Here is a 72089-nt window from a genome sequence, read left to right as displayed (position 1 = left end):
GGTCCGGTGCAAGGAACAAGTGGTTTGGCTTCCACAGCCATCAGTACCATCAAGAGGAACAAGGGAGGAGAGAATCCAGCACCGATGTAGGAAAAATATTTTCTTTATTCAAAATTCATAAAATGAAAATCTGACCACGTGCAGAGTATAAATACGCTTAACGCGTTTCGGAGAAGAACAGACTCCTTATTCATACGCAATATAATCAGAATGAATAGCCACGGTGATATATATACCTATACGCCCCTCATCTGAGCTGGATCTATATACATAATCCACAAAATAGGGCTTACTTTATATACAACAAAAACAATACATTACAAGAGTAATAAAAATACAAACATGCAGGAAAATAAAAACAATGTTAGATAAACCACATTTTCATTATAATATATACGTAATAGATCATAGCATTGATTTAATTCCACTGAATAACATGCATACGGCTTAGAGGTCCAAACTGCTTGCTTTAAGGCAGATTTCTACCAGTCCCCCTCTCCAGAAGGTCCATTAACCCTCTCCATACCTTGGTAATTATAAGAAAAGCACAAATCCCCCATTAAATAAAATCTTACAATTATGTGATCTTAAGCCCGCTTTACATGCTGCAATGTATCTTACAATATGTCGGCGGGGTCACGTCGTAAGTGACGCACATCCGGCATCGTAAGGTACATCGCAGTGTGTGACACCCCGGTAACGATGAACAGATCTTACCTGCGTCCTGCGGCTCCCGGCCCACAATGCGGAAGGAGGAGGTGGGCGGGATGTTTACGTCCCGCTCAGTTCTGCCCCTCCGCTTCTATTGGCCGGCTGCCGCGTGACATCAATGTGACGCCGAACGTCCCTCCCACTCCAGGAAGTGGACGTTCGCCGCCCACAGCGAGGTCATATGGAAGGTAAGTACGTGTGACGGGGGTTACTCGTATGTGCGGCACATTCAACAAATTGAACGTGCCACACATACGATGGGGGCGTTGCAAATCGCATACAAGATCGTATGCGAAATTGCAGCGTGTAAAGCAGGCTTTAGAATGTGGCTTTTTTTTCACCAAGTTCCCTCTTAGATATACTACATAAAGTGCAATCCAATTCACACACATGGCAGGTCCAGTTGTAAAAAGCACATGGTCATTTTTTTTTTTTTTTTTCCTTTCCAACCTTGACCACATGTGAACATGTCCGGATAGCACAATCCTCTATTTTATATATGTCAGGGCCGGGAAGACTGGTAGACCCAGGAGGTGGATCCACTGGACCGAGCACCCCACCGGAGGGCAGGGTACACAGCAGCCGGAGCACTGGCGTGGCAGGGACAAGTATAAGCAGGTCACCAGGGTCACAGAGTTCTTTAGGACAGTAAAGTAAACAGGCACAGGTACCAGGGAGCAAGGACAAGAAGTCCGCAGGACACGGCACCAGGGGACCTGAGCACCTAGCTCATAAGACTATGCTACAAGACACATTGATCAGGCCCCGCCCACATGGAGAGGCCAGTCTTATATACCCAGCACAGCCCCATGTAATTTCCTGCTGCAGGTGTGCTGGGCCTATAAGACCAGGAGAGTGGGCGCGGCCTGGTCCTATGCATAACCATGAGGCCAAGACTCAGAGTCAGACTCCTGAGACCAGGAACAGGACTCAGGGGAGCAAGAACGGGAGCGGCAGCCATGACTGATGGACACGTGGACTGGATCAGTGGGTAAGGAGTGGTGCTGGGACATGGGGAGCGTGACAATATATACGTGTATATATATCCAAGAAAGAAACTCATAAGGGGAAAAATCCCCAAAGATCTTTTAATATGATATTATTTTGTCATTTAATTTATCTCTGACCACAACGAACATTTATCACAAACAGGGGGAACGAATAGATCATATCTCAATGTATGTTATAATTATATCGGAGGGGGGGAGGGGGTAGATGAGGTGATGTGCCACTAATAAATCTGTTACTCCCTATCTTATTTTATATAATATGTAATTTTATTAATTTTTATAATTGTTTTTTATAAATTTATGTAAATGTTATGTATTTTATGTGGAAATTAATGAAAGGAAGAAAAGGGGGCAAAAATTCCCACAGTCCATTAAATGCTAAGATCTAAACTAAGATAATCTCTCCATAATTATAATATACTAGAAAAAGGACCCTTCCACTCAATAGATATACAATAAATCAGAGCGGTAATTAAATCCTCCAGGGTAGCGGGCATTCAACTTGAGGCTATGTGCCCACGCTGCGGATTTCACGCGGATTTTGCGCGGATTTTGCCGCGGATTTGCCGCGGATTTCCCGAAAATCTGCAGCAGCAGCACTTCCAAGCCATTTCAATGGCATTTTGGAAATGCTGTGTCCATGCTGCGGATTTTTCCGCTGCGGATTTGCCGCGGATTTTGATCCGGAAAAATCTGCAGCATGTCAATTGTTTGGTGCAGATTTGGTCCGGATTTTTGGTTTTGAATGGGGGAAAAAAAAAATGAAATCCGCATCAAAATCCGCGGCAAATCCGCGGTAAATTCGCGGCAAATCCGCGGGTGCGGATTTGCCGCGAAAGTCGCGGATTTTCATACAGAAAAATCCGCAGGGACATTCTAGCGTGGACACATAGCCTAAGGATCCAAAATGCTTCCCTTGAAAAAAGAAGTTTCTGACAATCTCCTCCTCTATAGGGTCTATTAACCAATTCAATCCCTTTTCCAATTTTTTTTTTTTTTTGGGTGTCAGATGTGGCTGCTGATATATGTTCGCCAAGTCTTTTTTTTTTATACTGTGTGTAGTACAGCCTATATAATAAACATGGCAGCTCAAACAAGATGCCATATAAACCACATGGTCAGTACTGCAATTTATATATGTTTTTATGTCATATTTTTTACCTCTATTATCAAAAAATTTATTATCCCTCAAAACAAATCGGCAAATATTACACTTTGTTTGGCCACATCTGAACATACCCTTATAACACAACCACGTTTTCTTCTTTTTTAGATCAAGGAAGGCTGATGGGGAGACGTGATCTCCAATACTCTTTCCCTTTCTTGCCACACATCTAATACCATTTTCCAAAATTTTATGTAATTTATCATCTTGATAAAGTATGGGTAAATTATGTTTTAATAATTTAGTAATTTTATGAAAATCTGTTGAGAAAGGGGTAGAGAAGGTGATGGTCCGATTTGCCGATTTATTGTTCCCTAATCCATTTTTATTTTTAATAGATTTTTCTCCGGAGTTTTTTATAGGGGGATTTATTAAGAGGGACTCCTGTGTTCTGCTCACTGCTATAATCTGTGCCCTTTTAATATCCCTATGATTATAACCACGCGCCCGTAATCTGTTATACATACTGTGGAGACACGGGCTCAGTGGGTGCTCTTGTCCGCTGGCCCAGCCGCCTTTAGAAAGACAGCGTGGCCCAGGGCTCATCCCAACTGAACGCCGGCCTCCTTAACCGTGGGCGGAACACTACTCAGACAACACAGGGTGAGGGAATCACAATATTAAGACTTTATTGGATCCCCAAAGAATTGACGGCACATAACCAGCAAAACACACAAATGTAACAGGCAACAGAGTCTCACCCTTCCGCTGGCTTACCAGGGATTAGAATGTCCATGCCTCAGAGCTTCCAGGGCCACTTACTCCAATCCAGCAGCACCCCGCTTTCGGCGGGCACCCACCGAGAAAGGAATAGTGCCAGATTTAGGAAGCTGGCTGAGGTCTGCAAAGTCTGTAGCCAGGTGACTGGATTGTCCCAACCTGGGTTTCTTCCTTAAGTAGTCCTTGGTTTGATGATATAATCCTGGCAGCCGGAGTCAAAATCCCTAGACTGTGCATATGGTCTCCAATCGGAACCGGAGCCCCTAGATTGAAGCCACAAGGTATCCTGATCCTCTCGCCAGCTCCTAAGAGCTTAGACTGGATCATGCACATCCATCATCCACTGGTGACTTAAAGAAATCCCTTTTATAGCCATAACCTTCCCTTAGGATATACTGTGCCCTTATCGGATTGGTTGTACAAGGTTGCTTCTCTTATTGGATGAATTTGAAGCTGCATGGATAATGTTCATTTAAATGATGTGGACAGAAAGACTGAGGATATCTGGTGTCTGGAATGCACAGACTAGACAATGGCTACTAAGGTAATTTACATTAGATTAGAAATACACAACTACATTACAATGAATGCTCAGAGGGGCCTGGCAGACACAATGGTTTAGCAAACATGAGTTAGGCTATGTGCGCACAGTGCGTTTTTCGCGGCGTTTTTGCGCGTTTTTCGGGTGCGTTTTTGGCCTCAAAACTGCAGGACTTTGCTTCCCCAGCAACGTCTATGAGTTTTCATTTTTGCTGTCCGCACACATCTGTTTTTTTTACCTGCGTTTTTGAGTTAAAAAAAAAAAATGGACATGTCAGTTCTTTCCTGCGTTTTTCTGCGTTTTCCGCCCATGCAATGCATTTGAAAAACGCAGCAAAACGCAGAGATCAAAAACGCAGCAAAACGCAGCCAAAAACACACCAAATCGCGGCAAAAACGCATGCGTTTTTTGATGCGTTTTTTCGACGCAGGTGCGTTTTTAGCGGCCAAAAACGCACAAACGCAGCGTCAAAAAGACGCAGTGTGCGCACATAGCCTTAGCACACAGAAGAACAATACGTCTCACTGAATTTTGAGAAACTTTAACCCATCCTAGGCATTGGGTGTCCATGTCGTCACACATACAAGTACTTTCCCGTTGAAAAGCCTCTAGATCTGAAGCTGATCTTCGTGCCCCTATAAGTTCACCAAATGGCAGATTTTTTACAACATGTAAACTCAGTAAAGTATTTCCACTGGAAGGTTTGCGGAAAAGTTCAGTGTGAATGGATCCACAAGACAAATCTCCCTTCAATTGTAAATCCAAATAGGAAATTTGTTCACTATCCCAATTAGCTGTAAATTTTAGATTTAGATTGTTTGAATTAAGGTACCGCCAAAAATTGATTCACTTGGCCGGGAAAGGAAACTTCAGCATTCCCAGGACGACGCTCCCAAATGATGAGAATGTCGTCCAGGTATCTACCGTACCATCTGATGTCCAAAAAAGGATTATTGGGGCTATGGATAAAGTTCTCCTCCCACCATGCCAAATATATATTTGACAAGGTGGGAGAAAAAGTGGATTCCATCGGATAACTGCATATCTGTCAAGGAGACTGGTAGAAATCTGCCTTAAAGCAAGCACTTTGGACCTCTAAGCCGTATGCATGTTATTCAGTGGAATTAAATCAATGCTATGATCTATTACGTATATATTATAATGAAAATGTGGTTTATCTAACATTGTTTTTATATTCCGGCATGTTTGTATTTTTATTACTCTTGTAATGTATTGTTTTTGTTGTATATAAAGTAAGCCCTATTTTGTGGATTATGTATATAGATCCGGCTCAGATGAGGGGCGTATAGGTATATATATCACCGTGGCTACTCATTCTGATTATATTGCTTATGAATAAGGAGTCTGTTCTTCTCCGAAACGCGTTAAGCGTATTTATACTGTGCACGTGGTCAGATTTTCATTTTATGAATTTTGAATAAAGAAGATACTTTTACTACATCAGTGCTGGATTCTCTCTCCTCCCTTGTTCTTCTTGATGATACTGATTACTCTGAAATACCACTATACTGCGGTTACAGTAAGGAACGGGTTGTTGTCTTAAGGATTTCTAAATTTTATAGGGTGTGGTACTTCCCATGATTACACTCTGAAACAAAGACCTCTTCAGAGAAGGGACTAAGCATGGTGGTCAAAGGGGAGTGCCTATATTCAATTCATGATGGTATAAAAAAAAGAACACTCCTTTACACCATGGAGATTCTTGTAAATGGCAAGCCTGGGTATTTCTCTGCTCTCACTGTCTGTTAACTTAATCCCAGAAACATATAAATTAGAGTTAGGGCTTCTCTAAAACACTATGCATAAAATGTCATCTGTATAATGTGTGTATTTATGTATATATATTACAGTAGGTACGGAAAGTATTCAGACCCCTTTACATTTTTCACTCTTTGTTTCATTGCAGCCATTTGGTGAACTCAAAAAAGTTCATTTTTTTCTCATTAATGCACACTCTGCGCCCCATCCCCCATCTTGACAGAAAAAAACTGAAATGTAGATGTGGCGCCCTGGACAAGCCAGGGGCCACAGAGAACAACATCACAACACCCCCACACTCCCAGCAGGCACACAAAAGCCAGTACACAAAACCCTTGTTGCCTTCCTCCGGGGGCTGAGGTTCACACCAGGGGGTGGGCCAGGCGGTTGGCCCCGCCCACCGAGGAGTTCACAGTCCTGGAGGCGGTAAAAGAGAGCAGATCAGCTAGGGAAGTGAAAGTGAGAGGAAGGAAGAGTGTGGTAGAGGAGCAACAAACTGACTGACAGCGTCCGGGTGTCTGGCCCGGGCAAAGCAGCAAGGTTGGCAGACGGTGGTGACCGTCTGCAGGAGTGGCTGATTGGAGTCTACCGTAAGGACCGTGGACGGGTGGTGGCCCGGCGGTACCGGACCGGTACACAAAGAGAAGCCAGTACCAGTGGCAGGGGCTTTTCGGACCCCGGCAAGGCTAGGAGTCGCCGTTAATTTGCCGAATCCGTTAGTGAAGGGGTTTCCTCCTGGGTTTCCAAACAGTCAAGTCCCGACAGAAGGCAACAGTCCAACTTAGTGAGAGAGACACCGCCACCGCCAAGGCAACCGTTTCTCAGGGCCAGCGCCTGCGGGCAAAAGGGGCTCCTCCGGCCCATATACAAGTCGGGGAGCGGGTTACCGGTGGGAACCCATTGGAACCATACAGACAGCGTAGGTGCAGGGAAAAGACAGTAACTGCTAACCTGCAGGGAGCAACAACACTGCAGCCGTCCGAGGGACCCGTCCATCCAGTCGCTTGTTTTACCGTGAACTGTGTGCTCATCATTGGGCTGAGTGAGTACCTCCGTGCAGTGCGGCACAGTGCTGCCCCTGCGACCCTGCACCTCATCAGGCCCCGCAACCCACCTGTCATCCATCCCCACCTCATCACCGGGCCCCGGGACAACCAACCCCCTACTCACGGAGGGGAGAACTAACAACAAAGCTGCTCCCAGTCACCGCTCCCGGGATCCCCATTCAGAGCAGCGGTGGTGTCACCATTATCACCACAACCGTGGGTGGCGTCACGGACAATAAATCCCCACAATCGACCCCCCCTTTCACTCACGGGCGAGGAGCGCCGCTCGAGTCCCCGGGATCCGGCCCACCGCTTGAGCCACCACCGAGCAGCAGCAGTAGCCGGACCCGAGCAGTGGGTGAGCGCAGCGTCCCCTCCTCCGCCCGCGACATAGACATTTTTGCAAATTTATTGAACAAGGAAAACTGAAATATCACATGGTCATAAGTATTCAGACCCTTTGCTCAGACACTCATATTTAAGTCACATGCTGTCCATTTCCTTGTGATCCTTTTTGAGATGGTTCTACTCCTTCATTGGAGTCCAGCTGTGTTTAATTAAACTGATAGGACTTGATTTGGAAAGGCGCACACCTGTCTATATAAGACCTCACAGCTCACAGTACTTCAGACCAAATCACAATCATGAGGTCAAAGGAACTGCCCAAGGAGCTTAGAGACAGAATTGTGGCAAGGCACAGATCTGGCCAAGGTTACAAAAGAATTTCTGCAATACTCAAGGTTCCTAAGAGAACAGTGGCCTCCATAATCCTTAAATGGAAGAAGTTTGGGACCACCAGAACTCTTCCTAGACCTGGCCATTCAGCCAAACTGAGCAATCGTGGGAGAAGAGCCTTAGTGAGAGAGGTAAAGAAGAACCTCAAGATCACTGTGGCTGAGCTCCAGAGATGCAGTAGGGAGATGGGAGAAAGTTCCACAAAGTCAACTATCACTGCAGCCCTCCACCATTCGGCATTTATGGCAGAGTGGCCCGACGGAAGCCTCTCCTCAGTGCAAGACGTATGAAAGCCCGCATAGAGTTTGCAAAAAAACAGATGAAGGACTCCCAGACTATGAGAAATAAGATTCTCTGGTCTGATGAGATGAAGATATAACTTTTTGGTGATAATTCTAATGGATATTCGTGGATAGAACCAGACACTGCTCATCACCTCAACAATACAATTGACACGCCCACTTGGGCAATGGGGGCACTCGTTACCGGGCTTGTTCTGTTCTAGGAGAGGATCACAGCGGCAAGGCCCGGCTCCGTGACCCCAGCAGTGTCGTTTTTAAGATGATGGAGGAAAAGTTATTTACAAGGAGAGATGTCGTGATGCCACCCGTGGTATGCAACAAGGTAAGTGCCGCCGCTGCGATTCAGTTCCCTTGGGGTCGGTGGTGATGCAGCTAAGTTGGTATAGCTCTCCACAGGTAGAGCTAGGCCCCAGGGCTATCGATGGTGTCGAGATGTAATGGTGGGGTGCAGGGCCAAAGGCGCAGACAATAACTGGGCAACACAGGAATGCAGTCACAAGTTCTTTAATCACTGTTGATAGTTCTAGATTACCACGACTAGTCAGAGGCTGCCCTCAGAGTGCTGGGTCCTGCTGTGATGGTCCCCAGCCGATCCCCGATAATTCGGAAGCACAATCCAGTACACCCTTCTGTGTTCCTTCCCTAGTCATCTTCCTGCGCTGGACTCTTCCGCCTGCCCCGCGCCTCACACACATTACCCTGAGCCGGTGTCTGTGGATCCCTTTTATGGGTGGCTTTCCCGCCTTGTCCCTTGGTCTTATGTGGTCATCTTTTCAGTGGGTTATGTGCGGTGGTGCTTCGGTATTTGAAGTAACCTCATCCTCTGGTTTACTAGCTGAGCCTTTTAGTCCTTCGCTAATCTAGGGACCGGTCCCCGTTGGCAGCCAAGTCCCTCCGCACCGGTATGCCGGCTGTGGATGTGAGCCCACAGGTGTATGGCGCACTTCCCGCTGCTCTAGGACTACTTCTGTCCTGATGCTGGGACAAGTTTCGCCAGCTCCAGACCCCAGGACCTGTCTCCTCTGCGTTCACTTCCTGACTGACTATTTTGTTCTTCTTTGGTTTCACTTTCCTTCCTCACACACTAACGCGGGCTTTGCACACTACGACATCGCAGGTGCGATGTCGGTGGGGTCAAATCGAATGTGATGCACATCCGGCGTCGCAGTCGATATCGTAGTGTGCAAATCCTTTTTGATACGATTAACGAGCGCAAAAGCGTCGTTATCGTATCATCGGTGTAGGGTCCGACATTTCCATAATGCTGATGCAGCGACAGGTACGATGTAGTTCCTCGTTCCTACGGCAGCACACATCGCTGTGTGTGAGGTCGCAGGAGCAAGGAACATCTCCTACCTGCGTTCCGTCTGCAATACGGAAGAAGGTGAGCGGGATGTTTACATCCTGCTCATCTCCGCCCCTCCGCTGCTATTGGCCGCCTGCCGTGTGACGTCGCTGTGACGCCGCACGACCCGCCCCCTTAGGAAGGAGGTGGGTCTCTGGCCAGAGCGATGTCGCAGGACAGGTGAGTGCATGTGAAGCTGCAGTAGCAATAATGTTCGCTACGGCAGCAATCAAAAGATATCGCAGCTCGGGGCGGCGACTATCGCGCTCGACATCGCAGCATTGACTTGCGATGTCGCAGCGTGCAAAGTACCCCTAAGTGTCCACCCTCTAGCTGACTCCACCTCCAGACTGGCTTTGGGACTATGTTTTCCGTAAGGTGCAACTCACCCTAACCACGGCCTAATAGAGTGTCGCTAAATTAGGAGTGTGTCTGTGTATGTGTGCAATGAGTTGTGGCCTCCTCCTTACCCAGTAATGGGATACCACACCTCTGGCTGAGGTGCAGTACCTCTGTGGCGACTGGACCCTCAGGGGTGCCACACAATCCCAACAGTGAAACATGGTGGTGGCAGCATCATGCTATGAGGGGGGGGATTCAGCTGCAGGGATAGGATGACTGGTTACAATTGAAGGAAAGATGAATGCGGCCAAGTACAGAGATGTTCTGGAAGAAAACCTCTTCCAGTTTTCTCGCTCTGAACCTCAGACTTGGCCGAAGGTTCACTTTCCAACAAGACAATGATCCTAAGCACATGCTAAAATAACAAAGGAGTGGCTTCAGAACAACACTGGGACCATTCTTGACTGGCCCAGCCAGACCCCTGACCTAAACCCAATTGAGCATCTCTGGAGAAACCTGATGAAGGCTGTCCACCAACGTTCACCATCCAACCTGATGGAACTGGAGAGGATCCGCAAATCCAGGGGTGAAAAACTTTTTGCATCATTCCCAAGAAGACTGTACTAGCTCAAGAGGGTGCTTCTACTCAATAATGACCATGTGACATTTCAAATTTTCTTGTTTAATAAATTTGCAAAAATTTCTATGTGACGCCCCTGGACTATCAGGTTGTCACAGGGTATTGCACAATCTGCCCTCCCATGCAGTATCCACCTCCTTCTTGGTTTTGGGTCCCTAACTGTATGGTGTTGCCTACATCAGCTAATCAAACCCTAGATAAACTCTGCACCACACCCACCAAACACACCAGTGGACGGCTTGAGTGGAATAGAGTCGCCCACCTGGGGGGTTGGAGAGGGGAGGTCAGGAGTGTCAGAAGAGAGAGAGTGGGGTCTGGAAGTGAAAGAGAGAGGAGGTCAGGAGCAGAGCTCCTGGGAAACTATCTAAGGAGGCAGACGGTGGTCTGGGCCTAGAGGAGCTGGACCCCCATTCACAGGGGATTGTGGCAAGGCGCACAGGTCTGTCGAAGGACAGCTGGTGGCATTGCACCATCACCGGGCTGGGACCAAGGCACGATGGGGTACGTGGACCCTTGGTCGGGGAGTAGCTTCAGGCAACCCAATAATTTACCCGAGGCGAACCGAGTCTTCAAGAGCTGTTCCCACCCACTCGAAAATTGGGGTACTAGCGCAACAAGGGGGATAGGACTTTCCACTCAAAATGGTCCAGAAAATCCCAAGCGTGAACCGTGAGAGCAAGCTCCCACACTTAGTCATAGTGGGGAGTGGGACCAACAGAGAAGTAAACTTAGTGCCAGGAGGAAGGTCACGGATCACCAGGCAGGACCATTGGGGACGGGACCCGAACAAAGCTCCCTTCAGCAGCAGCGGTGTCCAGAACTTTAGTTTATCCAGTTGTCGGTGTCAGCTTAATGGACTGAGTACGCAAGTGACCCCATTGCATCCAACGGCACTCCCCTACCATCACCGAGACCCAAGTCATTCCCCCTACCCGTGGAGGGTCACAACATCTGGCTGCCCTATTGCAGCGGTGGTACTCCAAATTACCACATACGACGGGTGGCGTCACGAACTCTATAACTTCCCTTGTAAATACCCCCCTTCATTTGAGTTGCTGCACGACCCCCGGATCCAGAGACCCTCGAGCCACCGCGGATCCGGATCCGAGCAGCTCGGCTGCTGGCACGGGGATGGCACATATATAATATGTGTGTATGTGTGTGTAAATATATAGGTGGTGAGTGCCACTGTTTCTCTGCGTCTAGACTAAAGGAGTTATATGTATACAGAGATGGCAGCATTTTATATATTTTTATGTGATGCCCTGGCACCGCCAGATGGTCACAGAAGAACACAACACCCCACATAACACCGTCCTCCACTAGGTCCCATCAGCCACAAAATCCTAGCTACCCCCCTCAGGGTAAGAAGGACACACTAGTGGGCAGGACCAGGCGGATTGGGAGCACCCACCTAGGGGTCTTGAGGATCCGGGGGCTGGAATGTGTCAGAGTTTTTGAGTTAGAGTTGAAGTTGGGGTCTTAGTCTGAGCCTAGTGAAGGGTAGCCAGGGTAGTGGCCATGGTCTACTGGCTAGTTGTCAAGCAGTGGACCATGTCCAAAGGCGACAGGAGTCCGGTTGCGGGAAATCAAAAGTGGACCGGGACAGGGAAGGAGCCCGCCTGTACAGACAGTGGAGATCCGGTCCAGAAACCGTGCACAGGCGGGGTACCTGGACCCTAGTTAGAAGATGGTTGCAAGCCCCTTCTCTAATTCACCAGACCAGGAGCAAGGTTCCAGACACTGCTCCAGAAGCGTTAGCCCAGATAGAGCGAAACGGCAGCCCACCGTGGAGGATAGGGTATCTGCAAACACCCACTGAGATCCCAAGGGTCAGTTTTCGCGGGCACGTCTCCCAACTAGAACATACCAATCAAGAGCTGTGGAAAAAAAGCGCAATAGGGTCTTACCCCAATATAGAAAGGGTACAAATGTAAAATCAAACTCACCTATAGCGGTTATACCAGTCACAACCACTATGCAAGTGTCGCGGGCGAAGGGGACGCGCTCGCCACGCTCGGGTCCGGGGCTTCTGCTGCTGCTCGGTGGCTCAAGCGGTGGGCCAGACCCGGGGACTCGAGCAGCGCTCCTCACTCGTGAGTGAAAAGGGATGGTTTGTTTGGGGAGATTGTTCGTGACGCCACCCACGGGACGTGGTGATGATGGCACTACCGCTGCTGGTGACGGGGATCCCGGGAGAGATGGTAGGGAGCAGCTAGGATGTTGTCCCCTCCGTGGGTAGGGGGTTAGTGATCCCGGGACCCGGTGGTGTAATGGGGAGGCTGGATGGCTGGGTTGCAGGGGCAGCGCGGCGCAGTGCCGGAAGGCACTGGTGTACTCACTCAGACAATCAATGACAGAGTCTCTGGTAAACCAAAACGGCCGGATGGACATGTCCCGCAGCCGGCTGCAGTGCTGTTGTGCTCTCCCCGGACGGCTGATGGAGGCTGTCTTTCCCTGCACCTGTTAGAATGTTCTGACTCCTGTGGTTGCCCACAAGTAGTCCGCTCCCCGGCGTATAGGTACCGAAGGAGCCCGTTTTGCCCGCAGGCGCTGGCCCTTGGATCTCTAGCCTATGGCGGTGGCTGTATATCCTCACGGTGTGTGAGTACACCAACATTCCCCAGTCCAGCCCAGCGTGCTACCTCAGGCCTACATCAAACCCCGTGTCCTGGACACTGATCCCCGGGGCATCCACCCCTACCCACGGAGGGGTTAAACAACCAGCTGCCATTCCATCGCCCACGGGTGCCTCCCAACAGCAGCGGTGGTACTCCATATTACCACACACCGTGGGTGGCGTCACGAAATATCTACAGCAATCCCTGTACATATACAGCCCTTTTTATTTGAGTGTCCGCACGACCCCCGGGTCCAGAAATCCCTCGAGCCACTGCGGATCCGGATCCGAGCAGCCCGACTGCTGACGTGGGGGCAGCACACCTCAAAACCTGGTGTCACGAACAGCATTGTAACCCATCCACCTACCTGGTGGAAGAGTGCCTTGTTTTGGATTGTAAACGGTGCTTCGTTTTAAAATTTTTCAACAGCCGCCATTTTTGGGTGCGAAAAACAACAATCCCGGCGTCTTTTTCCCCGGAAAAGGGCGCAAAGTTGAAGCCCCGCCCCCTGGGAACACGGGCGGAAGTTGGTGACTCCCCAGACAGGAAGTGAAAAGGACAGTAGGTCCCGCAAGACTGCTGTCGCAAAAAACCAAGGTGGAGGACAGAAAAAGCGGCATGTGACACAAGAAGATAAAAGGCAGGGACACCAGGACTTTGCTAAATCCCGTTCCTGGACAAGCAAGCGGCAGGATGTCTCAGGGGTCCGACAACCAGCAAGTGGAGAGGCCCGTTCCCGGGACAGCCGACTGGATTAAAGCGCAGACAGAGAGGATGTGTCGGAGGATCCAGGCCCACCGAAATGAAGGGCCTGGCTGCAGCTGGCTGGGCATGCGAGATGGAGATGGCCTTGGAGGAGCGAGTAAGCAGTGACCCACGCCCCTATGTTCCCCAGGAACCGGCCGTCCCGGCTGAGGGGCCCGGCCTGCTCCCGTCCGCCACGTCGCATCCCTCGCCACCCGTGTCCGCAGCCGGTAGCCCGATCGGCCCGCTACCTCAAACACCGGCAGCGGAACCTGTCATGTTTACCGAAGAGGCCCCAGCCATGAGGACCTTGGGCCCTGCCAGTATCCCCGCTCCGACACCCGTCCAGGCCCTGCGCCGGACCGCAGTCAGGAAGACATCCCCTCCGACCCCGAGCCCGGCCGCAGTGCTGATGACGTCATACCCGGCCTTGGCAGTCCGCCCGGCCGCGACGGAGATGACGACGGCCCCGGCAGTCCGCCAGGCCGCACCGGAGGCGGTGCCCACCCAGAAGTCACCCGCGGTAACTGCACAGGCCGTTCCCCAGTGCCCAGTCCCGGCTGTGGAGCAGCCGGGATGTACCTGCAGGCCAATGAGAAATGGGGCCCTCGGCAGAGTGAGAAGCTGGTCATAGCCAGCATCGAGGGCATCCGTGTGGGCCACGTCCCTGAGCAGGAAGCGGAACATGGAGCCAGTGCCCCGTACTGGGAGTGACAAAAGCGCCAGTTGAAACAAGAGATTGCTACCCGGGAGAAGCGAAAGGCCGAGGTGCTAGCGCGCACCTATCAGGAAAAAGACAACTTATGGTAGGCTACCTTCCGGGTGCAGGGCCCGACCCAACCGAGGGCAAGTGCGCTACTATAACCCCCAAAAGGGATGGGGGTTTATCTACGAGCCGGGACTGGATTCCGAGATTTTCGTGCCCTGGAGGGATGTGGCCTGTCATCTGCCTAAAGGTCACCCGGACCGAGAGTTGGAGCCCGGGGACCTAGTGAGTTACACTCGACACTGTGGGGAGCAAGGGTGGTTCGCCCTTGATGTAAAGAAGTGGGTGGTGGTGAATGACACCCCCTGCCTAGCCTCCCACAACTTCCTGTATGAAGAGCAAGAGTAAAAGGTAGCGGTTCCCGGCTACCCGTTCAGTGTTATAGTTATTCCCGTTTTCCGTTTAATCATGGACCAAGACCTCAGGACTGGTGAGGTCACCCCATCAACTTTCTTGGGTTTTGTAAATACCCCCCACTTACCTTCTTGTTATTCTTCACCTGCATGGCCTCTGGAGAGGTAGATTGGAGGAAGGGCCTGCGGTAGAGTAGGCCGAGGCCCAGCCACTACTGAAACCGGTGGCTAACCTCCAGGCCAGGGGTTTCCCCCGGACATGGGGCCCTTCAGATGGACGGCCGGGTAAGGAACTTTTTACCCGGCCAGTGTAGGCATTACCCGAAACTCCTGTGAACTGGGAAAAGGGGTGCCCACCATTCTTAGCGGTGGCACCTTGGAACCAGGTTGTTTGGGTGGCGGGTGAAGAAGAAGGGAATGTAATGTTTTGTGTTTTTTTGCAACTTTTAAGAAATGTGCCTCCCATAAAGGGAAAAAATGTTTTACCATATTTTACCTTTTCCCGTTTCTTTTAGAAAAATAAACGTCAATGGTATGACAGCCCTCGGATGGGCTGTATTCAACCAAGGGAGAAAGTGATGCCCTGGCGCCGCCAAGTGGTCACAGAAGATCACAACACCCCACATAACACCGTCCCACACCAGGTCCCATCAGCCACAAAATCCTAGCCACCCCCCTCAGGGTAAGAAGGACACACCAGTGGGCAGGACCAGGCGGATTGGGAGCGCTCACCTAGGGGTCTTGAGGATCCGCGGGCAGGAACACGTCAGAGTTTTTGAGTTACAGTTGGAGTTGGGGTCTTAGTCTGAGCCTAGTGAAGGGTAGCCAGGGTAGTGGCCCTGGTCAACTGGCTAGGTGGCAAGCAGTGGACTGTGCTAAAGGCGACGGGAGTCCGGTCGCGGGAAATCCAAAGTGGACCAGGACAGGGAAGGAGCCCGCCGGTACCAACAGAGGAGATCCGGTCCAGAAACCGTGCACAGGCGGGGTACCTGGATTTTAGTTAGAAGACGGTTGCAAGCCCCTTCACTAATTCACCAGGCCGGGAGCAAGGTTCCAGACACTGTTCCAGAAGTGTTAGCCCAGATAGAGCGAAACGGCAACCCACCGCAGGGAATAGGGTATCTGCAAAAACCCACTGAGATCCCAAGGGTCAGTTTTCGTGGGCATGTCTCCCAACCAGAACATACCGGGAGCGGACAGTGTGAGATTACTGAACTGTGAGTTCACCATTGTCCCCCAGTCCACCTCCAGCAGCCATCACTCCCGTGTTCAGACCACGGGCCCCAGGACTACACCTCCCCTACCCGTGGAGGGGATCCCATCTTGCTGTCCCGCTCTATCAGCCCCGGGCGCCCCATCACCAGGCAGCGGTGGTGTCACCATCCCTCACCGCAACTCACGGATGGCGTCACCGACACAACAAACCCCCTGTAAATATTCCCCTTTCCAACGGGTGTGAGAACGGATGGCCATGCGAGCCCGGGTCCGGTCACCACTCGATCCACAGCAGCAACCCGGATCCGAGCAGCCCCAGAAGCGGCAGCGCCCCCGCCCGCAACATATATATATATAATATGACGCCCTGGACTAGTCAGGTCGTCACAGGGTTCCGCACAATCGCCCCGTGCAGGGCTCAACCCCCCATGGTTCTGGGTCCCCATCTTGCGGTTCTGCCTCCACCAACATTCACAAATCCTAGTTATACCTCGCACCACATCCTGTCAGGCACACCAGCGGGCTGCTAAGCTGGAATAAGGCCACCCACCTAGGGGTCAGACATGGACCCTAGGTCGGGGAGAAGCTTCAAGAAACCCGGCAATTAACCTGCGGAGGACAGGGCCTATATAGACTGTTCCCACGAAGCTCAGAGATCGGGGGCACTAGTGCAACAAGGGGGATAGGGCTTTCCAAGCAAAGCAGCCCCCTGAAATCCCAAGCGTGAGCTCCTGAGAGCAAGCTCCTCTGCTACTCCTAGCAGAGAGCAAGGCCCGGAAAGCTCCAAGCTGACGGGCCAACTGAACACTCTAAAATACAGTGCCAGGAGGCAGGCCATGGACCACCAGGCAGTACAGCAGGAAACGGGACCCAGACAAGCTCCCCAAGAGGGCAGCGGCACCCAGAGACTTGGTTTACTATGTTGTCAGCATCTGCTTTCTTGCTGAGTGAGTACCTGATTAACCCCTGCTACCAGCGAGTCGGCGCTCCCCCTGCACCCCAATCCACCATCTAGGGTCCTGGGGCCTTTCCCTACCCGTGGAGGGTAATGTCATCTAGCTGCCCCACTCCATCACCCCAGGTACTCCCAACGGCAGCGGCGGTGCTCCCTATTACCGCACACCACGGGTGGCGTCACAAACTATATCTCCCCTGTAAATACCCCCTTCTTCATTCGGGTGTGACCCTTTAGCCCCCGGGTCCAGAGACCCTCGAGACACGAGTAGTGACGTCCGGATCCGAGCGTTTCGACCGCTGCTGGGGCGTTACATATATATTAGCTGTAGTACCCGGGCGTTGCTCGGGATAGTAACTGTGTCTCTGTCTCTCTCCCAGTCTCTGTCTGTTTGTCTCTCTCTGTCTGTTTTTCTCTGTCTGTCTCTGTCTGTCTGTCTCTCTCTCTGTGTCTGTCTCTCTCTCTCTGTGTCTGTCTTTCTATCTCTATCTCTTTCCCCATCTGTCTCATTCCAGGTCTGTCTCATTCCAGGTCTGTCTCATTCCAGGTCTGTCTCGTTCCAGGTCTGTTTCTTTCCCAGTCTGTTTCTTTCCCCGTCTGTTTCTTTCCCCGTCTGTCTCTTTCCCCGTCTGTCTCTTTCTCTGTGTCTTTTCATGTTTTTGTGTCTTTTCATGTTGTTGTCTCTTTCCCTGACTTTTTTTTTACCTATCTGTCTATCTCTGACTGCCTCTGTTTCTTTGACTGTCTGTCTCTCTCTGTCTCTTTCCCTGTCTGTCTCTGTCTCGGTCTGTCTCTTTCCTTGTCTCTGTGCCTATGTCTGTCTCTCTTTCTGCCTTTCTCTCTATCCGTCTCCCCACCGACATCTTACACACAGAAGCTTCTTATACTAACAATTTATTTTGTTCCTATAGCAACCACTCACAGCTGCTATTAAAAACCTATAGCTCGCAGTTCCATTGACTTTAATGGAGGCAGGTTTTTTGGAGAGTAACTGTAAAGCGCGGGGTTAAATTTTCATGTCAAAACATAGTCTATGATGTTCCCTGAGTCACATGGGGTGTCTGTGCAAAATGTCGTGATTGTAAATGTGACGGTGCGGATTCCTTTGGCGGACACACACACACACACACACACACACGGTCAACTTTATCTAATATATATATATATATATATATATATATATATATATATATATATACACGCTATAGACATCAGGAAAAACTTTCTGACAGTGACGGCAGTCGGAGAGTGGAACAGGCGACCACGGGAGGTGCTGAGCTCTCTATTAACTGGATAAACATATAGCTGGGATGATTTAAGAAAACTGCACTCACAGGGGATTGGACTCGATGGCCCTTTAAGTTCCTTCCAACTCTACCATTCTATGATTCCGTACACTTAATATATGTGCTGGGTGTCGCAGAGGTCTGCATACATCTTTATGGTGCAGAGCTCACTCTCCCTTGGGGAGTTTCCCACACCAATACACACCAGCTAATCAGGCCCCACTCGCCCCCTCCTCAGGAAAACGGGAGGGGGAGAGGGGAGCTTGGGGAGAGCAGAGTGTAGTTTCAGTCAGTCTGCTGGAGGGGAGAGGTCTGGAAGCAGCTCCCATGGGGAGCTAGGAGAAGTGGTAGTGAGGGCCTCAGGAATAGGCCAGCCGCCTGTGGGGCCCGAAGTGGACCGGGGAGAAGGTAGTGGCCCCCCCCGGTGCCGACTGTCGGCAGACACAGACATCAGGCATGAGAAAAACACCCGAATTACACACCCGTCCACTTACCAGCAACTTGGTTAATTCTTGGACTCGTGTCAGTTATTGCCTTATACTATGAGTACTCCTGCACCACCCGGTCCAAGCCGTGGACTGCACCCGTTACTCCCCAATCCATCACACCGGGGTCCCGGGACATCAACACCCTACCCGTGGAGGGAAAATCACCACCTTGCTGTCCATTACCATCCCCAGGATCCTGTAACCGGCAGCGGCGGTGCTCCATTACCTCACCGCACACCACGGGTGGCGTCACGGAACATAGACTACCAAATCTCCCCTGTATATAATGCCCCTTTTGTTGTGGTGCCTGGGATCACAAACCGGGTCACACCACCGTGATACCTTTAGAAGCGACCCCTTGGCCCATATCTGAGTACCCCCTATCCCTGGGCGACACATATATACATTCCACACAATTGTACACTTAATATACACATTACACACATTTCTTATATACATATATATTGTTACGAATCAGGGCCGCCATAGCCGCAAGCAGCCTGCTGTGGTTCCTGTTGGGCCCAGGCGCCGGCTGCCGTTTTTGGCCATTCCTCGGGTCGTCCAGCTGGCTGCTTCCTCCTCCACGTCTAAGTGTGGAGAGCCGGCTAGTGCGCATGCGTGCGCCGATTTACATCAGCCAGAGCCTAAGTCCAGTATTTCGCCTAGTGAGCATGCTCTGCCTGATAGTAATATTTCTGAGGCTAAGTCCTCGGTTCAGGTTACTGAGCATGCTCCTACACTTAGTGCAAAAAGCCTCTTTAGACAGTTGCTTGGACTTCGAGCCGTGTCGAAGTCCTGTGTTGTGCCTACTGAGCATGCTCAGGCTGATAGTCTGATTTCTGAGACAGTTGTTCGGGCTACTGAGCATGCTCAGGCACTTAGTGCATCAGAGTCTAGTTTGAGGTGGCAGGCTCTGATAGGCCAACACACATCAGGTGTCCTGATGATCTGGCCACTCCGGACTGGCTCTCGGAGGCCCACCCCATGACACGGCACCACACCATTGGTCGTCAGACGATGACTGGTGAGCTGTTTGGGGCGTGGCAGCCATGAGGTCATCAGTGACGTGGTAGTTCTGGATACGCCGCTGGTGATGTCGCTGATGACATAGCACTCCACTATTGGACCCTGGAGGTGCCATTGTGATCCACCCTGGATTTGGGGCGGACCCAGGTTATAAAAGGGGCTGGAGACAACATGGAGGTGCGCAGTCTTCTCATTTGCTTGTTGTGAGCAAACCTCCATGTATAGAGCCCATTGCGGCATAAGCCTTTGTTTGGAAGCGGTAGGTAGGGTTAGGCGTTCGGTGCTTGTCACGCCAAGACACCCCTGGCTCAGCATGTTAGGGTCAGGTCCCGGGCTTCCATCTCTTACCATCCAGTCCTGCTTGTGCAGCCCAGTGGAGTTAACTGGGCTGCGGCTGCTGCGCCAACTGTCCGGTTGTGCCCCCTACGCACACGAACAGCGTACCCCAGGACCCCTGTGGCGTTAACAGGAGGTTCCTGGGCTGGGTGAATGGACCCTATGCCCCTCGTATCGGCTTCCTAGTCAACGCTACTGTGTCGCCCTGGGCAAGCCAGGGGACACAGGTCACAACAACACACACACCCCACATTCCCTGCAGGCACAACAGCTAACCAGAAATCCTTGTTACCTTCCTCCAGGAGTCTGATGATGCACACCAGGGGGTGGGCCAGGCGGTTGGCTCCGCCCACCAAGGAGATCACAGTTCTGGAGGCAGGAAGTACCAGGCAGATTAGCCCAGGCAGGGCAAGAGTGAAGTTCAGCTCAGGGAGAGCTTGAGTGAGGAGTGGACAACTAGAGGAGTAAGAGAAGTGACAGCCTGAAGTTGGTCTGTGGCTGTGTGCCCAGACGGAATCAGCAAGGTCAGCAGACGGCGGTGAAGGTCTGGAGTGGGACTGTCTGGAGGTTACTGGAAGGACCCCGTTGGCTGTGTGCCCGGTGGTCTGGAGCGGATACAAAGGGCAGTCAGCACCAGAGCAGGGGCTTTTCGGATCCCAGCAAGGCTTGGAGTCGCTGTAAATTGCTAAATCCGTTAGTGAAGGGGACGTAGATCTCCCAACAAGCAAGTCCTGATTGACGGCAAAGGTCCAACCACAACGGGGAAACACCGCCACCGCCAAGGCACCAGTTTCCCAGGGCCAGCGCCTGCGGGCAAAGTGTGGAGCTCCTCCGGCCCAGATTGTAGTCGGGGAGCGGGTAACCGGTGGGAATCCATCGCTACCAATAGACTTAACATAGGTGCAGGGAAGAGTGACCATCACCGTCAACTGCAGGGAACCGCAGCACCGTGAACCGTCCGTGGGACCGTCCTACCAGCCGTTGGTTTACCGTACAAACTGTGTCCATGTCTCAGGCTGAGTGAGTACCACAGTGCCGCAAGGCACAGCGCTGCCCCCGCGTCCCTGCGCCCACCAGGCCCTGCACCTCCCAAGCCATCACCGGGCCCCGGGATCACCAACCCCTACCCACGGAGGGGCAACACAACACCTGGCTGCTCCCCATCACCATCCCCGGGATCCCCGCATTGAGCAGCGGTGGTGCTACACATCACCACAACCGTGGGTGGCGTCACGGACATTATCCCAACACCCCAAACAACCCCCCCTTTCACTCACGGGCGAGGAGTGCCGCTCGAGGAGGCCCCCGGGATCCGGCCTACGGCTCGAGCCACCGCTGAGCAGCCGGACCCGAGCAGAAGGGGTGAGCGCGGTGTGCTGACACCCTCCTCCCCACCCGCGACAACTTGGCGTCACGAACAGGATCCTACCGCTCTGCCGTCAGGTAGAGGTGCGCCTTGTTACCGCCGGAGGTATCCGGCAAGAAAATTTCAGAAGCCGCCATCTTTGGCGCGAAAAGTTCCCGCTCGAGCGTCTTCTCGAGCAGCAGAGGCGCGAAGGCCAGAACCCCGCCCCGAGAGAGGAGGGGCCGAAAAGAGCTAAGGGGGACGCGATGGCGGCTGGACGCATGTAGCCGCGGCTATAGAAGCAGGGACGCCAGGACCCTGCAAACCAACCGTTCCTGGAAGCAAACAGAAAAGACACCATGTGGATGCCGTCCCGAAACACCGTGGCCCCCGCACCGGGAACCGCAGCGTGGGTGGAAATCCGGACCGCGCAGCTCCACCTAAGGCTGCAGGTCAAGATGCAGCTCCTCTTGGAGGAGTGGGAGACCGACATGGCGGACGTTATAGCCACCGTGCGGAGACGCGAGGAGGAAGCGGAGGAAGGGAGGGTGAGTGACCCACGCCCCTATGTCCCGGAGGGACCGGTCGCTGCGGCTGAGGGACCCGGTCCAAGCCCTCTCCCCCCATTGCCTCCTTCGCCACCCGTCTCGGAGGCCGTGACCCCGCCACTAGGCCCGCTACCACCGCAACCGGTAGCGATACCCAGCCCGTCCGCCCCAGCGGACCGACCTGTAGCCGGAGCCCGTAACAAACCGGAGGCATTGCCTTGGAAGGCCCCGAAGATTGTGCCAGAGACAGTCCCCGAGCAGATTCCCGAGCCGGAGCAGATGACCCGCTCCGAGCCGAAGGCCCAACTGCGGAAAGCCCCTGTGCCCATCCCCCACACCTCGGCTGAGGTGGCGCCGGGTTGTTGCTGCAAGGCAGCGTCCAAGGCCATGACACCGCGGGATACGCTGCCCACCTTCCTGATAGTGGGTAACGTGCTGGATATCCCGCGGGGCTCAACCCGTGCGCCGGAGTTGGCAGCAGCGCCATACTGGGACAGGGAGCCGACAAAGCTGGGCCTGGAGATCGCGGAGAGGGAGCGAAGGAAAGCCGAGCTGGTGGCCCGAGCCATACGGGAAAAAGAGAACCTGCGGCAAGCGACCTTCCGTGACCGGGGACCGCTGTACGAGGGACAGGTGAGGCGGTTTGATGTCCGCCGGGGCTACGGGTTCATCTACGAGCCGGGCCTGGAGGCCGAAGTGTTTGTAGCCCGGCGGGAGGTACATGCTCACCTGCCCGGAGAACATCCCGGCCGTAACCTGATGCCGGGAGACATTGTGCAGTATACCCGGCACTTTGGGGAGCGAGGGTGGTTTGCGCTGGACGTTAACCTCAGGAGGGGCCCGGAGGCCCGAGCGAGCGCAGACCTCTACCCCTTGCCAGCAGCCCCAGCGCTTGAAGAACCGGAGTAGGGCAATGGATGCCCGCAGCACCGTCCCCGTTGGGACCACCTGCTTGTTGTGTTTGAAAAAGTTTAAAAGTTGAAAGATGATGAAAAATGATTATCCGAGTTTTCACCTGATTGTCTGCTGTGATTAGCAACCGGCTGGAGCCGGCACCGTTGTCCCCGTGGGGACCGTTTAAAAAGTTGATTTGCATGGGAACTATCCATGGACAAGCCCGTGAACTTTGCAGGGCAACCACAAACGTTAGTGGCTTGTAAATATGTTGGGTACCGTTACCGTTTTCCGCAGGCCGCCTCCGGAGAGGCAGGTTGGAGGGAGGGCCCTGAGCAGAGCAGGCCAGGGCCCAGCCACCAAAGGAACCGGTGGCTACCCTCTGGAGGGAAGGACAGATCCCGCTCGGGTACCGTGTGCTGGACTGTGGGTCAAGGGGTGCTGCCTGGGCTTTAGGGGCAGCATCAGGGCCAGGTTACTTGGGTGGGAGAGAGCGGAAACCGTGACCGTACACCGTTGAAACGTTAAAAGTAAAATGTGCCTCCCGTCTTGGGAAGAGTATTGAAAATGTATATATGTTTAACCCTGTTATCCCCTTTTCACAGAAAAATAAAACCGGTGTAGGACGGCAGCCCGCGGACGGTCTGCATTTTGCTAAGGGGGAATGTGTCGCCCTGGGCAAGCCAGGGGACACAGGTCACAACAACACACACACCCCACATTCCCTGCAGGCACAACAGCTAACCAGAAATCCTTGTTGCCTTCCTCCAGGAGTCTGATGATGCACACCAGGGGGTGGGCCAGGCGGTTGGCTCCGCCCACCAAGGAGATCACAGTTCTGGAGGCAGGAAGTACCAGGCAGATTAGCCCAGGCAAGGCAAGAGTGAAGTTCAGCTCAGGGAGAGCTTGAGTGAGGAGTGGACAACTAGAGGAGTAAGAGAAGTGACAGAAAGCCTGAAGTTGGTCTGTGGCTGTGTGCCCAGACGGAATCAGCAAGGTCAGCAGACGGCGGTGAAGGTCTGGAGTGGGACTGTCTGGAGGTTACTGGAAGGACCCCGTTGGCTGTGTGCCCGGTGGTCTGGAGCGGATACAAAGGGCAGTCAGCACCAGAGCAGGGGCTTTTCGGATCCCAGCAAGGCTTGGAGTCGCTGTAAATTGCTAAATCCGTTAGTGAAGGGGACGTAGATCTCCCAACAAGCAAGTCCTGATTGACGGCAAAGGTCCAACCACAACGGGGAAACACCGCCACCGCCAAGGCACCAGTTTCCCAGGGCCGGCGCCTGCGGGCAAAGTGTGGAGCTCCTCCGGCCCAGATTGTAGTCGGGGAGCGGGTAACCGGTGGGAATCCATCGCTACCAATAGACTTAACATAGGTGCAGGGAAGAGTGACCATCACCGTCAACTTCAGGGAACCGCAGCACCGTGAACCGTCCGTGGGACCGTCCTACCAGCCGTTGGTTTACCGTACAAACTGTGTCCATGTCTCAGGCTGAGTGAGTACCACAGTGCCGCAAGGCACAGCGCTGCCCCCGCGTCCCTGCGCCCACCAGGCCCTGCACCTCCCAAGCCATCACCGGGCCCCGGGATCACCAACCCCTACCCACGGAGGGGCAACACAACACCTGGCTGCTCCCCATCACCATCCCCGGGATCCCCGCATTGAGCAGCGGTGGTGCTACACATCACCACAACCGTGGGTGGCGTCACGGACATTATCCCAACACCCCAAACAACCCCCCCTTTCACTCACGGGCGAGGAGTGCCGCTCGAGGAGGCCCCCGGGATCCAGCCTACGGCTCGAGCCACCACTGAGCAGCCGGACCCGAGCAGAAGGGGTGAGCGCGGTGTGCTGACACCCTCCTTCCCGCCCGCGACACTACCAGTGTGACCACCTGGCCTGACGTGTCCTGTACACACGTGGCCAGTTGAGAGCCCTGGTGGCCAGAAACGCTAATCGGGAGACCGCTCGGTCTGACGTGTTGTACACACGTGGCCGACAGGGCGCTTTAGTGGCGGTCTTCTGGTCTACCTGATCACTAGCCAGGCTGACGGGTTCCCTGCACATGTGGTTGGTGTAGGGCCATAAGTACACTGAAACGCTAACTGGGTTGTCGTCCAGTCTGACGTCTCCCTACACACGTGACCAGTTCCAAGATCTCCTGGGTTATCTCAGACCCACCCCGCTTTGTGTTCTCCGCCTAACCTTCGGGTTGCCAGCAGCTCCTTTGTCATCTGGAGCATGGTGGGTCCCAACTGGCGATTTGGGATATTTACCACCTTATCCTGATCTGCCAGTCCCCCAGTAACACATATATATATATATATATATATATATTAGAATACTAGATGGTGGCCCGATTCTAACGCATCGGGTCTTCTAGAATTTATTGTGTAGTTTATGTATGATTTTTGTTATATATATATAGATGTTATCTGTAGCTGCCAAGTGTTTGTGTAGGGCGCTGTAAATGTTCTGGGAGGGGGGGGGGTGTGTGAGAGCAGTGTTTGTGTGTTGCGTTATTTGTGGAGCGCTGTGTGTCTGCAGGATTATGTGTGTGTGTTGCGCGGTGTGTGTGTGTGTGTTTTGGGGGGAGGTATGTTTTGTACAGTGTGTGTTGGAGGAGTAGTCCAGGGGAGAGAGGAGTATAATAGGAGGAGTAGTCCTGGGGGGAGAGGAGTAGAATAGGAAGAGTAGTCCTGGGGGGAGAGGAGTATAATAGGAGGAGTAGTCCTGGGGAGAGAGGAGTATAATAGGAGGAGTAGTCCTGGGGAGAGAGGAGGATAATAGGAGGAGTAGTCCTGGGGAGAGAGGAGGATAATAGGAGGAGTAGTCCTGGAGGTGAGGAGTATAATAGGAGGAGTAGTCCTGGGGGGAGAGGAGAATAATAGGAGAAGTAGTCCTGGGGGGAGAGGAGTAGAATAGGAAGAGTAGTCCTGGGGGGAGAGGAGTAGAATAGGAAGAGTAGTCCTGGGGGGAGAGGAGTATAATAGGAGGAGTAGTCCTGGGGAGAGAGGAGGATAATAGGAGGAGTAGTCCTGGGGAGAGAGGAGGATAATAGGAGGAGTAGTCCTGGAGGTGAGGAATATAATAGGAGGAGTAGTCCTGGGGGGAGAGGAGAATAATAGGAGGAGTAGTCCTGGGGGGAGAGGAGTAGAAAAGGAAGAGTAGTCCTGGGGGGAGAGGAGTAGAATAGGAAGAGTAGTCCTGGGGGGAGAGGAGGATAATAGGAGGAGTAGTCCTGGGGGGAGAGGAGGATAATAGGAGTAGTAGTGTTGGGGGGAGATGAGTCTAATAGGAGTCATACTGGGATGGAGGAGTCAAATAGGAGGAGTAGTCCTGGGGGGAGGTGTCTAATAGGTGGAGTAGTCCTGGGGGGAGGTGTCTAATAGGTGTAGTCCTGGGGGGAGGTGTCTAATAGGTGGAGTAGTCCTGGGGGGAGGTGTATAGGTGCCCAATGTGTGCGGGGGGGGGGCGGCCGAGTGGGCAGAGTGAGCGGGGGGCGTTGGCTAGCGGGCACAGTGTGCGGGGACCTTGGCTAAGCAGGCACAATGTGCGGGGGGCGTGGCTGAGCGGGCACAGTGTGCGGGGGGGGTGGCTGAGCAGGCACAGTGTGCGGGGGGCGTGGCTGAGCAGGCACAGTGTGCGGGGGGCGTGCCGGGCCAAGCCGAGCGGCCAATGTATGCGGGGGGCGTGGCCAAGTCGAGCGGCCAATGCGACGGTTGTCACTGTAATGACATCATTTTGGAGCAAGAGAGACAGAATAAGGCAATATTATATATATATATATATATATATATATATATATATATATATATACATACATAAAATTTCCTCTTTGCTAGGACAGCAGTGCTGTGGTGATTTCGCAGCTATAGCGGGTACACACGGGACTGAGAGTTTCCTGTTTATTTCCAGCCTTGCTCTCCTAGCTGCAGTGTGTTTACAGACACCTACCTGCCCCTTCCAGACTGTTGAGCTGTTTAGACACACATGAAGAATGGAAGCAGCTCTTCCTGTGAGATAGTATTCATGTGGGTAAATAGGGTTTTGGGTAGGGAAATCACTTCACTGTGGAAGGCAGTGAGGAGGTCAAAGGAACTGTCCAAGGAGCTCAGGGACAAAATTGTGGCAAGGCACAGATCTGGCCAAGGTTACAAAAGATTTTCTGCAGTACTCAAGGTTCCTTAGAGAAAAACAGGCAAACAACTACTACTATTGTCTCATATCGGATTTTGTATTTCTTTATCGTTCCTTATGGGAGACCCAAACCATGGGTGTATAGCTTATGCCTCCGGAGGACACACAAAGTACTACACTAAAAAGTGTAGCTCCTCCCTCCGAGCATATACACCCCTGGATGACAGGACCAAACCAGTTTTCATGCTTTGTGTTCAGGAGGTCACACACACACATGCATCCTCTTTTGATTTGCTGGATGGAAGACATTGGAATACATGTACACAAATTCCTTCCAGCCAAAGGAAATCTAACCTGCTTCTAGGTATGTGCATAGAGGCTGGAATATAGTAAACATTGATGTCTTTTTTTATATATATATTTTTAAAAAAATCCATTCAAGGTGAATGTAAAGAAGATCTATTTAATCACTGCTCCCTATTGTTTGCGATATTCACCCCTTGAAATCGCCGGTGCTCCAACAATCCCATATAACACTGATTGAAATATTATTCCTAAAACCAATGATAAAGGTTCCTTATCTGTATACACAATAAACTTGTCATTTACAATCAATTAACACATATCCTTCCTCTGCAGACTTCATCCTCTGGAAAATCTTGTATCATAAACTATTCTTGGTGGTACTCCTTCCATCCTGCTCCATTATCTTCTTCTCTTCTGAAACAGCCCTCTTGTGGAGGTATGCGAGAATGTATTACCCCTATATTCTGACTGTAACCGTGATATACTGTGAGCTATTCATACTTTATAATACGCTCAGACATGGTATCTATTGTATATAGTTGTATATTATGTAATATATGTAAATATTGATTTCTTTATTTCTCACTTCACAGCGACTATACATGATAAAGGCCGTTGGGCCGAAACGTCCACCATCTTTTGTCGCCATCAAATAAATAATCACTTTTTTGCAAAGAAAAAAACTTTTTGTCTTCATTTTATCAACAAGAGAGTGCAGTGTCTATTATATAATACGTTCTGGGACTATTGACTCCACACTAGCACCTCTAATGAAACCATACTCTAGCTGAGTGCACACCAATACCCTATAACTTTGATAAGGTTGACTTCAGGGCAGGAGCCCTTCATGCCGTGCTCCTTCACCATCCCTTAGGGGCTCTGGCTTGAAGTTAGAGCCAACACGGTTGTCACTGCCTTGCAGGAGACCGGCCTCCATCCGCAGCCCTTTTGCAGGACCCTGCTGGACGGAGCACTGAACCCCCACCCCACCCAGGGACTGGGCCCTGCGTCTCAAAGCTAAGTATAGAGACGTTATTCAGAGGGTCCTTCTGCAATGTGGGGCACTTTTATGGGGGGGACAGTGATTTACTTTAATAATGCTGCTTTTTACTGTGTTTCCGGCCGGTTCCACGGTTTTTACTGAGAACCGCGCCGATGATGCCTGATTGTCGGCCGCATGCATAACTCTAGGCCCCGGCTTCAGCCGCGGCCTAGTTTCGTTTCGTTCCCCTGCATGTCAGTCCTGCAGGGGGACACTGCAGCGCCGCCCACCGGCCGCTCTGCACAGGGGAGGACACTCCTCTCTGAGGAGATGATTCCCTCCCCTGTACATCTCCTTAGCCCTCCGATTCCCGCTCCTGGCTTCACCCCCGCCCCCCCCTCACTCTGGCGCCATTTTCTCAGCGTTCTTAGTACACTGGTCGGCGCTGGCTGCTCTGCAGAAGGAGTGAATATCTGGCTGGGGGTCCAGGCTTGGAATCCGGAGGGCACACATAATAGCGGTCTGGTAAGTCACAACCTCTGGTTGTGCACTTTTATACACTCTCAGGGCATTCTGAAGGAGTTAATTCTTTAATATAGAACCTCCTCCTCAGCAGCATGTCTCACACTAGGAGCAAGGCTCCAAGGCTGTACGCTATATGCACTGCATGCAAGCTCATATTGCCTGAACCGAGCACAGACCCACACTGTAATGCCTGTTCTAATGTGGTGGTGCCTCAGCCTGGAGTCTCCCCAGGCTGAACCCCCGGCTTGGGTAGCATCTTTTTCCAATGCTATTTCCCAGTCCTTTGCAGACTCCATTGGACAGTTGTCTCGGACGCTGCTAAGCATGCATCAGCCCCCTTCTCAGGGTGCCTCTGCTGCTCCAGCTTGCTCTGCAGAGCTCACAGAGTCTGTTTCATCTAATCCCAGACCCCGTCCTCCTAAACGGAGACGCAGGGACTCCTCTCCTTCCTCGTCCCACGGCTCTGGCTCACGGGCCGAGTCACAGGGCGAGGAGGATGCCCTTACTGTGGGCTCAGACGCTTCGTCTATGTTCCCCATTGATACCGATGGTGATGCAGATGTTAGCGATTTGATAGCGTCCATTAACTCCGTTCTGGACCTTAACCCTCCAGTGTCAGAAGAACAGGCCTCTTTGGTAGAAAAACACCAGTTTATCTCACCTAAGAGAGCAAGGAGTACGTTTTTTAACCACTCCAGTTTTCAGGCCACTGTGACTAAACCCAGGGCCTGTCCTGACAAACGCTTTCTTAAGCGTACTTCTGATGACCGTTTCCCCTTTCCACCAGAGGTGGTCAAGGAGTGGGCTCAGTCACCAAAGGTAGACCCCCCGGTGTCTAGACTCTCAGCCCGGACAGTTGTGTCTGTGGCGGATGGCACCTCTCTTAAGGACTCCACTGGCCGCCAGGTTGACCTTCTGGCCAAATCTGTATATGAAGCGGCAGGAGCTTCTTTCTCCCCGTCTTTTGCAGCAGTGTGGGCTCTTCAGGCCATCTCTGCTTCCCTGGCGGAGATGCACTCCCTCACCCGGGACTCTATGCCGGAAATGGTGGCCTTAACTTCCCAAGCCTCGGCTTTTTCATCCTATGCCATGTCTGCCATTTTGGAGGCGTCTCACCGCACAGCGGTAGCCTCCGCTAATTCCCTCGCGATCCGCAGGATCTTGTGGCTCCGTGAGTGGAAAGCAGACGCTGCTTCCAAGAAGTTTCTAGCCGGACTCCCTTTTTCAGGTACCCGGCTGTTCGGTGAACGATTGGATGAAATCATTAAGGGAGCTATTGGCGGGAAGAGTACTTCCTTGCCACAAACTAAGGCCAAGAAACCTGTCCAGGGCAGGAACCAGTCGAGGTTTCGGTCCTTTCGTTCCTCAAACTGGTCCTCCTCTAAGCCCTCAGCCTCCACGAGCTCGGCTGAGGATCAAAGACCTGCCTGGCGCTCGAAGCCTCGTCCCCAGAAAAACGGAGGAGCTGCTGCCACCAAGGCAGCCTCCTCTTGTCTATCGGGCCGCGCCAGCAGCGTCCTTAGTCGGTGGCAGGCTCTCCCACTTTGGCGACGCGTGGTTTCAACACGTCTCCGACCAGTGGGTGCGGGATATCATCTCCCACGGCTACAGGATAGAGTTCTCTTCCAGCCCGCCAAACAGATTTTTTCTGTCCACTCCCCCCTGCAACAGGACCGCCGCCTTCTCACAGGCCGTGGCATCCTTGCAGGCCAGCGGAGTGATTGTACCGGTTCCCGCTCGGGAACAGTTCAGAGGTTCTACTCAAACCTCTTCCTAGTCCCCAAGAAGGACGGTTCCTTCCGGCCCATCCTGGATCTCAAGCTTCTCAACAAGCATGTTCAGGTGCGGCACTTTCGCATGGAGTCTCTGCGATCAGTCATTGCCTCAATGACCCAGGGAGACTTTTTTGCATCCATCGACATCAAAGATGCCTATTTGCATGTGCCGATTGCAGCTTCACACCAGCGTTGGCTCCGGTTTGCAGTCGGGGAGGAACACTTCCAATTCGTGGCTCTCCCTTTCGGCCTTGCCACGGCTCCTTGAGTTTTCACCAAGGTCATGGCAGCAGTGGTTGCGGTTCTGCACCTCCAGGGGTTGGCAGTGATCCCTTACCTGGACGACCTTCTAGTCAAGGCGTCCTCGAGTGCAGAATGTCAGCGGAGTGTCTCTCTCCCAGAAACTCACGTACCTGGGGATGCAATTCGAGACTCTGCCGGCACTGGTCAAGCTGCCCTTAGTCAAACAGCAGTCCCTTCAGGGGGCGGTGCGCTCTCTGTTGCGGCCCCGCCGTCATTCCATCAGGCACCTCATGCAGGTGCTGGGTCAGATGGTGACGTCAATGGAAGCGGTTCCCTTTGCCCAGTTCCACCTGCGTCCCCTGCAGCTGGACATTCTCCGCTGTTGGGACAAGCAGACTTCTTCCTTGCACAGGCTGGTGGCTCTGTTGCCACAGACCAGGAGCTCTCTTCAGTGGTGGCTTCGGCCCCTCTCTCTGTCTCAGGGACGCTCCTTCCTGACCCCGTCCTGGGTGATTCTCACCACGGATGCCAGTCTATCCGGCTGGGGAGCAGTATTTCTCCACCACCGAGCACAGGGCACTTGGACTCCGTCCGAATCAGCCCTCTCGATCAATGTGCTGGAAATTAGGGCTGTGCTCCTAGTTCTCGAAGCCTTTCACCCCCTCTTGGCGGGCAAGAACATTCGAGTCCAGTCAGACAACGCGACAGCGGTTGCCTACATCACTCACCAGGGCGGGACTCGCAGCCACCTGGCAATGTTGGAGGTCCAACGTATCCTTCAGTGGACGGAGGACTCCAAGTCCACCATATCCGCAGTCCACATCCCAGGCGTAAAAAACTGGGAGGCAGATTATCTCAGCCGTCAATCCGTGGACAGCGGCGAGTGGGCCCTGCATCCGACGGTGTTTCGGTCAATCTGCCGCAAGTGCGGCACTCCCGAAGTCGATCTCATGGCTTCCCGGCACAACAACAAGGTCCCGGTGTACGTGGCTCGTTCCCACGATCCTCAGGCCTTGGCAGCGGACGCGCTGGTTCAAGATTGGTCCCAGTTCCGTCTAGCCTACGTGTTTTCTCCCCTAGCGCTCTTGCCCAGAGTACTGCGCAAGATCAGGATGGAGGGTCGCCGGGTCATAATCATTGCTCCAGACTGGCCCAGACGAGCGTGGTACCCAGACCTGCTCCGTCTGTCCGTAGAAGTGCCGTGGCGTCTCCCAGACCGCCCAGACCTTCTCTCACAATGTCCGTTTTTCCGCCAGAATTCTGCGGCCCTCAGATTGACGGCGTGGCTCTTGAGTCCTGGATCCTGACGGCTTCAGGCATTCCTTCCGAGGTCATCTCTACTATGACTCAGGCCCGGAAGTCTTCTTCGGCCAAGATTTACCACAGGACCTGGAGAATTTTCCTGTCCTGGTGTCGGTCGTCCGGCCATGCTCCTTGGCCTTTTTCCTTGCCGACCGTCCTGTCTTTTCTACAGTCCAGTCTGCAGCTAGGACTTTCCCTCAATTCTCTCAAGGGACAGGTCTCGGCTCTGTCGGTGTTGTTCCAGCGGCGTATCGCTAGGCTGGCTCAGGTGCGCACCTGCATGCAGGGCGCATCTCACATCATTCCTCCTTATCGGAGGCCCTTGGATCCCTGGGACCTTAATTTGGTCCTCACGGCCTTACAGAAACCCCTCTTCGACCCTCTTAGGGAGGTTCCCTTGTTTCGCCTTTCCCAGAAAGTAGTTTTTCTGGTGGCCATAACCTCTCTCAGAAGAGTCTCTGATTTGGCTGCGCTCTCTTCAGAGTCGCCCTTTTTGGTGTTTCACCAGGACAAGGTGGTTCTCCGTCCGACGCCGGATTTTCTACCTAAGGTGGTGTCTCCTTTCCACCTTAACCAGGACATTTCATTGCCTTCTCTTTGTCCGGCCCCTGTGCATCGCTTTGAGAAAGCGTTACATACTTTAGATTTGGTGCGGACGCTCCGGATCTATGTGTCACGCACCGCTGCTCTTAGGCGGTGCACTTCTCTTTTTGTGCTGACCGCTGGTCAGCGCAAGGGGCTCTCGGCTTCCAAACCGACCCTAGCTCGTTGGATTAGGTCGGCCATTTCCGATGCCTACCAATGTGCTCAGGTGCCTCCCCCGCCGGGGATTAAAGCGCACTCGACCAGAGCTGTCGGTGCCTCTTGGGCTTTCAGGCACCAGGCTACGGCTCAGCAGGTCTGTCAGGCTGCCACTTGGTCCAGTCTGCATACCTTTTCGAAGCACTACCAAGTGCATGCTCATGCTTCGGCAGATGCGAGCTTGGGCAGACGCATCCTTCAGGCGGCTGTCGCCCATTTGTGAAGTTAGGTTTTGCCTACTTCTCAGTTATCTGTTTTTTCCCACCCATGGACTGCTTTGGGACGTCCCATGGTTTGGGTCTCCCATAAGGAACGATAAAGAAAAAGAGAATTTTGTTTACTTACCGTAAATTCTTTTTCTTATAGTTCCGACATGGGAGACCCAGCACCCTCCCTGTTGCCTGTTGGCAGGTCTTGTTCCGTGTGTTTTTCACCGGCTGTTGTTGTAGACAGAGGTTCCGGTTAGTTCCGGGTATTACTCTATTTCTACTAATGGGTGGATGTCCTCCTTCAGCTTTTGCACTAAACTGGTTTGGTCCTGTCATCCAGGGGTGTATATGCTCGGAGGGAGGAGCTACACTTTTTAGTGTAGTACTTTGTGTGTCCTCCGGAGGCATAAGCTATACACCCATGGTTTGGGTCTCCCATGTCGGAACTATAAGAAAAAGAATTTACGGTAAGTAAACAAAATTCTCTTTTTTACTTGTATTAGTTGTACTTGTGCAGCATAGACTGTTAGCTGGCGTTACTCTACAGGACACATCCACACCCACCAAGGAAGCTGTGGGGGGACACTGGTACGATACCCTCCACCACAAATGGGTGCCCTCTCTGTTCTCGTGAAGGTAGCTATAATACATCCAGTTCCCCGGCGCTCCTTTTTTTTCTAAATATTTTTTTTTAAAACAAAAAGTCAGAAGTTCATTTTACGAAAATTCAAAGCGTGACAAAAGAGAGGAAATGAACTGTCCACAGTCTCTTCATGTGGTAAACCTCGTGAACAGATCTCAGACTCAGCATGTAAAAATTATATGTAGTTTTTAAATTTACAAAAAAATCTGTGGCTTCAGCTTAAAAGAATGTGATTTTTCATTTTAAAGGAACTTTGTCACCATGGTGTCCAAGGAATGATAGAAGTGGACTGAGGTGCCAGAAAGCGGTTCTGGGCATCGCTTAAATTAATGATTGACAGGCTATCTTGCAGAAAGATCCGTGTCCAAAACATCGAAACTTGTGGTTTTTTTTGCCTTGATGCAATGTTTTTAATGTATTTGTAACTGTTTAAACTGTACTGATACTTTGGTGAATTTTTACGTCTAAACTTTTGTATGTTATTTTATTTTTTTTTTTTTTTACAACTGTCACACTTTTAGAGTCATTGGGTCTTCAACTCCAAGACTTGCTCCTGTAGAGACTACTTATTTCTACAAATTCCACCATTCCTCATTCTGGAGGTGGCTCTGGTGATGGAATAGACATCAGAACCAGAAGTTTTGGGCAATGCAGGCTCTGTTCAGCCACTAAAGTTAGGGTGCCCAGGACCTGCTGTGCAATCCAGTCTGGCAGTATGGGTGTTTGCTGTCCATCTGGAGTTATCAGCTCTCTACTTCAGCCAGTTGGAAAGCACCACACCCTACTTAGGCCGGTTTCACACATCCGGCTTTTCGCCGGTTTGCCGGATCCGGCGTTCTCCCATACAGTGACTACAGTACAGTGACAGCGGAACAAGCGCCGGTCACATGCTGTCATGTGACCGATGCATGTGACCCGGAAGTTACAGCGCTGGCACTGTACTGTATTGTCTGTACGGGAGAGCGCCGGATCCGGCAAACCGGCGAAAAGCCGGATGTGTGAAACCGGCCTAGGCTCCCAGTTTACTGCTGGAAACTGCCATTTTGTTAAACCCCTGTGTCTAATCTGCTCTTTGCTCCCCTCACCCTAGTCCACTGAAATTTGTTGTGCTCCACATAGGGCTGTGTAGATGGCCCAGGAGGATACCATGTGATCATCTCCCTTGGTCTACATTAGGACTTTTAGTGTTTATGAGTCTTATTTGCCTGCAGCCTCCAGGACCTCTGCTACCTGTTCCCAGTCTCCTGTGTGTCAATGGTTTCCAAGATCTCTGCTACCTGTTCCCATTCTTTCATTTGCCTGAGGTCTCAAGGACCTCTGTTACCTGTTCCTGGTCCCTTGTCTGCCTGTGGTCTCTAGGACCTCTGCTACTTTTTGCTAGTCTCTTGTCCACCTGTGGTCTACAGGACCTCTGCTGTTCCCTGGTCTCCTGTCCGACTGTGATCTCCAGGACGTCTAATACCTGTTCCCGTTCTCCTATCTGCCAGCCGTCTCCATGAATTCTGCTATTTCTTCCCACTCTCCTTCTTCCCTGTGAGCTTCAAGATCTTTGCTACTTATTCCCATTTTCCTGTCTGCCTGCGGTCTTCAGACTTCTACTAACTGTTCCTGGTCTCTTGTCTGCCTGATGTTTTTAAGACCTTTGCTACATATTCCTATTCTCCTGTCCACCTGTAGTCTCCATGGCCACTGTTACCTATTCCCATTCTCTTGTTTGACTGTGGTCTTCAGGACCTCTGCTAACTGTTCCTGGTTTTCTGTCCACCTGCGATCTCCAGGAACTCTCCTAACTGTTCCTGGTCTCTTGTCCGCCTGATGTTTTTAAGACCTTTGCTACATATTCCTATTCTCCTGTCCACCTGTAGTCTCCATGGCCACTATTACCTGTTCCCATTGTCTTGTTTGACTGTGGTCTTCAGGACCTCTGCTACCTGTTCCAATTTTCCTGTTGGCCCACGATGTTCAGAACCTCAGCTATATTTTCTTGATCTGCTGTGCTCCCCAAGGCACCTGCTACCTAATTCATTTAAGTCTTACCTGCCTGCTGCACTAACGGTTGTGGCCTCTATGTCCACCTGGACCTTGGGTTTGGAGGATCCACCTCACCAAGTGAGACTAACAAAGATATAGCCTTGTGCTCCTCTTGTTAAGTTCTGTGTACACAACTCATGTCTAGTGTTTGTTTCCTGTTTTTGACCTCAGTTTGTTTTACTGACTTGTTTTACTGTTTTGCATCTTCTTATTTTATACATTCTCGGCTCTCTTTGTTCTAAACCAGCCACCTGACCACTCCTGCCAACCCGCAGCACCGATCAGCAGTTGACTGTATGGCTCCAGCCCAGGGGCCTGTGCAAGTTTAGATCTTTGCTTTGGGGTTAAAAGAGTTCCTTGCGTAAAGCTTCTATATGGACATCATTTTTAAAGCTGCCATGCTACCACTGACGGAGCCTCATTAGAATACCAAATTATCCAAGATGATACATTTTTATTAAAATGCTTATTTTCATTGAAAAATAAAAAGACCATCAATGTAAGAAGTAGACTATGTATATATTTTTACGGAAACTGAAAGCGTGAGACAGGACAGGAAATACTTTGCATACGGTGGTAAACCTCTCAGACAATTACCTAGTTACATATCTGTCTCATTACACAGTTGGATAAAAAGGTTAATAAAAGACGAAGGTCCAAAAAGTTCAAGATCTCTCCATCAATTATCAGTTCAGTAGATTATTTCTATCCAATTCAATATGGAAAAAGCATCGAGTGATAATGGACAGCTATCATGTGGTCTTCATGACCAAGAGTAAATCGGGAGACTTGTGGGGAAACCTGGACAGAGTCACAAAGGAGCAGGTTGGGAATGTTAGTTATAGACACACCAGAGTTGACCCTGCTTTAAAGATAAAAAATTATAGTCAACCCATTGAGTCCATGTTGAAAAGCTCAGAAGTTGACTTGTAGAACCTATTATTTTTGTTGTTAAACTCCAGGAATGGCCATTGTAGAACCTTCATCCATTGTCTCCCGAGGATGCCACCACCTCTGTTTTAATGTGATGGCCAAGAATCAAGGCCGTGATTATCAATAGGCAGCCAGCCAGGTTAATCCTTATCATGTTCAGGACAGTGTAGTCTACTGATTTCTGTTGTCTCCCTGAAATGAGTAAGAAAGTGAAAAACAAATACATTAGAAATTCAAAAATTGATGTCACTCAAGTTGGGGATTAATATAGGGGACATCCTCCGTATTCCTCTCACGTAGTCAACCAGTGCCCTACTCTAGAGCAGGGGTGCAACAATCGTGGTAGCAGAGGTTGCAACGGTGACCGAGTCTGGAGGTACAGGGTGCCCGCCAACCCCACAACCTACTTTAGCTAGATGTGCGTCCAAGCATACATGTTCAGCTGAAATATATAGCAGTGCAGAGACCCGCCAGGTCCCCATACTGCAATAGAAGCTGCTAGTCAATCAGAGGCCAGCAGCTGACATTGGCGTGCCATCACTGGGGGCGTATGACAGTGACATCACACGGAGCCATAGCAGGCACGCCAATGTCAGCTGGCTACAGAAGAGGACACCGTACAACATTGGAGATGGGGAAGGTGTTGGATTTTTTTTTAATGTGTTAGAGACAGAACATAGACTAAATATACCAGGATGGCGACATATATACCAAGATGGGGCCCAGGATGGCGACATACTGTATATACCAAGAAGGGGACATATTTATCAAGATTAAATCATATTTAACAAGATGGGGCCCAGAATGACAACATACAGTACAGACCAAAAGTTTGGACACACCTTCTCATTCAAAGAGTTTTCTTTATTTTCATGACTCTAAAAAAAGTAGATTCACATTGAAGACATCAAAACTATGAATGAAAACATGTGGAATGAAATACTTAAAGTGTGAAATACCTGAAAATATGTCTTATATTTTAGGTTCTTCAGAGTAGCCACCTTTTGCTTGGATAAAAAGATCTGCAAAAGGGGATTCAATAATTATCAAACAACCTATGTGGTTGAAAAAGTTTTTATATTTTTATTTCATCATATATTCATTACAAAAAGATTTATACAGTGCTGGTACCCACAGGTTAAAAGAAACCCTACCCCATAAAAACATGCAGAAACAAACTGGTGCGATGTGGTAAAGTCATTGTTTGAAATGCAATGATTTCACAAATATATATGAACTTCTGGGTATAAAAAATTACAATTTTCATCAGACCTACTAGCCAATCACAGATGGACCTGTAAAGTGCGAGTGCAATTTCAATCGGAGCAGCTCAATATATATGTAAACATCCTGAACAGTATTATCAACATACAGCTAATTATATAGCACAAAGCCACAAATAGCAGAAGTCAAGACGTTAGTACACTCTCCATAGCATAAGACAACATACACGATATAACCCACAACATCTGGTATAGTTCTTATGGAGCATATGCATCAACCTAGTGCCAGGGCAAACCAATATGGAGGCTTCCGTTAGGCTAATAATGTGTCAGGATTGCAAACCCAGATGGCGAACCACAAAGCCCAGCACCTCAACGCGCGTTTCACTTTCGCTTCGTCAGGCGATATTGTGTATGTTGTCTTATGCTATGGAGAGTGTACTAACTTCTTGACTTCTGCTATTTGTGGCTTTGTGCTATATAATTAGCTGTATGTTGATAATACTGTTCAGGATGTTTACATATATGTTGAGCTGCTCTGTTCTCAATTGCACTCGCACTTTACAGGTCCATCTGTGATTGGCTAGTAGGTCTGATGAAAATTGTAATTTTTTTATACCCAGAAGTTCATATACGTATATTTGTAAAAACATTGAATTTCAAACAATGGCTTTACCACATCGCACCAGGCCTGCTGCACAAAGTCTCCTCTTAACAGTTGTTCTAGAGATGAGAAGGTGTGTCCAAACGTTTGGTCTGTACTGTATATACCAAGATGGAGGACATATTTACTAGGATGAGGCTGTATGTATCAGGATGGAAACATATATACCAGGATAGGGGACATATATTATTTTATTATTATTTGCTAAACTTGTATGCCACCCCTCTCCAAAGACTCAGAGCGGCTCACAACATATTTTCAACACTGTCCCTATTGGAGCTCACAATTTACAGTCCCTATTTGTATGTCTTTGGAGTGTGGGAGGAAACCGGAGTACCCGGAGGAAACCCACGCAAACACGGGGAGAACATACAAACTCCTTGCAGATGTTGTCCTTGGTGAGATTTGAACCCAGGACCCCAGCACTGCAAGACTGCAGTGCTAACCACTGAGCGACCATGCTGCCCATATACCGGGATGTATACCAGGATATATCAGGATGAGGATATATTTACCAGGATGAGGACATATATATCATAATGGGGCCCAGGATGGCGACATATATAGCAGGATGAGGACATATTTGCCAGGATGGGCCCAGCATAAGAACATATATACCACGATGACAGACATATATATATACTAGGAAGGTGCCCAGGAAGGGAACATATATACCAGGATGAGGCATATTTACCAAGATGGCACCAAGGATGGGAACAGATATACCAGAATGAGGACATACATGCCAGGATGGGAATATATATATGAGATTGGGCCCAGGATGAGTACATATATATCAGTATGGGGATATATATACCAGGATGGGGATATATATATCAGAATAGACGCAGGATGAAAACATATACAGTATACCATGATGAGAGACATATGTCCCGGTCACGCCCCACCCCAGAAGCGGTCGAACCACTCGGATCCGGACGTCGCTACTCGTAGCTCGAGGGTCTCCGGACCCGGGGGCTCGAGGTCGCGCCGAAACGTGATGGGGGTTATTTACATCCCCTGTTAGTTAATTTGTGATGCCACCCATGGTGTGCGGTAATAGAGAATACTGCCGCTGCCATTGGGAGTACCCGGGGTGATGGAGTGAGGCAGCCAGATGATGTTACCCTCCACGGGAAGGGGAAGGCCCCGGGACTCTGGATGGTGGAATGGGGTGCAGGGGGGAGTGCAGGGTAGCTGGTTGCAGGGGTTAATCAGGTACTCACTCAGCACAGAAGCAGACACTGACAACATGGTAAACCAAGTCTCTGGATGCTGCTACCTTCTTGGGGGAGCTTGTCCGGGTCCCGTCCCCTGCAGCACTGCCTGGTAGTCTGTGGCCTGCCTCCTGGCACAGTATTTTTAGAGCGTCTAAGTGGCCCGTCAACTTGGAGCTTTCCGGGCCCTGTTCCCTACTAGGAGTAGCAAAGGAGCTTGCTCTCAGGAGCTCACGCTTGGGATTTCAGTGGGCTGCTTTGCTTGGAAAGCCCTATCCACCTCGTTGCGCTAGTGCCCCTGATCTCTGAGCTTCTTGGGAACTGTTCATATAGGCCCTGTCCTTAATTGCCGGGTTGCTTGAAGCTTCTCCCCGACGTAGGGTCCATGTGACCCAACGTGCCTTCGGCCCTAGCCCGGCTATTGAACTGTGGCTGCCTGCTATCCTCCAAGACTAGCCAAGCACTCAGTCCCAATCTGCCGCGACCGGGTCTCCGACTCCTCCAGGTCCAGACCACCATCTGCGACCTAGTCTGCTTCTCCCCTGGGAGCTCCAACTCCAAGCTTCCCTCTAGCTCCTCACTGCTCGAGGGCTACCACTGAACTGACTTGTCACCTCCCACCTCCCTGTCTGACCCCTAGGTGGGCGGCCTTATTCCAGCTTAGCAGCCCACTGGTGTGCCTGACAGGGTGTGGTGCAAGGTGTCACTAGGATTTGTAGATGCTGGTAGAGGAAGTATTGCAAGATGGGAACCCAGAACCATGGGGGGTTGAGTCCTGCACTAAGAGTAAAGAGCGTGCAGTACCCTGTGACGACCTGACTAGTCCAGGGGCATCACACATATATACTAGGATGGGGCCTAGGATGGGAACATATATATCAGGATGAGGCATAGTAACCAAGATGGCACTGAGGAGGGGAACATATATACCAGGATGAGGACATATATACCAGGATGAGGGGACATATATGCCAGGAAGGGGGACAGATATCAGTCCATGATGGGGCCGTACATACTAGGATGAGAACACATTTACCAGAATAGGGAATATAACAGAAAGGGGCCCAGGAAGTCTGACATTAGTACAGGATGGGGGACATTATGACATAATGAAGGGGATACTTGTATATCTTTATAAGATTTAAAATGATAGAAGGACCTATACATCTGTCCAAAATGCAGGGGGCGGAGCTGTCACATGTCCAAATTTTGCACCAGTGCCCTTCAGACTCTAGAGTTTGGATACAAATCCTGTAAAAACTTTGATTTCTATTCCAAAGCCGCGTACCCATAATTTCTCCTAAGGCCAATGAGGTTTTTAAGGTATGAAAAAAATGAGTTTCTCAAATGGAAGCCAATCCTGAAAGCGCTTCTATTTTGGAGGAAGCTTTTGGAGGCGTTTTTTCTTTTATCAAAGTGTTTTTAGTAAGATTTTGGGTGGTTTTATGTCTTGAAGCATTTTTTACAGCCTTATGATTTGACATTGTCTAGTTTCGAGCAGATTCCGTCAGGACGACATGAAGGACATGAGTATCCTATTCTGCCAGGCATTTTCCAAAACGTCTTATAAGAAAAAAAAACATCCATGGAACTCTCTAAATGAAAAGCAAGCTGGAATTCCCATAGAAATAACTGGAAATAGTTCTCCGAGCTTTTTATGAGAAGGATTTTGGAACAAATCTGTGAACGTAGCCAAAAGGAGCCTTTTGGGAAGAGGCCTCAGTGACAAAAAACGGAACATAGGCAGAGCAAGTAGTTTTTGTTTTTACATTATCCTGCCTATTTACATTGTTTTTGACCCTTTGTTTGCGCTTTTTCAGGTGGGATCCAAATGGAAGACATTGTGTGCACATAGCCTTAAACTGCACAACGTGTCATGTTGGCCAGCTCCTGGAGAAATGACATGAGGCTCCCTGTAAGGGTATGTGCAATTATATATTTTAGACGTTTGAAACCACCTAGTTTTTCAGGAGTTAGACACTTCAGGACATGCTGGCATTTTTTTTTTCAATGTCTTGTTTTGTTTTTTGGGGGGGGTGTTGTATTTTTTTTTTTGGGTGGTTCCTGAGCGTTTTATGCAACATCTTTAGGCAGTGGGATTTTTTTTATTTCGAAGGTATAAAGTAGCGTGCGACTTCCAAGCTGAAGCTGCCTAAAGATTGTCACTTCCTTTAACTGTCTGGTGTCATTATAAACTCAAAAGCGTTTCGCCTGTATTTAGTGCTTCTTCAGGTGCTAAAGTCAACTCTTCCCTGACTCCTGAAATAGTTTGAAAACTTCCTGGAAATCTTCCAGGAATCCAAAGAAGTAAAGCTTTTTTATTTCGATAATGCCAAGTCCAAACATTCAGAGGTCCAATCTAGGTGCGAAACAGGGCAATGGTGTGGTCTTCTAACAAGCACGTGGAGCTATTTATATAATAATCCACCTACTTTCGGGAACAAGTTTAAAAAGTTGGCAAATATGCATAAAATGTATCTATTTAAGCATTTTTTATTTTCTTTTTAATTAATATTATTCAACTATTTTTGTCTACAGTTACAATGCAACTTTGTGTTTCTATGGTTAATCTTCTCAAGCAGTGATACTTAAACTCGGCACATAAGTAAGTTCACCTCTGCCATCTAGTGGATAATATTTCATCTTTTATAATGCAGTTGTGTCAAATATGAATGTATAATACGGAATATGTATAATACCTTTCTTGCAGTATTCCCAGGGGGTGATGGATTTGGAGGTGTTCGTCATGGGGTTCCGTGCAGTACAGGTGTAGATGACGTCTGGATCGGGGTTTTGCACATGTATAATATTACTGGTCACATTTATATAGTTTCCATCCGAATTCTCCCACATAATGGTAACATCCGATCCCATCACCACACACCGAAAAGTCACGTTACAAGTCTCGTTCATCAGAACCTCATGCTCAATCTTAATTGCATCATCTGATAGCATTCCTGGGGGGAAAGAATGAAAGGATTTCTATGTGTAGGATATAAAAATGCATCTCAATAAATTAGAATATCATCAAAAATTTAATTTATTTCAGTAATTCAATACAAAAAGGAAAACACATTATATAGAGTCATTACACACAGAGAGATCTACTGTATATTATATAGTCATTACACCCATGGGGATCTATTTCATGTGTTTATTATATAATATAGAGTCATTACACACAGATGAATCTATTTCATGTGTTTATTACATATTATATAGAGTCATTACACACAGAGGGATCTATTTCACGTGTTTATTATATTATATAGAGTCATTACACACAGATGGATCTATTTCATGTGTTTATTACATATTATATAGAGTCATTACACACAGTGATCTATTTCATGTGTTTATTATATAATATATAGTCATTGCACACAGAGGGATCTATTTCACGTGTTTATTATATATTATATAGAGTCATTATACACAGTGATCTATTTCATATGTTTATTATATGATATATAGTCATTACACACAGAGGGATCTATTTCACGTGTTTTATTATATATTATAAAGAATCATTACACACAGAGGGATCTATTTCATGTGTTTATTATATATATTATATAGAGTCATTACACACAGAGAGCTCTAATTCACGTGTTTATTATGTATTATATAGAGTCATTACACACAGAGGGATCTGTTTCACGTGTTTTATTATATATTATAAAGAATCATTACACACAGAGGGATCTATTTCATGTATTTATTATATATATTATATAGAGTCATTACACACAGAGAGCTCTAATTCACGTGTTTATTATGTATTATATAGAGTCATTACACACAGAGAGCTCTAATTCACGTGTTTATTATGTATTATATAGAGTCATTACACACAGAGAGCTCTAATTCACGTGTTTATTATGTATTATATAGAGTCATTACACACAGAGAGCTCTAATTCACGTGTTTATTATGTATTATATGGAGTCATTACACAAAGAGGGATCTATTTCACATCTTTATTATAGATTATATAGAGTCATTACACACAGAGGGATCTATTCATATATATTATATAGAGTCATTACACACAGAGGGATCTATTCCTATATATTATATAGAGTCATTACACACAGAGGGATCTATTCCTATATATTATATAGAGTCATTACACACAGAGGGATCTATTCCTATATATTATATGGAGTCATTACACACAGAGGGATCTATTCCTATATATTATATAGAGTCATTACACAGAGAGGGATCTATTCCTATATATTATATGGAGTCATTACACACAGGAGGATCTATTCCTATATATTATATGGAGTCATTACACACAGAGGGATCTATTCCTATATATTATATAGTCATTACACACAGAGGGATCTATTCCTATATATTATATAGAGTCATTACACACAGAGGGATCTATTCCTATATATTATATAGAGTCATTACACCGAGAGGGATCTATTCCTATATATTATATGGAGTCATTACACACAGAGGGATCTATTCCTATTTATTATATGGAGTCATTACACACAGAGGGATCTATTCCTATTTATTATATGGAGTCATTACACACAGAGGGATCTATTCCTATTTATTATATGGAGTCATTACACACAGAGGGATCTATTCCTATTTATTATATGGAGTCATTACACACAGAGGGATCTATTCCTATTTATTATATGGAGTCATTACACACAGAGGGATCTATTTCACTTGCTTATTTCTGTTAATATTGATGATTATGGGTTACAGACAATGAAAACCCAAAAGTCATTATCTCAGAAAATTAGACTATTATATAAGACCAACTGAAAAAATGATTTTAAACTCAAAAATGTTGGCGCCTCCTGAAAAGTCTATATACAAAAATGCTTCTTTTTTGCTAGCTCACCGGTATACTCTGATGCCTGTGGAATCCTTTTCATTCCAGGGTTTCAATCCGCAAGGAAACAGGGCTGGAGCCGACCACACAATCCAAAGAGAACAATACAAACCCCAGCAGAAGAAATCCAGGAAAAGTCCTTTGCTTCACGCAAAAAAATGTTTTTTTTTATTTAGTATTCCATTAAAAATTCATAAATCCACAGGTCTGGGGCAAAAGTAGTATACATGGGGGTAGTAGTCCAACCAGACATGTCGGACCATGAGGAAGGCGTAAATACATGTCGAAAGGCTATTTTTGCCCCAGACCTGTGGATTTATGAACTTTTAATGGAATACTAAATAAAAAAATTTTTTTTACGTGAAGCAAAGGACTTTTCCTGGATTTCTTCCGCTGGAGTTTGTATTGTTATCTACTGAGAAGTCTGTACAGTAAATGTCTCAATACTTGGTCGGGTCCTTTTGCATGAATTACTGCATCAATGCGGCAATGTGGCATGGAGGCGATCAGCCTGTGGCACTGCTGAGGTGTTATGGAAGCCCAGGTGGCTTTGATAGCCGCCTTCAGCTCGTCTGCATTGTTGAGTCTGTTATCTCTATAGATTCTCTATGGGGTTTAAGTCAGGCGAGTTTAGTGGCCAATCAAGTGACGCACCCCAGGGCTTTGGGGTACTTGGTCCCGGGACTTGCTGTCACTGGGACGTATCACGGGTGGCCATTGCCCGGTTCCGTGATCCTGGGGGTCGCTTAAAAGGGGAATTTTGTACAAAAGGAATAATAAAATAAAGAGTGTTTCGTGACGCCACTTGCGGTATGCGGCTATATGGGGAAAGCCACCACTGCACAGTCTCTCACTGCTGGGGCTGGTGGTATTAGGCAGCTTAGATGTGATAGCTCTCTGCAAGTAGAGCTAGGCCTCAGGGGAGGATGATGGTGGTTGTAGTATGGTGATGCGAGCTGTAGGAAAAATTCAGACAACACAGGGGCTGCGGTTTAACTTGTGCTTCACTCACTGGTCTGGAGTTGCTGCAACCTGCCTGGTGCTGGTTTCTACCAATCCAGTATTCCTTTGGTCCCAATGCCGGTGTAGTGACCTGATGAGATTTACTTCCATGCACCCATCTGTAGTTGGTGGGTCCCCGTGGCCTGAAGTGTTTTGGGGGGTCCCCTCCTGTTGTCACCATCCTGGCCCATATGGCAGGCAGCTTGAACCTCTCTTGGGTCGGACCTCTATCCCCATTCCCAGGTTCCCTCTTTGCTGCTGTGCCCTGGACACTAACGTCGGTGAGGTCCTCACCGGGCAGATTCTTATCAGGTGAGCCTGAAGCATCTTCCTGAACTAGGGCTCTGTACCCCGCTGGTGCTCGGTCCAGTGAGTACTCGCACCGTACTCTCCCTGGCAACCGTACTTCTTTTACTTGGTAAGTCACTTTACACTTTCTGTCAGTGTGCCGCCCCCGTGCCAGCAGCCGAGCTGCTGTGGTCCGGATCCGCGGTGGCTTGAGGGTCTCCGGACCCGGGGGTCATGCGGCTGTAAGGGATAGTCGGACCCCTGGTAGTGAAGGAGCGTTTTTTTCCCCCCCTGAAAACGCCACAGTAGTATGGTGGCAAATTGTAAATGTTGATGGTAAAATGTTACCTGTCATAAACTGTTTCCCCACTAGGTGCCAGTGTAGAGCAGTGGTTCCCCTGGTAACAGTGGCAGGGAAGGAAGGGGCAGGGCAGCCTAGGTGGGGAAGGAAGGGTTCTGAATGCAGAGTCCAGTGTGCAGTGAGATGTGAGAGGCGAGCAAGCTCGGTCTGAGGTGACGGGGCAGAGTGTGGGAGTGAGACGAGGCAGTCAGCCTGAGTGAGTACTCTTGGCTAGAAAGCAGAGGAAACCCATGAGAAACGGTGGAAGAGTTGGGACTAGTCCGGAGCCGGTGGTGTGTACTAGAGTGGAGTGCAGCTATCAGGGGGATAACAAGTGGCCCCTGCAGGCGAAGGTTAGTGCCCTGACAAAGAAGTGGAGAGGTGAGAACTTATCCAGAGCCGGTAGTGTGTGCTGGATCTGCCCTACAGTAAATCCGGGTTAGAGCGCAGCTACTAGGGGGTTAACGTTTGTCCCCTGCAGGCAAAGGAAAGTGCCCGTAGAGAAAAAGGAAACCGTTTTTGTAGAAAAGGACCTGTAACTTGTAACGTACTAAAGTAAACCTGCTGCAAACAGAAAGATGGAAGCTTTGTTTAATAAATCGGTATTTGGTTTATCTGCTGCCTGCAATTGTCTCTTTCCTGAAAGTGAAGAAGGAGCTGGAGAGCTCAGAAAGAACGCTGTCATGAATGGGCCCCATGCATCCACACTCTGCCCCAACAACACACCTGTTTTGCAAGTAACGGCCGGGCCGGGGTTCAGCCTGCGGCCCACAAGGCGAGGGGACCCGATTACACCCCCTGAGGCGCCCCCTGCCCCCGTTACATTTTGGCGTAGTCGGCAGGATCAAGCCCGCAGAAGAGAAACCCCGAGCAGAGACCAAGTGGTGCCTGATGTACTGAACAGGCCACAAGATGGCGGCAAGATGGCGGCCGTCCTCATGGATTTAGTGAAGGCGCGAACAGTGGGCGCCAAACTAAAAGCGCTGGGCTGGCCTGTAAGGAAGAAGCCCGGAGTGCACCGCCCAAAGAGGGGAGGTGCTTGCCCCGAGATACTGCAGAGGTCTAGAGACGTCGGCAGCGCCGCAAGAAAGAAGAGGCGTCGCAAACGCTGTGCCGACCTTGTGGGTGAGGCCGGGGGCGGAGTATGGGCAGAAGCGGGAAAAGAAGAACCGCCTCCACCTTCCCCGGCGCGATTGCAACCCCGGCAGTGGAAGAAGAAGCAAACTCCAATACCTGGACCAAGCAGAATGGAGAACAGAGCGTGGCGCGCTCAGCATTAGCAAGCGCTCGTTGAAGCCTGTGGGCTGAAAAGTACCCCGACGGTCGCGCCAAAAGCGGCCGCCGAACCTACGGCTGGAGACAAGCCAAGAGAAGCATCGGCATTACTGGTGATACATCAGAGTATGGTGTCGCACCCGGTAGTTGTTGTCGGCAGCCCACTGCGGTCCCGTCCAGCTACCCCCTCACCCCCGCAGGAGGCTGAAGGGCCTGAACCGGAGAAGGAAGTACCGGAGCCACCGGGTTATGAGCCGTTTCGTAGGCTACCCCGCTTACCTGGACAGTCCCTCTCCGACCATGTGAGGGCCCAGCGGGCCGAATGGCTGCGTGCATACCACCCAGCGTGAAGAGGTGGTCATCCGGAAGAGACGTCTGTTTGTTGTTGGGAGCCGGTGCTGTTAGGAGCCAGTGAATGTTACAGCTCAAGCAACGTTAAAAGTACTGAACCCGGGAGGAGCTTAATGCAAAACTGTGCGTGGACTCCTTCCGTGACTGTTAAGAAGGAATCTTGTTGTCCTGTTGTTTTCTGCCCACCCAAAGACCTGGAGCGCTTGGAAATAGCCTCCGGGCAGATGTGCGACTAAGACTGGGAGCTTCCCTGGAGGGACTCCGGGCACCAAACTTGTGTGCCAGTCTGTGTGTTTTAAGTATTGTGTTTTCCTACATGTGTTGTTTTGCAGGTACGAACCTCGCCAGGAGGCTGAGGTTAAAGAGGGGAGGAATGTAAGGGATAGTCGGACCCCTGGTAGTGAAGGAGCGTTTCCCCCCCCCCTGAAAACGCCACAGTAGTATGGTGGCAAATTGTAAATGTTGATGGTAAAATGTTACCTGTCATAAACTGTTTCCCCACTAGGTGCCAGTGTAGAGCAGTGGTTCCCCTGGTAACAGTGGCAGGGAAGGAAGGGGCAGGGCAGCCTAGGTGGGGAAGGAAGGGTTCTGAATGCAGAGTCCAGTGTGCAGTGAGATGTGAGAGGCGAGCAAGCTCGGTCTGAGGTGACGGGGCAGAGTGTGGGAGTGAGACGAGGCAGTCAGCCTGAGTGAGTACTCTTGGCTAGAAAGCAGAGGAAACCCATGAGAAACGGTGGAAGAGTTGGGACTAGTCCGGAGCCGGTGGTGTGTACTAGAGTGGAGTGCAGCTATCAGGGGGATAACAAGTGGCCCCTGCAGGCGAAGGTTAGTGCCCTGACAAAGAAGTGGAGAGGTGAGAACTTATCCAGAGCCGGTAGTGTGTGCTGGATCTGCCCTACAGTAAATCCGGGTTAGAGCGCAGCTACTAGGGGGTTAACGTATGTCCCCTGCAGGCAAATTAAAGTGCCCGTAGAGAAAAAGGAAACAGTTTTTGTAGAAAAGGACCTGTAACTTGTAACGTACTAAAGTAAACCTGCTGCAAACAGAAAGATGGAAGCTTTGTTTAATAAATCGGTGTTTGGTTTATCTGCTGCCTGCAATTGTCTCTTTCCTGAAAGTGAAGAAGGAGCTGGAGAGCACAGAAAGAACGCTGTCATGAATGGGCCCCATGCATCCACACTCTGCCCCAACAACACACCTGTTTTGCAAGTAACGGCCGGGCCGGGGTTCAGCCTGCGGCCCACAAGGCGAGGGGACCCGACTACACCCCCTGAGGCGCCCCCTGCCCCCGTTACACGGCCACTCAAATGAAGGGGGGTATTTACAGGGGATTGTATTAGAGTTTGTGATGCCACCCTTGGTATGTACTAGAAGTACCACCGCTGCGGTTGGGAGTACCCAGGGATGATGGAATGGGGCAGCCAGGTGTTGTGACCCTCCACGGGTAGGAGGGGTACCCTGGGGCTCGGTGATGGTGAGAGGGGAGTGCCGTTGGATGCAAAAGGGGTCACTTGCGTACTCAGTCCATTAAGCTGACACCGACAACTGGATAAACCAAAGTTCTGGATACCGCTGTCACTGAGGGGAGCTTTGTTTGGGTCCCGTCCCTAATGGTGCTGCCTGGTGATCCGTGACCTGCCTCCTGGCACTAAGTTTACTTCTCTGTTGGCCCCAGTAGTATGAAATCTGCCTGGTCCCGCTCCCCACTATGGATAAGCGTGGGAGCTTGTGTGACGCCCTGGAAAAACCAGGTAGTCACACAGTTTAGGCCCCCGCACAACACCTCTCCCACACAGGGTTAAAGCAGCCGACCTGAAATCCTAGTCACCCCCCTCAGGGTAGGACAGACACACCAGTGGGCAGGCCCAGGCGGATGGAGAACGCCCACCTAGGGGTCTGGAGAGCCCGGGGTGGGAAAAACAGTAGTTCAAGTTTAGAGCTCAAGTTGAGTGGAGTGGAGGAGGTGAAGTTCGAGAGCAGAGGCGCCGGGGTTGGAGCCCTGGTGCATTGGTTAGGTGGCAGACGGTGATCAGTAGCAGGAGAAGATGGGAAGACGGCTTCCGTGGATCGGGGCAGGGTTGTAGCCCGCCGGTACCGACACCGGAGAACTGACCCGGAAACCGTGCACAAAGGGGGTACTTGGACCCTGAAGCCAGTACCGGCACCAACGGCCTAGCTAATTAACCAATTGAGGGCAGGATTATAGGTCCTGTCCCAACCTAAGTCCCGAAAAGTAGACAACCACCCACTGAGAGGGATAGGGCATCCGCCAGGGCCCGGTAGATCCCACGGGTCAGCGTCAGACGGGCACGGCTCCCAACCAAAGGACCGGGAGCGGACTCCCGTGTTACACACCGGGAAGTCCATCACAGAGAATACAAAGTGCAGAGGAAAGAGACATTGATCACCAGCCTGGGTGTGGGACCAGATACACCCGTCTGTGGAGGCCGGCCACTATCACCTTAGTTTACCAAAAGAACTGTGTGTTTATTGACTCCACACATCAGTGCAGCCTCATCCAGCACCACAACAACCGAACTGTAAGTGTGCTGATCCCTGCAACCCTGCACAACACTGGGCCCCGGGGCATCCATCCCTACCCACGGAGGGGTTAACATCCAGCTGCCATCACATCTTCCCCGGGCATCCCATAACAGCAGCGGTGGTGCTACGCCTCACCACACACCGTGGTCGGCGTCACAGACAGTTTATAACACCTCGAAACTTGGCGTCACGAACAGGGTACTTACCCATCCACTTACCCGGTGAAAGTGCGCCTTGGTCTGGACAGTCAGCGGTGCTCCGCTGCTAAATTTTGAAAAAACATCATTTTTGTCGCCATTTTTAGGCGCGAAAGTCCTATCCCCCTTGTTGCGCTAGTACCCCGATTTTTGGAGCGGGTGGGGAACGGATCTTGAAAGCTCCGTTCTCCTCGGGTAAATTGTCAGGTTGCCTGAAGCTACTCCCCGACCTAGGGTCCACGTGCCCCGTCGTGCCTTGGTCCCAGCCCGGTGATGGTGCAAGGCTGCCGGCTGTCCTCCTCGACAGATCCATGCCCCTTGCCACGATTCCCTGCGATTGGGGGTCGAGCTCCTCTAGGCCCAGACCACCGTCTGCCACCTAGATAGCTTCTCAGGAGCCCTGCTCCTGACCTCCTCTCACTCTCACTTCTCAAGCTCAACTCTCTCCTTCTGACACTCCTGACATCCCTTCTCCAACCCCCCCAGGTGGGCGACTCTATTCCACTCAAGCCGTCCACTGGTGTGTTTGGTGGGTGTGGGGCAGGGTGTATCTAGGATTTGATTAGCTGATGTAGGCAACACCATGTAGTTAGGGACCCATAACCAAGAAGGAGGTGGATATTGCACGGGAGGGCATGTGCCGCCCCAGCGACAGCCAACGGGCTGCTCGGACCCGGATCCACAGTGGCTCGAAGGGTCTCCAGATCCGAGGCAGAGTCGCGTGGCTACCTTGGAAATAAAAAGGGGGGATTTGTGTTTTGGGGTGGTGAATGGGATAATGTTCGTGACGCCACCCACGGTGCGTGGTAATGGGAGAGACCACCGCTGCCATTGGGGAGCCCGGTGTTGAAGCAGCAGTATGTTTAACCCTTCCGTGGGTAGGGGGTTTGGTGTCCCGGGGCCCGGTGATGAAATGAAGTGGGGAACCCGTCGGGGGTGAAGGGATATCGGGTACTCACACAGGCCAAAGTCACTGACACCAGGTAAACCAAACTCTTGAATGCTCTGCTTGGTTGAGCATGCTGGGTCCATGCCCCTTTGGTGTTGCTGGTTGGTCTGAAGCTTTGTCCCTTGGTACTTTGTGTAACCCTTTGGCCTAAGACTACTCAGGTCCCGCTCACCTGCGTGGCTAGCAAGGTGAGCCTGCTCTCAGGGTTCACGCTTGGGATTTTCTGGAAGATTTTGGGAAGTCCTATCCCCCTCGTTGCGCTAGTACCCCGATTCTGGAGTGGGTGGGGAACGGTTCCTGAAGAGTCCGTTCCCGTCAGGTGAATTACTGGGCTGCGTGAAGCTACTTTCCAGCCTAGGGTCCTCGTACCCCGTTGTGCCCTTGCCCCTGCCCGGTTGTAACACAAGGCAGCCAGCCTGCTCTCTGTAGCAGCACCGTACCCCCCTGTCGCTACCCCCTGCGACCGGGGTTCCAGCTCCTTCTGGCCAGGCCAACGTCTGGCACCTGGGACGGGTACGGAGCCCAGCTCCACAGCGCGACCTGTACTGTCACCGCTGTCTCACTGCTCAACTCTACTCAACTCAACTACTGACATCTCTGCCCTCCATCTTCCATCCCCACATCTGGTTGGCCCTATTCCCCTCAGGCTGCCCAATGGGTGGTTGGTGGGTGTGGTGCAGAGTGTTCCTCAGGATTTGTGTACACCTGTTGGTAGCAACACCAAACTGACAGGACCCGTAACCAAGGAGGAGCGGGTGCCATGCAGAAGGGCAGATTGCACGGCACCCTTGTGACGGCCTGATAGGCCAGGGCGTCACAGGCAGATTGTGCAACACCCTGTGAAGACGTGATAGTCCAGTGGGCGTCACATCAACACGCCAACATCTGACTGACTGTCTGCCTGACTCTTTACTATCTATCTGACAAGATGTCCGTCTTCCGTCCACTCCACTGACTAGCCCCTCCTCCTCCCAGGCTTCTGAATAGTGGATTGGATGAGTCCCGACTAATAGGTGGCCATCCATCAGGTCCATCTCTAGCCTGTTACCCAGTCTAGGGAAAAGGGTGTGGATTTGTGTGTGTTGTGGTGGTTACCGGCACTGGTCTTCCAGGAATCCGGGGTTAGATGTAGTACCCTGTGACACCTGACACTCAGGGGCGCCACACAAACACAGTGATACTGTGGTTAGTAAACCAGGTATTGGTACTTTTGACAGAGTGGACAGGTGCCAAGTCCTGCTGGAAAATGACATTTCCATCTCCAAAAAGCTTGTCGGCAGACGGAGGCATGAAGTGCTGTACAATATCCTGGTAGACGGCTGCGCTGACTTTGGTTTTGATAGAACACGGCAGATGACATGACTCCCGAAACCATCACTGATTGTGGAAACTTTACACTAGACCTCCAGCAGCTTGGATTGTGGCCTCTCCACTCTTCCTCCAGACTCTGGGACCGCGATTTCCAAATGAAATGCAAAATTTACTTTAATCTGAAAACAACACATTGGACCACTGAGAACAGTCCAGTTCTTTTTCTCCTTGTCCTAGGTAAGAAGCTTCTGGCATTGTCTATTGGTGATGAGTGGCTTGACACAAGGAATGCGACACTTGTAGCCCATGTCCTGGATACGTCTGTGTGTGGTGGCTCTTGAAGCACTGACTCCAGCAGCAGTCACTCCTTGTGAATCTCCCCCTAATTTTTGAATGACCTTTTCTTAAATATCCTATCAAGGCTGCGGTTATACCGGTTGCTTGTGCACCTTTATCTACCACACTTTTTCCTTCCAGTCAACTTTACATTAATATACTTGGATACAGCACTCTGTGAACAGCCAGCTTCTTTAGCAATGACCTTTTGTGGTTTACCCTCCATGTGGAGTGTGTCAATGACTGCCTTCTAGATATCTGTCAAGTTAGCCATCTTCCTCATGATTGTGTGGCCTACTGAACCAGACTAAGGGACCATTTTAAATGCTTAGGAAGCCTTTGCAGGTGTTTTGTGGTAATTATTCTAATTTTCTGAGATAATGATTTTTGGGTTTTCATTGTCTGTGGGCCATAATCATCATTAACAGAAATAAACACATGAAATAGATCCCTCTGTGTGTAATGACCCTATATAATATATAGGAATAGATCCCTCTGTGTGTAATGACCCTATACAATATATAAGAATAGATCCCTCTGTGTCTAATGACCCTATACAATATATAGGAATAGATCCCTCTGTGTGTAATGACTCTATATAATATATAGGAATAGATCCCTCTGTGTGTAATGATTCTATATAATATTTAGGAATAGATCCCTCTGTGTGTAATGACTATATAATATATAGGAAGAGATCATTCTGTGTGTAATGGCTCTATATAATATATAGGAGTAGATCACTGTGTGTGTGTGTGTGTGTGTGTGTGCGCGCGTGTAAATACTTTATAAATATATAGGAATAGATCCCTCTGTGTGTAATGACTCTATATGCTATTTAGGAATAGATCCCTCTGTGTGTAATGGCTCTATATAATAAATAGGAATAGATCCCTCTGTGTGTAAATACTCTATAAAATATATAGGAATAGATATAGCAATAGATCCCTCTGTGTGTAATGACTATATAATATATAGGAATAGATCCCTCTGTGTGTAATGACTCTATATAATATATAGGAATAAATCCCTCTGTGTGTAATGAATCTATATAATATTTAGGAATCGATCTCTCTGTGTGTAATGACTATATAATATATAGGAATAGATCCCTCTGTGTGTAATGATTCTATATAATATTTAGGAATAGATCCCTCTGTGTGTAATGACTTTATAAAATATATAGGAATAGTGCCTCTGTGTGTAATGACTATATTATATATAGAAATAGATCCCTCTGTGTGTAATGACTCTATATAATATATAGGAATAGATCCCTCTGTGTGTAATGACTCTATATAATATATAGGAATAGATCCCTCTGTGTGTAATGACTCTATATAATATATAGGAATAGATGCCTCTGTGTGTAATGACTATATAATATATAGGAATAGATCACTCTGTGTGTAAAGACTCTATAATATTTAGGAATAGATCCCTCTGTGTGTAATGACTCTATATAATATTTAGGAATAGATCCCTCTGTGTGTAATGACTCTATATAATATTTAGGAATAGATCTTCTTGAACAAATTTTTTTAAATCTTTCCTCACAACTAAGGTTCTCCATACAGTTTTTCTTTGTACCTTTTCTAACTCTCAGAAATCATTTCTATGAAATAATTCCCAGAATTGAATTTATAAGCATTGCATGAAAACCAAGAATCTTCTATACCAGTGACTCTCCTAGATTTTCTTGCTTAGAACATATGATGCTCGTGGATTTAGTGCTCAAATAACTTTAATATTTATCTACATTAAACTTTATCTAGCAAGGGATCTGCAAATGCTGTTTTTCTAATTATGCAGCACCCTCTAGTGATATAATAGAAAAGTTTTTTTACTTCTTTAACCCCTTATGACATGACCAATATCCAGGGTGTGTGACTTTCATACAGTCTTAGAAAATACTGTATATAGCACAAGCAATCAATTGTAGGTTTCAGTCCCCTAAGGGGACTAACAAATACAATAAAAAGTAAAGAAAAATCTTAAAAAAAAATCTTAAAAAAAAAAGTTCAATTCTCTACGCTTTTCCTCCATTAAAAATTAAGAAATAAAAAAAGTACACTTTTGGTTCACAAAATTCCGATCAATCAAAATATACAACAAATAGTAAACAGAATAATGAGCAAAAGTCTAAACTCCAGATAGGCAATTTTTGGGCTACCGCAACAGCACAAAAATTGTAATGAGAAGCAATCAAAACATCGTATCTACCCAAGAATTATGCCAATAAAAACGTCAGTTCAGGGCACAAAAAACAAGCCCTCACACAGCCCCATATTCCGAAAATTTAAAACTTTACAATTCTTGCAAAATGGCGTTACAGGCAAATTTTTATATTTTTTTTCTTCAAATTTCTGTTTTTTTACCACTTAAATAAAACAAAAACTATACATGTTTGGTATCTCCATAGTCATACTTACCTAGAGAATTCTATTTCCAGCAAATATTTATTGTAAAATGAATGTTATAAATAATATAATTGCAAAAGTACGATTTTGTGGGCCAATTTTTTTTCCAGCTTTCAAGTGCATCATCTGATAAAACGGATAGTGGGATTCAAAAGTACAACTCATCCCGTCGAGAAAAAAAACCCTTACACTCCTATGTCAACAGAAAAATAAGGAATTAGGGAAGGAAAAAAATGAGAGCTCAAAAACGAAAAAATTCACAGTCGGGAAAGGGGTTAGGATAGCTCAATGTCAGTAAGCAGCTGTAAAGGAAGTTGTGGCATCGTTATAAAGACCTATGTTTGTTCACATCTAACATGAAGGTAAAATAATAATCAGAAGCCACAAACTACTCTAAAAATGTAATGCTACGGAAGATATAGAAAGTAAGTATTGGTTATCAAAGACAGTAAAAATGGTGGTAAATACCTAGTATATAAAATCCTTCTCTTACCGTATACTCTCAGGTCATATATCAGTGCACAAAGTTTTTCTTTTCCAGAGGTGCCTTTCAGGGTGCTCGCAACATAGGTTCCTAGGTCTTTACTGGCCAAATTTTTCATGAGTAATGATCCATCCTCCATGCCGTACACTTTCCCGTTGTATCGATCATCTCGAATTTTGATATTTTTTCCACGTTCAGTGGTGGCAAAATGATTTCCAGAGATGAACCAAGTGATATCTCCCATAACTCCAACCGGATCCACCTGAAATATGATATCGCCGCCCAAAGAACCAACAACATAATTCTTCTCTCCGCAGGATCCTTCACAAAATTTACCTGGTAAGCCAATAAAATGCGTTAAAATGAGACTTATAGTAATAAATTGAAGCAAATTCCGCTAGGATTTTTGGATTCTGAGACCACAGATACAACCACAAGATAAGCATGAAATGTTTTGTTGAACAAAACCAGAGGACCATCTACATGGATATTGGAAGTTCTCCCTGCGTTGCTGTCCTCTCTGAACATGCCATAGTGGTGACCCATGCATTTTTGACATGATTAAGGTTAACTCTTTAGGTTTTATATAATAATTAGTAATATCAATGACAAGTAATATTTCATTGACAAATTTCACACCATCATAAATTCAACAATTTTTCTAAAACTGTAAGAGCAAATGCCCAACTTTAAGAAATCTAGAAACTCTAAAGGAATCATAAAAGATAAGGACTCACATTTTAGGTAAATGCCCATTAATATTCCCAAATGCCAGAGCATCTTCTTTGGTCACACTGTCCTGTTTACTATGACCATAGAGTGAGCTGATGAGGAATTTTATACTGCAAAGTAAACACCCATCCAAAGGGGAACTTTCTTCTTTCTAATATGTAGTTTCAAAAGTTTAGATGTATTGTCACCAGGCTGTGACTTTGGTACAACATGTTTGGATCCTTCCCAAAAAAAACCAAGTAGAACCTGGTCAATGTCAAAACATGGTGGATTTCCATCCACCAATAATTTGGGTGTAATTCCATCTTGCGTTCCCTCTTGGCATGTAGGAAATGTTACTCAATTTTTACGTGTCCTTGATTTCAAACCCAACTGATTTTCATACAAAGGACCATAAAAGTCAATAGAGGGGCAATTTGTGGACTATAAAGGACCTCTTCTCAAGATAGAGGAGGGTACCACCTTCAGACATCTGAATCATTTGGTCTACAGCTATTTTTTCTTGACCATCAGTCAAGATGCCCAACCATTCTTCTTTTCCAAAACATCTGCCCTCTGGTGAGAGTCAGTTGTTCCTGGATAGGTTGTAGGGTTTGACCACAATAAAAGACAACACCCATTCTTCTCCAATGTCTCTCCTTGACTCTCAGGATTGTGCCAGTCGAAAGTCTTTGTCTAAGTGTTAACTATGAGTATTTATCTCCTCTGTTTTGGCCAATTGGGCAAATCCCTTCTGTAGCCTATATTTTATCTTCTGATGTTCCCATTGCTAGATGGTCTAGTGCAAGTGGAGCAACCCAAAAAAAAGTCCACAAAAATTGTGCAAACATGACTTGTTTTATAATTATTATTCAAATAATTTTCCTCATTATTATTTAAATTTTTTGAAAAATGCACCAATTTTTCAATGTCCAAATGGATTGAGTCAGTTATTTATCAGTCTTCTGTCAACCTTATTTTTGAGGATCCATTGGATGAACTATTGGTATTTTGGTGGCAAATAAATTGGGGCAATATTTTTTCAATAAATATTTCTTCAAATCAATTCAATTGGTGTCATGAGGGTACCATGACGGTGTTAGGAGATCACAGCGCAGAGCTTCATACACACTTGTTCAGGTTAATACTTCTAGCTGTGCAGATTCTCCTTTAACCAGCACTGTTAGGGTTAAGTAGATCGTCTGGTCTTGTGAACTCTGAATGAAAGCTATAGCCAGTTGTTCTCTATTGCTAATTAGCTCTGCTATAAAGACCTTCCTTCTTATCCCAGGTAATCGCCAGTGATAGTTTCTGCTTTACTTGCCTCTAGAGAGTACCTGTGAGCTGTGGACCAGGAAGCCATTCAGAGAACATTTGCTGTGTGAAAGCTGTGTTGAGATTTTTTCTTCCTTAGTCATTCTTTGGGGGGTTTTCCCCTTTGGTCCGTTTTTCATTATTACCTTCTGTAGTTTGGAGTGCTTTATATGATTGCTGTTTATTTTACCCTTGTCTGTCTAATCCTCTCTGTGTCTTTAATCTAGAGTGAGTCTAGCATTCCCTCTGCCCTGTGCCCTATGTAGGTGTTACGATCACTGAGGAGCAGCGACCGTCTGGGGGTGGACCTACTGGTCCATGCACCGGACTCCCCTGAAAGTGCAACCAGCAGCAAACCCCTCTACAGGGATTGTGAGATGCTCCCAACAGAAGGCCTAAATGCACGGCAGCCAACTACCTGAGGTGATAGTCTCTTACGGATGGTTAAAGGCTCAATGTCCAGTGCAGGAGTGCACAGATGTGGCAGCACAGAGTTGGAGGCTGAGATGAGATGGCACTTGGTAATAGTTCAAACGAGACAGCATTGCAGTATTGGCGCAGATGTGACGGCACTGGTGATTGCTCAGACATGACGGCACACTGGTAATGGTGGAGAGCAGGCTCTAGAAGGAGACCGAGGTTAGCAACAGGAGGCTGCTACTAGGACTCTAGCAAGACTAGACACAGTAACTAAAGGGACCTGGAATAGCAATGCACAGACAAACAGGATACGTTGCTCAGGCACCTCATGTAGGGGGAGGCGGTCTTAAATACCTTTTAGCAATAGGTGACCTCTGGAATTCACTTCCGGGTAATGGGATGATGGCGTTTAAGAAAGGGGGTGTGGCCATGCATGCACCCTACGGCATTCACAGAAGCAGTACGCGTGGCCAGAGAGCAGGAAGAGGCCACGGCAGACCCTGGGGCAGAAGAGGAGGCCGTGGAGCAGCTGGCAGCAGAGGGAGAGGACGCACCCACTGGAGCCTGGGAGCGGGGGTGCGCGGAGCGGGGGTGCGCGTGGATGCCACGCTGGAACCAGGAGCTACAAAACTGCTGGGCAGGTGAGAGAGAGAAGACACCCCTGTGGAGACACGGGGCTCAGTGGGTGCTCTCGTCCACTAAATCCCGCCGCCTTTAGGAAGACAGCGTGGCTCAGGGCTCATCCCAACTGAACACCGGCCTCCTTAACCATGGGCGTAACACTACTCAGACAACACAGGGTGAGGGAACCACAATAATTAGATTTTATTGGATCCCCAAAATATTAACGGCACATAACCAGCAAAACACACAAATGTAACAGGCAACAGAGTCTCACCCTTCCGCTGGCTCACCAGGGATTTAGAATGTCCTTGCCTCAGAGCTTCCAAGGGCCGCTTACTCCAATCCAGCAGCACCCCGCTTTCAGTGGGCACCCACCGAGATAGGAATAGCGCCAGATTTAGGAAACTGTGTGAGGTCTGCAAAGTCTGTAGCCAGGTGACTGGATTGTCCCAACCTGAGTGTCCTCCTTAGGTAGTCCTGGTATGATGTTACAATCCTAGCAGCCGGAGTCGAAATCCCTAGGCTGTGGATATGGTCTCCAACCGGAACCGGAGTCCCTAGATTGAAGCCATAAGATATCCTGATCCTCCAGTCAGCTCCTAAGAGCTTAGACTGGATCCATCAGCATCCAACAACAACCTTCATCAACCTGGTGGCTTAAAGAAATCCCTTTTATAGCCACAGCCTTCCACTTGGGTACACTGTGTCCTCATCGATTGGTTGTACAAGATCGCCTCTCCCATTGGATGAATCTCAAGCTGCATGGACAATGTTCATCCAAATGATGTCTACAGAAAGACTGAGGGTATACATGTAGTCTGGAAGTCACCGACTAGACAATGGCTAGTAAGGTAATTACATTAGCAATACACAACTACAATACAATGATTACTGGAAAAGTCTGGAGAAACAATACGTCTGGATTTCAGTGGCCAACACAATTACATGAGTCAACAAGAGTCTTGTAAAAACAATGAGTGACTTATCCCCTGTCTATAAACAATCTATCATCTTGTCTGGCTGAATGTTAAGAAACTTTAACCCATGAGAGTCCATGTCGTCACATTCCTCCCCCTTCTTAATATTAGCCAGACATCCTTCTCCTCTTGTCGGGAAAGCCCATCCGCATTTCCATGGTTCTTGCCCTGTTTATGGGAGATGGAAAAATTGTAAGATTGTAATGCCAGACTCCACCTGAGCAAGCGTCCGTTGTTCCCGGCAGTGCGATTTAGCCAACTCAATGGATTGTAGTCAGTGAGGACTGTGAACTCATTGCCATAGAGGTAGGGCTGAAATTTTTTCTGGGCCCAGACTATGGCCAGGCATTCTTTTTCTATGGTGGCGTAAGCCCTCTCTCGGTCCAACAGCTTCTGGGAGAAGTACGCTATCGGATGTTCCTCACCTTTGTCCCCCACTTGGCTAAGTACAGCTCCTTGTCCTGTGTCTGATGCGTCTGTTTGGACAATGAATCTGCGACGGAAGTCAGGAGCAGTCAGGACTGGGCTTTGGGCTAGCTGGTCTTTCAATTGGAGGAACGCAGTTTCACATTCTGGGGTCCAGATAAGGTTACGGGCATATCTTTTGGTTGTGAGGTCAGTGAGCGGTTTTGCTATGGTACTGTAATTGGGGATAAACTTTCGATAGTAGTTTGCGGTTCCTAGAAATGCATGGACCTGTTTTTGATTGACTGGGCGTGGCCACTGGGTAATGGCTTCTACTTTTGCAGGTTCGGGACGAATGCACCCACTTCCCACCCGATGTCCCAGGTATAGCACTTCGGCCATCCCCATTTGGCATTTGTCAGGTCGGATGGTGAGCTGGGCTTTGGCTACCCTCTGCAGCACCTGGGACACATGCTGAAGATGCTCTTCCCAAGTGTCGCTGAAGATAGCGATGTCATCCAAATAGGCCTGGGCATACCCCTGACATCCCTCTAGTAAATGGTCTACCATCCTCTGGAAGGTGGCTGGGGCATTTTTCATCCCAAAAGGCATGCTGGTAAACTCAAATAGGCCAAAAGGGGTTATGAAGGCCGATTTCTCTTGAGCGTCTTTTGTGAGTGGGATCTGCCAGTATCCCTTGCTCAAATCGAGGGTAGATATAAACCGAGACCCCCCTAACCTATCTAGTAGTTCATCCACCTGGGGCATGGGGTAAGCATCTGTAATCGTGACCTTATTGAGCCATCTATAATCCACACAGAAACGAGTACTCTTGTCCTTTTTTGGCACCAACACCACACTGGCAGCCCATGGGCTATGGGAGGGAACTATGACTACCATATTTAACATGTCATCCACCTCGGCCTTCATCATTGCCAACACAGGAGGGGTCACCCGGTAGGCGGGTTGTCTTAGTGGGGTGGCTGCCCCTGTATTGACATGATGCTGGACCAGGGGGGTTCTACCAGGCTGACTTGGGAACAGGGTTTCATATGTTCCGAGTATGTCTGATATCTGTCGCTTCTGTGATGGACAAAGCTGCTCCCCTAGTGATACATCTTTTACCCCCATTTCCCTTTTGGAGTCCACTAATAGGTCTGGGATCTGGTCCAACTCTGGATCATCTAACTCTGGACAACAAACTGCTAAATTGGTGACCTCTCGTTCCTCGTAAGCTTTTAGCCTGTTGATGTGGTAGGTACGCTCACGAACACCTGCTCGATCCAGGGCCACGGTGTAGTCAGTATTGCCACATTTCTTGGTAATGGTGAATGGACCCGCCCACATGGCTTGCAGCTTGTTTTTCCGTACCGGTACTAGTACTAGGACCTTCTGTCCACAGGCAAATTCTCGGGGCCGGGCAGTGCGGTCGTAACATCGTTTTTGCCTTTACTGAGCCACTTCTAAATTCCCGTGGGCTAACGCCATGAGGTGCCTCATCCTTTCCCTAAACTTTTGAACATAGTCCAGTATGGGAACCTCTTCTGTGGGGAAGGTGCCCTCCCAACTCTCTCGTACCAGCTCTAGGGGCCCTCGTACTTTTTGGCCGTACAGCAATTCAAAGGGAGAGAACCCAGTGGAGTCCTGCGGCACCTCCCGGTAAGCAAAAAGGAGCTGCTGCAAGTTTTTCTCCCAGTCCCCCCCCTCGGACTCCACATATCGGCTAATGAGCTGTTTGAGCGTTTTGTTGAAGCGCTCACACAATCCATTTGTTTCAGGATGGTAGGGGGTTGGTCGCATGGGGCGGACTCCATGTTTCTCCCACAGGGTCTGAATCAGTTCACTTTGGAACTGTGCCCCCTGGTCAGTCAATACTTCCTGTGGAAACCCTACCCAGCTAAAGATGTCCAGTAGAGCTTGAGCCACGTGCTCTGCATCTATGGAGGTTAAGGCAACGGCTTCTGGGTAACGGGTGGCAAAGTCTACCAGGGTGAGGATGAATCTTTTTCCTCTGCGGCTGGGGATGGCTAAGGGGCCTACTATATCAATGGCAACTCTCTGGAACGGTTCTCCTATCAAGGGCATGGGTTGAAGTGGGGCACGGCATGGGGCTCCCCGCATACGCTGACACACTGGGCAAGAGGCTCTGTATTTTTGCACTTCTTGAGTGACCTTTGGCCAGAAAAAACTACGCAGCAGGCGGGCCCGAGTCTTTTTAGTCCCCATGTGCCCAGCCGCAGGAACATCATGAGCTAAACGCAATAGTTGGGGTCGGTATTGCTGGGGTACCACAAGCTGATGTACACGGGTCCAGGGTTTTTCTGGGCAGGATGCGGGCTTCTCCCGATATAAGAGGCCTTTTTCCCATCTATACACCTCCCCCTGATTTCCTCCCCCAGGTTGGGCGGCCGCACTACGGATAAGCTCTAGGGTGGGGTCTGACAGTTGAGCTTCCCTGAACTCCTTACGATCTATCTCCCCCCAATCAATGGCCACAGTTGGGTCTGATGTACTCACATTTGTTGGCTCTGATGAGGAGGCTGAAGATTGAGGAGGAGGGTTCTCCTCTGATGGGCTGAAAGAAAGACCTGCACCAGGATGGTGTTTGGCTTGGCTGCGGGTGATGGCGGTGACAAACTGGCTTGATAGTCCTTGTCCTAGGTCATTTCCCAAAATTACAGGGGTGGGGCGGCCGTCCATGAGCCCTACTTCAACCTCTCCTTGGTCAGTTCCCCAGTCCAACTGCACTCGTGCCAGAGGGATGTTCGAGCGCTGGCCCCCAGCAAGGGTGATGGTCACTTGGCGGCCAGGTAAATGATGTTCTGTGGGAACAAAATCTGGGCTGACCAGGGTGATGAAAGATCCCGAGTCTTGAAGTCCCTGAGCCTGTATATCACCGACCTTGACCGTCTGGATGTGGGGATGGAGGTTGGCTGGTGTACGGTGTCCGGCCTGCCGTAGGGTGTGGACTGGGTAAACCACTTCCTCAGCTATTGGTGTTTCTCGGGAGTAGCATTCCTCAGGTCTCATTGGTTCATCTCGGCATATGTTGACTGGTAGACAGGCTCCAGGCATGGGGCCCCGGTTTTGTAGACACTCTTTGGCCATGTGTCCAAGGCGCCCACACGTATAACAGCGCCGTGGGTTAGACAAGTCACCCACCCTGTTGGTAAACCTTTGTCTCGTTGGGGCTTCTGTGGGGTAATGAGTTAGTCCAGCACGTGAGTCTGGGTGTTGCTTAGATCCATGGTTGAGGGACCTCCTCGGATTGGTGGGCCTATTGGGCCTCCAGCTGGGTCGGTTGGCCAGGGACGTTAGGGAGTGCAGGGATCAGTCTCAGGTGAGTTTTGGAGGTGACCCTGCTCTCCTTTCCCTAGCACCAGTGCCCACCGTTGTATTGTGTACCCTGTGTGTTACAGCGCTTGTCGGGGGTTCCCGTGTACGTGGAGAAACCCTAGTAGTTACTGCGAGACATTTGGCCTCATGGAACATATTTGCCTAGTTATTCAAAAACTAATTTTATTAAATCTCATTAGTGGAAATATCTGTAAGCTTCTTTTCAAGAGGCCAGAGGGAGATAAACAAGCAGATGAGCCAGAAAAACAAACGAGGATGACCTCTCCTCCAGAATGACGGGAGACACAGAAACTGCTGAATGGTGGATGAAGTTCTTCAAGAAAATAGAAAATAATAAACATATCTGGCGCCTGTTGTATGAAACTGGAAGGAAAATATTATCTGTGATCTTCTTCACTCATGTGATTTAGCAAAAACATGTATCTCCAAATGTGCAGTCATTCAGGTTTATAGGTAGAGCTTTTACTACTTTAATCCTTCCTTTCTAAGGATGTCGCAATATATGAAAAAAAAATAACATTAAAGTATTCCACATTCCTAGTGGTAAATAATTTAGGATATCTGGCAAAAGACATTTGTGCCGCCCCCTTTTCAGCAGCTGGGCTGCTCGGATCCGGATCCGCGGTGGCTCGAGGGGCGTCTGGACCCGGGGGTCATGCGGCCACTCAAATGAAGGGGGTTATTTACAAGGGAAGTTGTAGCGTTTGTGATGCCACCCGTGGTATGTGATAATTAGGAGTACCACCGCTGCAGTTGGGAGTACCCGGGTGTGATGGAATGGGCAGCCAGGTGTTAGACTCCTCCACGGGTAGGGGGAATGCCCTGGAACTCTGTGACGGGAGTAGGGGGGTGCCGTGGGGAGCCAAGAGGGACACTTTCATACTCACACAGTCCATAAAGCTGACACCGACAACTGGATAAACCAAAGTTCTGGACACCGCTGCCGCTGAGGGGAGCTAGTTTGGGTCCCGTCCCCGATGGTGTTGCCTGGTGATCTGTGACCTTCCTCCTGGCACTAAGTTAATGTCGCGGGCGGAGAGGGGATTTTGGGGAACGCTGCTCACCTGGGGAATCTCTGGCGCTCGAGTCCGGTGCTTCTGCTCCTCGGTGGCTCGAGCACGGGGCCGGACCTGGGGGCTCGAGCAGCGCCTCCTCGCCCACGAGTGAAAAGGGGCAGGTTTGGTGGTAGGATGTCGGTTGTGACGCCACCCACGGGGTTGTGGTGATGGTGGGCACCACCGCTGCTGGTGACGGGGGTTCCCGGGAGCGATGGCGGGGAGCAGCTGAGGTGTTGGCCCCTCCGTGGGTAGGGGCTGGTGTCCCGGGGCCCGGTAGGAGGGAGCGTGCTGCAGGGCGCAGTGCTGCGGTGCGGTGCCTGATGGCCTGTTGTACTCACAATTAAACCACACAGAGTCAATGGTAAACTAGAAACTGCTGGAGTCCGCAGCCTTCGGTACGGAGGGTGTTTAAGTCCCACACACGGTGCAGCAGACCCCTGTTCTTTCCCTGCAGTCAGGTGCCTCTTTCTCCACTCTTTCTCTTTCTTTCCTCCTCGGCCGGGAACGGGGATTCCACTCCCCTGCAGTTATCCTGATCCGGGATCTCTTTCGATACCGGCGGGCCACTACTTTGCCCCGGTCACCTCAAGTCCCTTCCTCACTAACAGCCTGTCCCGGCCCTTTTGGAGCATGCTTCTGTAGCAGCCTTGGAGCTACAACTCCGGACTCCTCTCCTCTCCCTCTCCCCACACACTCTGCTCCAGCCCCTCCCCTGCTGCTCTGTTTTGCTCTTACCCTGGGGGGGGTGTCTGTCCTGCTGCACTGGTGTGGGATCAGGTTACCAAGGAGGAGAATGGCCTGCACTTTGCTGGATTTCTGCAGGCTCTGTGACACCCTGGTTTTGCCAGGGCGTCACATTAACTTCTTCGTTGGCCCCGGTAGCATAAAATTAGTCGGGTCCCGCTCCCCAGTGTGGCTAACTGTGGGAGCTTGCTCTCAGGGTTCACGCTTGGGATTTTCTGGACCGTTTTAGTGGAAAGTCCTATCCCTCTCGTTGCACTAGTACACCGATTTTGGAGCGGGTGGAGAGCGGATCTTGAAGGCTCCATTCTCGTCGGGTAAATTGTCAGGTTGCCTGAAGCTACTCCCTAACCTAGGGTCCACGTACCCCGTTGTGCCTTGTTCCCAGCCCGGTGATGGTACAAGGCCGCCAGCTGTCCTCCTCGACAGTTCCGTGCCCCTTGTCACGATCCCCTGCGACTGGGGGTCCAGCTCCTACTAGGCCCAGACGACCGTCTGCCACCTAGTTACTTCCAAGGCGCCCAGCTCCTGACCTCCTCTTTCCTTCACTACCCACACTCTTCTCCACTCCAACTTCAGCTTCGACTTTCACCAATTAACTAACTGACATTCCTGACATTCCCAACCAACCCCCCAAGTGGGCGACCATATTCCACTCAGGCCGTCCACTGGTGTGTCTGGTGGGTGTGGTGCATAGTGTACCTAGGATTTTAATTAGCTGATGTAGGCAACACCATGTAGTTGGGGACCCATAACCAAGGAGGAGGTGGATATTGCACAGAAGGGCAGATTGCACAATACCCTGTGACGATCTAATAGTCCAGGGTATCACACATTCAAAGCAGTGGCATGACTAGAGTCCGATGGTCAATGTGCAAAACTTGGACCTGGGCCCAAACCTCCATTCTGGTTAGATGTATGGGCCCTTGTAGCATTTTAGATCCTATGAAGACATACGAGTTTTCCCCATGTAATACGGTCCCCCATCCTGGTATAATGTCCCCCATCCTGGTATAATGTCCCCCATCCTTGTATAATGTCCACATCCTGGTATAATGTTCCCCATCCTGGTATAATGTCCCCCATACTGGTTTAATGTCCCGCATAATCGTATAATGTCCTCCATCCTGATATAATGTTCCCCATCCTGGTATAATGTCACTGATTCTGGTATAATGTCCCGCATACTCGTATAATGACCCCATCCTGGTATAATGACCTCTGCGGTATGGCTCGAGGGACTCTACCGGACCCGGGGGTCGCGCGGACACTTCGAATAAATGGTAACGTATTTGTACGGGTGTTGTTGAAAACTGTCTGTGAGGCCACCCACGGGGTGTGGTGATGTGTAGCACCACCGCTGCTGCTGTGGGACTCCCGGGGGCGATGGGCTGGCAGCTGGATGTTAACCCCTCCGTGGGTAGGGATGGATGCCCCGGGGCCCAATGTCTCTGTGCAGGGGATAGTAATGGCAGGGGCCGGCGCACTCGGTCAGGCCAGGGATGTTACTCACGCTTGAATAAATCACACAAGTCCTTTGGTAAACCAAGGTGGTGGCGGCCGGCTGCCGCGGCCGGGGGTGTATTTCTGGTCCCACACCCGGCCCGGTGGTCAATGCCCCTTTTCCTCTGCACTCAGTGTTTTCTGTGATAGACTTCCCGGTGTGTAACGCAGGAGTCCGCTCCCGGTCCTTTGGTTGGGAGCCGTGCCCGTCAGATGCTAACCCGTGGGATCTACCGCGCCCTGGCGGTGGCCCTATCCCTCTTGGTGGGTGGTTGTCTACTTTTCGGGACTTAGGTTGGGACAGGACCTAAAATCCTGCCCTCAATTAGTTAATTAGCTAGGCCGTTGGTGCCGGTCCTGGCTTCAGGGTCCAAGTACCCCCTTTTGTGAACAGTTTCCGGGTCGGTTCTCCAGTGTCAGTACCGGAGGGCTACAACCCTGCCCCGGTCCACCTCGGATCTCTGGCAGCTGTCTTCCCGTCTCCTGCTGGCACTGACCACTGTCTGCCACCTAGCCAGTACACCGGGGCTCCAACCTCGACGCCTGTCAACTTGAACTTCCCACTTCAACTGACTGAGCTTGACTTTCTCACTCCTCCTCCACTACTCCTCCAAACTCCACTACTATTTTCCCGCCTCGGGTTCTCCAGACCCCTAGGTGGGAGTTCTCCTTCCGCCTGGTCCCACCCACTGGTGTGTCTGTTCTTCCCTGAGGGGGGTGACTAGGATTTTGTCAGCTGGTTTAACCCTGTGTGGGAGAGATGTTAAGCGGGGGCCTAGACTGTGTGACTACCTGGTTTTGTCAGGGCGTCACATGGGCAGAACACTATTCAGACAACACAGGATGAGGGAATCTCAATATTAAGACTTTATTGGATCCCCAAACAATTAACGGCATATGGCACATAATCAGCAAAACTACAGAATGTAACAGTCAACAATTTCTCCCCCTTCCGCTGGCTCACCAGGGATTAGAATGTCCGTGCCTCAGAGATTCCAGGGCTATTTACTCCAAACCAGCAGCACCCAGCTTTCAGTGGGCACCCGCCGAGAATGGAATAACGCTGGATTTAGGAAGTTGTCTGAGAACCGCAAAGCTTGTAGCCAGGTGACTGGATTGTCATAAGCTGGATTCCTTCCTTAGGTAGTCCTTGATATCTCAGCCGAATCCTTCCATTCAATGCTGAAGTCCATGCAGTATTATAATCCAGGTTCGGTTATGGTTTGACAATCAGATCCGCAGATCTCAGATTGGTATCATGTAGGAGGAGTCTACCTGGGCAATGTCCTCCTTCTTGTACTCCTGAGCTCTCCATTCAGACTATTGGGGTCTTCATGATTGGTGGATAAGACTGGGCTCTTATTGGCTGATTTCAAGCCGTATACAAAATATCCCTAGTAGTAACTGTCTCTGGCAGAGACGAGGGAGAGACAGCTAAGTTACATCACATCTAGCAATACACATAGTAATACAATGGAAGGTTTGCATAATTGATTTGTCTGGGTATCTGACCTTCACTGGCCAAGGCAATTACATGAGTCAACAAGAACTTTCACACTAGACTCCTAAAGCTGGTGTCACACTAAACGACAGCGACAACGACGTCGCTGTTACGTCACCATTTTCGGTGACGTAACAGCGACCTTGTAAGTCGCTGTTATGATCGCTGCTTAGCTGTCAAACACAGCAGAAGCAGCGATCATAAGGTCGCTGTGCTACATGTTCAGAGAGCAGGGAGCCGCGCTTAGCGCTGGCTCCTTGCTCTCCTGCAGCACACATCGGGTTAATTAACCCGATGTGTGCTGCAGCTACATGTCACAGTGCAGAGAGCAGGGAGCCGCGCGCACTGCTTAGCGCTGGCTCCTTGCTCTCCTGCAGCACACATCGGGTTAATTAACCCGATGTGTGCTGCAGCTACATGTCACAGTGCAGAGAGCAAGGAGCTGCGCGCACTGCTTAGCGCTGGCTCCTTGCTCTCCTTGCTACAGTATACATCGGGTTAATTACCCGATGCGTACTGCAGCCACATGTCACAGTGCAGGAGCCGGCGCTGGCAGCAAGAGCGGAGGCTGGTAACCAGCGTAAACATCGGGTAACCAGGGAAAGGTCTTCCCTTGGTTACCCGATGTTTACGCTGGTTACAGCTTACCGCAGCTGCCAGTGCCGGCTCCTGATCGCTTCATTTCGTCGCTCTCTCGCTGTCACACACAGCGATGTGTGTGTCACAGCGGGAGAGTGACGACCAAAAAATGAAGCTGGACATTCAGCAACGACCGGCGACCTCACAGCAGGGGCCAGGTCGTTGCTGGATGTCACACACAGCGACAGCGACGGGACGTCGCTGCAACGTCACAGAAAATGGTGACGTAGCAGCGACGTCGTTGTCGTCGTCGTTATGTGTGACACCAGCTTTAGAGTCTTGTAGAAACAATGAGGGGGCTTATCCCCAGTTTATAAACAAACTATCATCATGTCTGGCTGAATTTTAAGAAGCTTAACCCATGCTTGGAACTGACAGAGTCCATGTCATCACATCCCCTATCATGGTATATTGTCCTCCATACTGGTATAATGTCCCACAGGCTGTTATAATGTCCCCCATGCTGGTATAATGTCCCCCATGCTGGTATAATGTCCCCCGTGCTGGTATAATGCCCCCCATCCTGGTATAATGCCCGCCATCCTGGTATAATGTCCCCATCCTGGTATAATGAACCCATCCTGGTATAATGTCTCCCATGCTGGTATAATGTCCCCCATCCGAGTATAATGTACCCTATGCTGGTATAATCTCCTCTTCTTGGTATAATGCCCCCCATCCTGGTGTAATGTCCCTCCTCCTGGTGTAATTGGAATTGGCAATTATTAATTGTTGGCAATTAATTAAGCTTTTGAAAGTGGGGTGATCCTTGGTAATACGCAGGGTTGATATTGCGCCAAACATACCTTTTAGAATTATGGCTAAAAAGTCCAACCTTGGTCTTAAGTAGGCTGGGGTGGGATTCAGCTGGTACTGTCCGGTTCGGGCGAACCGGTTGTTAAAATAGCAGCCGGTTCCCCGAACCGGCAAGAAACAGCTCTGGCGATCCGGTTCCTTGTATTCACTTGTGTTAGTGTCTTTAAGACACTAGCACAAATGAATCCCCGTACCTCCGTACGTGCCGCAGCACTTCCGGGTACAGTGGAACCTGTCTGTGCAGCGACGCGCTGACGCTGCAGAGGGGTCACGGCAGTGTGAGATGCTAGCTCCTCCTACTGCTGTCTGTCAGTGTGCAGAGACGGGCTGCGGAAGAGGACGGAAGACAGAGGAGAGGCCGCTGGTGCTTGGAGCAGGTAAGCGCTCAATGAGTCGAAGATGCAGGGAGAGGGGTCGTATAAAATGGCAGCTATATGGGGAGAGGGGCCACATAAGATGGCAGCTATATGGGGAGAGGGGCCGCATAAAGATGGCAGCTATATGGGGAGAGGATCCACAAAAGACGGCAGCTATATGGGGAGAGGAGGCTGCATAGATGGGAGCTATATGGGGAGAGGAGGCCACATAGATGGAAACTATATGGGGAGAGGAGGCCACATAGATGGGAACTATATGGGGAGAGGAGGCCACATAGATGGGAACTATATGGGGAGAGGAGGCCACATAGATGGGAACTATATGGGGAGAGGAGGCCGCATAGATGGGAGCTATATGGGGAGAGGAGGCTGCATAGATGGGAGCTATATGGGGAGAGGAGGCTGCATAGATGGGAGCTATATGGGAAAAGGAGCACATGGGATAAGATCTGCTGGGAAAAGAAGCCATGATGGGATCTGCACGGGAAAGAGGCCATAATGGAATGGGATTTGTAGGGGGAAAGAAGCCACATGGGATGGGATCTGTAGGGGGGAAAGGGCCATTATGGGATGGTATCTGCAGGAAAAAGGGAATATTATGGGATGGGATCTGCAGGGGAAAGAGACCACATGGGATGAGATCTGTATGGGGAAGGTCATCTGTTCCAATTTTAGCAGGGCTCCTTTAGTAATTTTTAAAAATTGTAGAAAAAACATTTTATACAATATGACTGACAGTAACTGGAACAACTGGTGCTGGACAGGAAAGTGAAGGTGGAGGAGGGGAAGAAGGGGAAAGAGATTTTACTTTAAATTACTTGTATTTTTTGGTTGATGAAAGTGTGTGTAAATGGGTGTGGCTAACAAAATGGATGTGGTTACAGAATGGGTGTGGTTACAGAATGGGTGTGGTTTTCAACTGGGCGAGGTTTACAGAGAACCTGTTGCTAAAAATTTGAATCCCACCCCTGAATGTAGGTTTTGGTAAAACATAGCCAGGCAAGAAAAGGCTTCCGTTGTGCGACCCTACTGCACAGGCCGAACATATGAAGAATACAGAAGATTATTGTGACATGCAGTATACAATTAGTACTTGTCAGAAATTTCTGCAGCTCCTTTAATGTTGCTGCAGGACTCTTTGCAGCCTCCCGGACAAATTTTTTTTGTTGTTGAATTTTTTCTACTTGAATTATTTTTCTTAATGAAAAATCATCAATATTTGATGAATGTCCAGTTGTAGGTAATGCTATTATTGTCCCAAATTTCAGCCACTACTTGATAATGTAATCGCAAAGTACCATACTGTAGTATATCTAATGCTTTGGAAACAATTTTGTACTCCTCCTGACTGATAAGAATATGAAGAATATGGAAGAT

At 49.5% G+C, this 72089-nt stretch overlaps 1 protein-coding gene and 1 long non-coding RNA gene across 2 annotated transcripts; one reads left to right on the top strand and one right to left on the bottom strand.

The window, feature by feature from the left end:
- The first annotated feature begins 27360 nt into the window (after window positions 1-27360).
- LOC142258020 (uncharacterized) lies at window positions 27361-28074 on the top strand. Its single transcript, XR_012727696.1, has 3 exons — window positions 27361-27415; window positions 27691-27793; window positions 27951-28074. It is a non-coding gene; the product is annotated as an uncharacterized LOC142258020 (long non-coding RNA).
- An 8776-nt stretch (window positions 28075-36850) lies between these two features.
- On the bottom strand, window positions 36851-57049 carry LOC142257615 (T-lymphocyte surface antigen Ly-9-like). Its single transcript, XM_075329752.1, has 4 exons — window positions 57007-57049; window positions 56279-56605; window positions 42605-42862; window positions 36851-36993 (listed from the first exon to the last, which is right to left on the bottom strand). The coding sequence occupies exons 1-4, from the start codon at window positions 57047-57049 to the stop codon at window positions 36851-36853; spliced, it is 771 nt and encodes a 256-aa protein (XP_075185867.1).
- Window positions 57050-72089: the final 15040 nt, after the last annotated feature.

The sequence above is a fragment of the Anomaloglossus baeobatrachus genome, chromosome 12, assembly GCF_048569485.1.
Source record: "Anomaloglossus baeobatrachus isolate aAnoBae1 chromosome 12, aAnoBae1.hap1, whole genome shotgun sequence".
Taxonomy (NCBI): domain Eukaryota; kingdom Metazoa; phylum Chordata; class Amphibia; order Anura; family Aromobatidae; genus Anomaloglossus; species Anomaloglossus baeobatrachus.
Note: the sequence above shows the minus strand (reverse complement) of the source record. Positions and strands in the feature narration are given on the sequence as shown.

What these genes read in the sequence shown, in the direction of transcription:
- LOC142257615 (XM_075329752.1), bottom strand. Translation starts at nt 57,049, where the DNA reads ATGCTCTGGCATTTGGGAATATTAATGGGCATTTACCTAAAAT. An exon ending in AATGGGCATTTACCTAAAAT is followed by an intron (nt 56,606 to 57,006) that starts GTGAGTCCTTAT and finishes TTGGCTTACCAG; the next exon opens with GTAAATTTTGTGAAGGATCC. An exon ending in ATATGACCTGAGAGTATACG is followed by an intron (nt 42,863 to 56,278) that starts GTAAGAGAAGGA and finishes CTTTCCCCCCAG; the next exon opens with GAATGCTATCAGATGATGCA.